Source organism: Musca domestica, unplaced genomic scaffold (genome assembly GCF_030504385.1).
Source record: "Musca domestica strain aabys unplaced genomic scaffold, Musca_domestica.polishedcontigs.V.1.1 57, whole genome shotgun sequence".
Taxonomy (NCBI): Eukaryota; Metazoa; Arthropoda; class Insecta; order Diptera; family Muscidae; genus Musca; species Musca domestica.
Genome location: NW_026712358.1, coordinates 5,302,020 through 5,374,108, shown reverse-complemented (window position 1 = coordinate 5,374,108; position 72,089 = coordinate 5,302,020). Strand labels below are relative to the sequence as shown.

The following is a 72,089-nucleotide window of genomic DNA, read 5'->3' as shown; positions in this document are numbered from 1 at the left end:
ATTCCTTCATAAAGATTAGTAGGGTTTGAAAGCAATTATTTGTGATTTATTTTCCTTATTATTATTATTTTTTATTTTTTGGGAAATCTTAAAATTCTCTTTAAAATGCCTCATAGTAAATTTTTCTAAGTGTTACCATTTCCGACAGGTTGCGATTTTAGTAGTCATTCATGATGTGAAACTTAGATTGAGTTTCAAAATGCATTATTTAAAATAATATTGATACCGACACACAAATTACTGTACACAAAAAAAAAATCAACAAGTAAAAAAATATTGAGTTCGGCCGGGTTGAATATTTAAAACCCTCCACAAAGACAAAAAAAAAAAAACATTTTTATATTATATAGTATCTGGATTCAAACGTGTTCCACCTTAAACTAAAAATACCAGTAAGACCGTTTGGATTATACTGTTGAACTTTTCAAAAAACCATAAAGTGGGTGAGGCCGTTGTATAGGGCAATACCAAAACGTGAAACTCTATAGACAATTTTATACTTCATTATCATCAAACAGATCTTCATCAACATCAATACCAAATTTGAAACAATTTCCTGGGTAAATATGACAAGGACTATGAAAATCGTATCGTTATATGTGCGCTATAAGAAAACATGGGTCTGCTGGATCTAGAACCCATTACGAACTACAAACACCAATTTTTGGACAAATCCATGGAAATATGTTCAAAAACTAATCAAAATACCGAATATCGGTAAGTACCGATACACTGTGTCTGCATGAAAACTGGACCTATCCATACTATGTTCCGCCACAGGAGCTACAACCCATTACGAGCTACAAATACAAATTTTTAAACAAATCCGGGGAAATATTTGAAAAAACTAATCAAAACACCGACTATCGTTAAATGGGGATTGTACAAAAACGTGCACCTATACATACAATGTTTCGCCACCGGAGCTAGAACCCATTATGACGATCAGAATACCATTTTTAAGACAAATCTGTGAAAAAGTGTGGCGAAAATCATCAAAAATATCGACTATCGGGAGGTACCATTATATGGCAGCTGTTCCAAAACGTGGACAGTTATACAGGGTGAGATGAAAAAACTGCAATCAACTTCAGACTTTTATCATTTCTAAGCCACTCGTCCGACAGCTGTTAAAATTATTCTAGTGACAGCTCATTATATTGTTTACAAGCGTACAAAAGCATTTTGGTGAAAATTTTCCAGAAAAAAAGTTATTCGTGATGGAATTCAAGCGTGTTAGTGCGATTTCTTTAAATTTGGCTGGAAAACCACAAGTGGCTATCGTTAGAACACTCCAGCATTTAAATGTGAATAGTATTTTGAATCTCGTATCAATGCTCGTTACCGTGATACTGGTAGCCTAGACGTCAAGGACTTGGACGGAAGAAAACAGCAACATCTGCAGAAATGGTTCGAAAAGTAAAGAAGCGACTTGATCGAAACCCGCGTCGTAGTGGCCGAAAAATTGTTCGTGAGCTGAACATATCGCAATATTCCATTCGGCAAATATTGAAAAATGAGCTCGGGTAAAGCCATTGAAATTTAAAAAAAGTGCAAGAACTTACACCGCAACAGAAATAAAATAGACTCAAAAGAGCTAAAGAGTTGCTTCGCTTGGCCAAAAGTGGCTAACTGCCAAATTTGGCTTTCTCCGATGAGAAATTGATCTACCGAATTTTAAGGCTCAACGCCAATTAATGTGGGCTGTATCGTGATTTCAACAGACAGACAGACAGGCATCATTAAATCGATTTAGAATTTTATCCTGATCATGAATATATATACTTTATGGGGTATACGACGAAAGGTAACCAAAATAAGGCGGTAACATTCCACCCACAATTGCTTTTTTGAAAATATTTTCGTGAAAATTTCTTACATAGCGTCTTCGACAATATTACCGACAAAAATTCAGGGAATATTTTTTCTCTAAGAAATTAACCATGTCTAGAGTCAATAAATGGGTATATTAAGTCATATTACTTTAAAACGTTCTAAACTCTCTTAAGATGTTAATATTTGTTAATATATTCTACAAAATTATTAGTCATAAATTTTACTATAGGTCTTCTAATACATCAAAACTCCATATCTTAACATAAAGCCAAAAATCGGTAAAAATAGAGACCTCGTTTTAGAATAATAGTCGTACCTCAACGAGTTTGTTCAAAATGTTTCGATGAAACATAATTTGAAGTCAAAGACAAAAATATTGAAGGTATAATTTCATTGCAAGACGCGAATGAAATAAAATCTATATTATTATTATATATCAAAAAATACATGTATCATTAAAAAAAAAAAACAAAAAACATCTCCTTTGTATTGGGGCTATTTTATGTTTGATTGGACCAAAAATTTTGCAACAAACTTGTTATTATAAAAGAAAGATTTTTTAAATAACAATTATTTTTTAACTACTACCATAAATTATTGTAATTTCCTAACCATATTACAGCAAACACAATTTCAATTTAATACGAAAAACTTAATTATTGTAAAAGGACAACAAATATTTAACATTTGCGAAATATTCAAATTTATGTTGGCCATTAAAACAATTAACCAAAGAAAGACGAACATGAAAACATCCTCAAAAATTCACCTCACTCTTAATGGAAACGAACTAATTAACACGAGAACGGAAATTAGCATCCTTTTTGGGCAAAATAACCTAAAGACTCTCCCCGTGTATCTCTATCTGCCTTCTTCATTGCCCACGATATAATAAGACAAATTACCATCGAAGTCATTACAAAAAAGATTTAATGGTGCGCGAATAGGCGGCAGGCATTCAGCATTCGGCGAACATGCCAACGACTTTCAAAAACATGCAAAACAAATAATTTTTACTTGGCCTTAAACGTAGAGTTGACACGGCCAGCTGAACAGGACGACTTCTAAGGACAATTTATTCGAAATGAAGCGCATTTTTTGGCAGCCGAAAAAAATAAAATGCCATCGAAAGAATGAAAAAAAATCGCTAGATGAATGAGCACATTTAAATACTCCTGACATGGACAATATTCTCTGCATCCTGTTTAAATGATACTTTTTTGGGGAAAAAAATCAAAGGAAAAAAATGGAATGCATTCTTTTTTTGTTACCGAATTTTTTGTCACCAAACGGAAATTGGCAAAAATCTTATTGTTCAAGTCAATGTTTTTCATGTAGTTTTGGCCTTTTTTTGATTTTTTTATCGTGCAATTATTTTCTCTTGACTGGTTTGCTGGTGTCCTTTGACGTGTTTTTCCTCTGCTTTGCAACAGGAAATGCTGGTCAGTTTCTTCCTTGCAAACGGCTTAAAATATTTGTTCTCACTTCGTTGTTTTTATCACTTCCAGCAGATTCCTCTATTTTTTTGTCTTTTTGGTGTTGATATCGTTTTCTGTTCAATTGTTATTTTTTCTGCTTTTGTTTGTAAGATTTATGGGTATCACTACTGTTTTTTCTATCCTATTCTGATGGCTAAGAATTTTATTGATTATAGAAGATTTTAAATAAATTTTCGAATGTAACATTTAAATAATTTATATGAAGGAGCAATTAAAATTGCACCATAAGGAAATGGTGTACGTAATCTTGAAGACATATATTGGAGGATTTAGACGTATAGTGCTACTAAAAGTAACAAAGTCTTGTCTTGGACTACTTAAACTCTTGGACTATACATTTTTTTATGGAAAAGCTAAAATCCTGGAATGTTTTTCACCCACTAAAGTGTAAACTACTTTTTATATAAATTTTTTAGATAGTCAAGACCAATCTGTCTTTACTCATAAGGCCTATATCTTAGGAACCAGTAGGATTTTTGCTATGCAATCTTAAGCAATATTTTAGCTCCCGGTTAATGGATCTTATGCGTCGAATCGGAAAAGCAGCATCTTGCTTATGAAATCCATAAAATATGACAAATTTTACATAATATCTGAAATTCCGGTAAATTGCTGCTAAACTATTGGGACTCGAAAAAGTTATATTTAAAATAGGTATTTTCAATAACTTGCTAAACAGTAGTACAGAACATTGCGAAGATGTAAAGTTTCTCAATTTTTGAAATGCGTATATCAACAACTGTTTACATGGACAATTTAGTCTTTTATTTGGGTTTTTACTACTTTTTTAATATTTTTATACCCTACATCACAAGGTGGTCAGGGTATTATGTCTTTGTGCAATTGTTTGTAACAGGCAAAGGGAAACGAGATATACCAATAGTTCCTTTTGATGATCTGCATAGAATCACATTCTGAGTCCATTTACATCAGTCCCTCTGTCCACGTAATTTTTAAACAAAGTACAGGACGCATTTATTGCCCGAACCAGATGTAATTTTACACAAATAATTAGTTTTACACAAGGACGAACACGATTACAATTGGATTTATTATTTTTGGAATATTTAGGGGAATATATAAAATACAACTCAGAAATAAATTTGCTAAATTTTATCGAGATCGGTTCCGTTTTGGATATAGCTCCCATATATATCTTTGTCCGATTTGTCTTTTATTGTGCAACAAACGTGTAATATTAGCCCCAATGGAATGGAATTTGGCACTTATGACCTAATTGAGTCAAGAAACAATTATATCAAATTTCCTGCATTAGGAAATACATTTGCCAATGTTATTGAGATCGGTTCAGATTGTTTTTATCCGATTTCAAGTTAATTGTGCATCAAATGGGAAATGCAAGCCCTATTTGAGAAGGCACAAATGCCTCGGCAAATTTAGTAGAGATTGATTCAGAGGAGGATTTTCCTCTCATATATAAGTTCCTTTGGACTTTAAGTTACACCTATAATCATAATTTGTAATATTGCGGATTGTTTCAAAAATTCAATAAGTGTACTTTCATAAAATGCTTAGTAGACGTTTTTATAATAGACCCTACAAAGTATATATATATATATATTCTGGACCAGCGTAAAATTTAAAGACGATCTAGGGAAGTCCGTCTATCTGTCTGTCTGTTGTAATCCTGCTATATTTCGAACGAATTGAAATCGAAAGCTAAAATTTTGCATACATGTATAGTTGACCAGTAGGCAGGTTAAGTTCGTAAATGGGCCATGTCGGTCCACGTTTCGTATAGTCCCCATATAACGGTACTTCCCGATATTCATTTTTATGATTTTAGCGTCATTATTTACCGGAATTATTTCAAATTTCGTATTTGAAGTTCGAAATGGGTACTACAGCCTGTTGCAACAAATTTCGTATGTAGGTTCACCTTTTCGAATATCATATAACGGGTTTCATTTAAGTGGTAGTTTTCGATTTTTTTTTTTTAATTTTTCAAGTTCCTTCATTGGTGAAGGGTACTAAAAGCTTTTTAATATTTTTTTGAAGGTTTTGTTTATGAGCATTCCTAGCTAAAGCATTTTTGAAAATGTTATACCAAATTTAATCATAATTACATACAGGATCGAAATTTTTTGAAAACTCGCGGATTTCGTACAATGAAAACGGGGTCTTTGATATGAACTAAATATTGCCATATTTTAACTTGTGAATTTTTCTAAGGTTTGTTTTTTTCATTTGAAAATAATACAAACCATACATGGTTTTACAATTATTCCTATATAAATTTATTCATAGTCACATACTGAGTGTAGATATCTATCGGTATAACGATAATAATCCTTAGCGCAATCTTAAAGTTTACAATTAAACTATTCAGGGACTTAAAATCTTCATTCAGATATATCACTTTAATTTGTTTTCTAATTTATCATTATCATTATTAAATGTAGACAAATTTTGGATCACTTTTTTGACTTCTTTTTATATTGACATAATTTCAGTTTTTACACATTGTACCAATTTTTTATACCCTACAACACTATATGTTGGGGGTATTATAAGTTTGATTGGGGTAAAAATTATGTAACACCTCTGTCTGTCTGTCCGTCTGTTTATGTTAATTTGTAATCACTCTACATATCGCAATTATGGTCCGATCTTCATGAAATTTAGAATGAAGGTGGGACTAGAACCAAAATAGAAGCCTATTGGAGATGATCGTATAATATTTAGGGGTTGAAATGGACCAAAAACTGACAAATTTTCTGATTTTGCAGTTGCTCTACAGGTCGTAATTATAGACCAATCGACACGGAAGTTAGCATGGAGTTAGAGCTTAGTGCTGGGTAGAAGTCTTCCAATTTTGATGGTCATTGGGTAATATTTAGTGGGTGAAATAGACCATAACATTTGTGTTCAATAAAAGTCACAGGTCAATTCTGACCGTTACGTAGATGCCGATAGTAAATATATCGGGTATATATTACGAAATATATACAACGTATATATACAAAGGGAGGGGATGTTAGCTAGAATGCTTATATCTCAAGAATGGCTGGACCGATTTTGACAAATTTTGTCAATTCAGAATGTCCTCTTGTTATAAGAGCACAAAATCTAAAAAATAACATGAAAAGATGTCAATAATGATGTTTACATAGATTTTGTAGTATTTTGTGCGGCCCGGCACGACTATAGCCTTTGCTTACTTTTTTAATGTTATTGGTAATAGAATGAAATTTTGCGTTTGAAATTTGCGTTTTTCTGTTTTTTTCCTATTTAGTTTCATTGATTTTAACCTTTTGCAGTTTACCAAATAAAATCATAGGTATTTAACTTTTCTTCTCAACGTAAAGATATTTTTATGGAACTCTTCTATTTAAACTTACCTTTCAAATATTTAAATTTAAAAATCTCGATCTCGTTTCTAAAAATCAGGGTCTTTGCAGCAATCTTTACATGAAGATATGGTGGTTTACTAAAGTTTGACTTTTAATGTAGATTTAATAGTTTTTACGGGATATGAGTTATATTTTCATTATTATTAAATTATATCTTTTTATTTTTAGATATTTAATATGCGTAATTATTATGGATATTTATATTTATTACTGGCGCAATTGTTACTGTTTTACTATTTTTTATTTTTTAATATGAAGCACTTGTTTACTATTTTCATTTGTTTTGTATATATTTTTGTTTATTGTATTGAACATTTATGTTTATTGGCAACTAGGGTATTTTATTATAAATTTTTATTTTTTCATTTTATTTTATTTTATTTTTTTTTTTTTTTTTTTTTTGTTTATCATAAGTAGAACTTCACATCACTACTACATTTTTTAGATATATTCCACAGTAATCCAATATTATTTGCGAACAAAAGTTACAGCTTTCATAAAACCTCAAAAGTGTAAACAGGTCCATTCATTTTGATGTTCGAAGGTGTTTTGTTGATTTTTTAAACGATTCACTGTTGGACAAATTTCTAGAGCTGTATGATCGAGACGGACGTTACACTGATGACTGGCTGGTTGTTTGGTTATTAGCAGAACTTCTATTCCAATACTGGTATTAGCTGGGAAAATTATTTTTTTTTGGGAAAAGTTGACCCCTTCGGTAATGCAGCAGCACTGGTTGTGGCTCGCTTTTCCGTCTTTCATTACAATTTCTTTTGTTTTTTTCGTTTCTTGGTTGTTTTAATATTTTGGCACTTCAAAATATTGGCTTCTATTTGATTTGGCTAATCTCATCGTACTTCATCGCTTTGTCTTTTTGCCGTTGTTGTTGTTTTGGACAATGACATTTGTTTTCCGGGGAAAAAACGTAAAGTCCACAAAAAATAATTCTGATGGCCAAAAACGAAAAAATTAAATATGAAACGAAGGATAGCTGATGAATCCAGGGCTGCGTTGTTTTTCATTGCGTTCTTCTTCGGCTGTTGCTGTTGAAACCGTTGCTACAGTTTTTGTTGTTGTTGCTGCTGCTTTAGCGTGGACCATCAGCATGATTTGATGACATGTTGAGCTGGCCAGAATAGGTTATCATTATTGCTGTTGTCGTTGTTGTTGGCTTCCTCTAAGGTTTTGTCTTAGCCAGGCTGCGTGTCCATGTGAGTATGATGTGTGTGTGTGTGCACAAATTTTTCTGGCTGGCGATTTTCTTGGATACGTCTCAATCACCGAAGCTGTTGGTTGGCGGTTGAGGAGGAGATGACGAAGTTTTGCCACGCTGCCGTAGGGCACACTATTTTCGTTGCCAGCCGCCAGTCAGTCAGCCAACAAATATTATGTTGCCCATCTTCGCCGTCATCATCGTCATCGTACACACCACACATGTTTATGTTTGGCTCGCGCTTAGCTGGCCTTTATTGTTAGCCAACTGACTGACGACTAACGTTGGCTATCAACTACAGAACGGTGTGCCAGCAATCGAAGAGCAGCCGTTAGTGAGTGTCGCTAATGTTTTCATTTCGAGCAGTCTTTGGTCGTAGCCGTTGTTGTCATTGTCGTCGTCGTCGTCGTTGTTTTCATCGTTGTTGTCGTCGTGCCCATCGTCATCATTATCATTGTTGTTGCGAACGGTTCTCAGCCACCATCCGGCAATAACATCATTATTATCATTTGAAATGGGAGGACAGTGATTTGGTGGGAAATTGTTTGAAGATCGGTTTTAACCGTTTTTGGGGAATATTTGGGTGATAACATTCGGTTAGTAGATCAAACTGACATATAGCCTTAACCGTACACAAAGGGCCTAAAATACTTTTTTCCCTATATTTTGCATATTTATTAGGAATGTGGACTTATGCGGTGCCATTATGAGGGGACTGTACCAAAATGTATACCTATATTGAAGTTTTTCTGCATGAGGCTTCTCCATCCCCAAAGTAGCCTAGATACCAATTTTAACCAAATCGATAGGAAAATGTGGTCAAGACTCTCGAAAAAGGAAAAATTAGGTGATACCTTTATATGGGCGGAACTTCTGTGAAGAGGTTTTCTACCCCCTGAGAAACTAAGGTTCTAAATAAGAACCAAATCAATTGAAAAATGTGGCCAAGACCTTAATATGAGGGTTATACCAAAACGTGGGCCCATATTGATAATTTTGCACGGATGGTTCCTTTTTACTAAGATCTCAAACTATCATCATTTTCTCAAATTAGAATGAAAAATATGGCAAAAATGTAAAAGGATATATCCTTATATGGAGGCCATACCAAAACGTTGACCGTCATGACCTATATTCTGTACAAATGATTCTACACCTAACCAATAGGCCTGTATCAAATCTCTTAATTTCTATCTTAAATGTCAAGATGTATAAAACAAAATATTTGAGGCACTTTGTGTAAGGTGGCCGATGAATCAAAACTCTTTTGGGATTTATATCTACTAACTGAATACTATCACCTTCACTTAGAATGTTTCACTTCCAAAATTGGCTTTTGCGCAGTGCAATCGGGGATTTTTGAGAAATATTTTTTCATGGACCATCAAACGAATACAGAATGATTTTTTGAAAGGTCGTCAAGGAGTTCTCTAAGAGACATTTCTCCAAATTAAAATCCCACCAAAGCACAGTGCACCCTTTGCCGTAGTAATTGTCAATGAGCAGAAAACAACAAAAATTCTCCTCATTGGGAGAAGAGTTGAGATGCGTTCAAGAGACACCATCCAAAAACACTGCCATGAATGCACAAGAAGACGCACACACACAAACCCAATTGTATCTGTGGCCAAAAGACAATTCTCCACCCGTTGCGCTTTGTGCCATTAAAACTGCAACAACGACGATAACAACAACAAACTTTGGCTAGGTTGCTGGCTGGCTGGCTGACTGGCTGGCACAAGCAAACAACTGGCTGCTCTCCAAACTCCAAGCAACAACAACACCACTCATTCGTTGTAAATGATGACGGTCGGGGAGAGTTCCCAATGCATTCGGCTTCGTTCGTATTGTTTTGATTGTTGTTCGGTTGCATTCGTCGGTCTTTGGCTTTGGTTGACTTTGGCACATTTGCATATGGGGTGTTGGGGAAATTTGGGTTGTGCTGCTCTCTTTCTCTCAACGGTATTGATGTTTCTCTTTCAGTTTATCTCACATACGCACCATGTGAACTTGGCTGGACTATCTCTGTTTACTGCTGCGGTCAGGATGCAGTGTTTTTTGTATTCGGGTGGGAGAAAGCATAAACATTGTGCGTGTGGGATATGTGGGATCGCTGTGGATTTGCTCTTTTTGTGCGGTGAGATTTAGTACACTGCAAAAAATATATTTTCGAATCTGAAGAAGGTGGGCTTATTTAAGAAATGTGGAAACCGGAAACACGCAATTTAGAGAAATGCTGTAGAAATTCGTTTCGTTTGCCTTAATTTTTATGGTATGGTCCAGTCGGATGATATGTGTTTTAAGGCTTTCCAACTTTTTTAGCGGAATTGTCAACAAAATTTGGTATCTAATATTTCAATGTGGACAGTTTGGACGAAATCGTTAACTCTGTTTACTTCATATGTAAATACTAATTTTCCAAAATTTCCAAAGATTATCGGGGAGGCACAAGAAGGAGGAAGGAGGGAACCAACTTCATTTTCGAACCTGCTTGATGTAAATATAAGGTTGTACACAGTTTGGATTACATATAAGCTATATGATCGTTTGAAAATTTAGAAGTGAATTTAAAAATTAACTAAGCTTTTTTTAATTTTGTCATTCTGTTCGTCTTGTGTTGCGACGAATGTTTTTTTTTTTTTTAATACTGCATACGAAAGGTAGTAACTAGTTTTAATGTTCCATGTGTTGCCATTGCGTGAACTTATATAGCTGGAATTCGGAAAGTTATAATCAGTCATTGCAGAAAATTTTCTCCAAATTTCCACATTTTGAACTAAGCATCATACTTCAATAAAGAGAATCGTTTTTTTCAAATTTTTGATTTGAGTACTTCAGGATGGTATTTAGAAACTTCAGAAACTTCAGAATACTAACTTTATCATGACACTCTATAAGGTACGCACATTCAAAAACATGCCCATACCAAAATGCACACCTCCACCTCTATGCCTATCAGACCTCCGAAAAAACCCCGCGATTCGGTTCCCCTCTAATTTTTTCAATAAGAGTGACTCGAAAGCGCTCGCACACTAAAGAGTCAAAAATGAAAGAGTGAATAGTAAACTCTCATTCTTCTAGAAATCCTGCTCGCAAGTGAATACAAACAAATCTGTGCTTGGATTCCTACAGTCTATACAGTCCTACGTACACGTTATAGATCGCATTTTATTTCTATTTCTATACTTCATACTAAATGTAAAACCATTGGTTCCAAATGTAATACCATACGATGGGTACACTTATGTACGCATTCCCAAAACAAACTCTTTATATTAGAAATACTTATCCGATAAAATTCAAGATTTGTTTATCTTTATTCGAATTTGGGACATCTGCAGGGTGAGATAAAAAACTTCAAGAAAGTCAAACGCCATTAGTTTTACACTTCTTTTAAATTCTATTGAATGAAAGGAAAAAATTACGGAATTAGCATCAAATTTTAGAATAAGTTCAGATTTGTTCGAATTGGTCACCTTTGGTACTAATTATGGCCTTCAAACGACAAAAGAAATCGTCACACGCTGCCGAACATTTCTCTGCGGTATTTTGGTCCATTCCCGGCGCAGCGCTTGCTTGAGGTGATCAATATTTTGGTAATTTTCAGTGCCAATCTTGCTTTCCAAAATACTCCAAACACAACAGCCCAACGGATTGGTATCCGGAGATTTTGGTGGCCGGAGATTTTGGTGGGTGGAAATGAAGTTAGGAACCTCATTTTATAACCATTTTTGGTTTTCGTGTGCTGAGTGCGATGGTGCTGAGTCCTGTTGAAATGACCAAGGTCTACGTGCCCAAGGTTTTAATACACTCTCCAGAATGTTTTTGCCATAATATTCGGCATTTGTTCTGATGCCACGGTCGATTAATACGAGCGTGGAGCAACCATTGGCTTTTATGGTGACCCACACCATCACCACGGCCGGAGCTTGAGTTCTGGTGGCCAACCGAAGGTGCACATTTCCACATTTCATTTTGTTTGTTTACAAACTGCTGGACAACGAATGTTTTCTCATCGGAGACGGAGAAAACCAAATACAGCAGTTCACCACTTTCGGCCAAGCACAGCTCATTTGAGTCTCTTTTCTTTCTGTTGCGGTGTAAGTTCTTGCATTTTTTGGAATTTCAGTGGTTTTACTAATTTTTTAATATTTGCCGAAAGGAATATTGCGATATGTTCGGCCACTACGACGCGGATTTCGATCAACTCACTTCTTTACAATTCGAACCATTTGTGCTAATGTTGCTGTTTTCTTCCGTCAACTTCCTTGACGTTGGGCTCCGTTACCAGTATCACGGTAATGAGCGATGGTATGAGACACAAAAGATTTATTCACATTTAAATTCTGGGGTGCTCTAACGATAGTCACTTGTGGATTCCCAGCCAAATATAAAGAAATCACACTATCGCGCTTGAATTCCGTCACTAATAACTTTTTTTCTGGAAAATTCTCATCAAAATGCTTTTGTACTCTTGTAGACAATACAATGAGCTGCAGGACGAGTGGCTTAGAAATGACAGCAGTCTGATCCGGTCGATCCGTTTGCCCAATACAAATCGCATTATATTGAGTACCTTTAAGTGAAACCTTTCCTAAACATTCTAGCATCTTCCAATCACTCAATCTCAACTGTACCATTATATTAGTACCTTCTTATACTTTAAGTGAAATAATAATTCGAATTTCCAAATATCAAGCCTTATCTCACCCTTAAGTATATCATAGGTAGTTGTGGTAGCTGTCAGCAAAGGGTGTTATTTGATTTCAGTTCATAAATTGCTCAAATCTACCTCAATTTCTCGACGTGTAATTCGCAAAATAAATTCGTTTGATTTCTTGCAAAAAAATATTTCTTGGCGGCAAGACCCACACACTTAAAAATAAAACGTGATTGGATTCCTTAAAGAAGTCTGGTCTTATCTAAACAATCTTGATATGAGGCTGTCCATTAGCTGGCAGTAAGTCTGAGAGGATTTTTTCAATTCATTTTTGTGCCGCTTTTAGAAAGTTTACAGTTGTTTTTCGGAAGGTCCAAGGAAAAAAACAAACAATGGCATTAATGTGTAATATTTTAAATATGGGTTGGGTTGGATGCGCAACGTTTATTTGTTGCCAATGAGGATTTCACAACATATTCGTTTAGAATTGAAGGAAAAGGTCCAATTCTTTACATATATCTGGTTATCAGAAGAAAGGTTTTACAAATTGAGTCAGTCCATTGTAAAGTGTTTAGCGAACAACTTCAACGCATTCACACACAGATGGTGAAGGTTATGTTTAAAATGGAAGAGAGAGAGAGGTTTTGTTTTGTTGCCATAAATTACAATTGAACATACCCGGGGAGAATTTACACAGAGTATCCTGCTAACAACATGAAATTCCGTTTAGAAATGAAATCATCAACCTCTTCTGTTAAAGCGTGCAATGAGTGGGAGGAAATTGCATGGGGCAACTCCAGGATTGTGTTATTTACAAGCGAACCACGTGTTATTTTCATACACGTTGTCCATTGTTGTCGTCGTTGTTTGTAATGTTTTGGTTTGATTTTGAAGTGTGGTGGTACTTTGTTGTAAAGGTCGGTCGAGCACGTGGTTTTGTTGCAAAACAAACAAGGGAAACAAAAATGAAGTGATGAGGAGTATGTGTTTGGAAAGTGGTAAAGAATAATTATAAAAATCGATTTTATTATTAAAATAGTTGGTTTTTGAAATTATTTTTAATCTGTGGTTTTGTGTTTGTAGAATAATAAAAAAGATGTTTTCAAGATATTTTATTTTTTGAAAAACTTTAAAAAATATCCATGTTTCAAAACTTTGGAATAATAATTCATGTCTATTATATATATCTTTAAACGATTATACATTCGAATTTCTTGAACAGATATAGAATACCGAATGTATTATTCTTTATCTACTACTCTCTTGCAATTTTCTCAACACATACAATCAGAACCATTGATAAACAAAGTCATAAAAATGCTACCCTGTGCCAGCCCTACTATTAACCACGTATTTCCAAAACGTCCTTATCTTAACCCTACATACTTAGAGTGATTCCAAGGCCAATATTAGCAGTTGTAGGACGTATACATATATCAAGTTAAGTCCTGAAACAAGTCAAACGCCATAATTTGTACATTTTTTTTTTAAATTTTATTGAATAAAAGCAACAAATGTCGGAAATAACATATAATTTTAGAAAAAGTTTAGATTTGTTCGAATTGGTCACCTTTGGCACGAATTATGGCCTTTAAACGGCCAACGAAACCGTCACACGCTGCATGAATGCTCTGCGGTATTTTGGCCCATCCCCGGTGAAGCGCTTGCTTGAGGTGATCGACACTTTGGTATTTTTTAGTGCCAACCTTGCTTTCCAAAATACTTTAGACACAATAGTCCAACGGATTGGTTTCCAGAGATTTTGGTGGCCATTTTGCGCTTTAAATTAAGCGAGGAACCTCATTTTATGACCATTCTAGGGGGGCGCGTGCAGAGTGCGATGGTGCTGAGTCCTGTTGGGATGTCCAAGATCTGTGGCTAAAATGTTTGCGTGCCCTCCAGAATATTTTCGCGATAATATTCGGCATTTATTCTGATGCCACGGTCGATTAATACGATTGGAGAGCGACCATCGGCTGTTATGGAGGTCTATACCATCATTATGGCCGGCGCTTGAGTTCTGGTGGCCAACCGAAGGTGCACATTTTCAGCTGACCTCTTTGGCAAGTAAACACGATCATTTTGTTTGTTTACAAATTGCTGGACAATGAATGTTTTCTCATCGGAGAAAACCAAATTGGAGAGTTCACCACTTTCGATCAAGCAAAGCAACTCTTTATCTCCTTTGAGTTTATTTTCTTTCTGTTGCGGTGTAAATTCTTGAACTTTTTGGAATTTCAATGGCTTTACCACGAGCTCATTTTTAAAATTTGCCGAATGGAATATTGCGATGTGTTCATCTAAGTAGCCATTTTTCGGCCACTGTGACGCGGGTTTCGATCAAGTCGCTTCTTTACTTTTCTAACCATTTCTGCTGATGTAGCTGTTTTCTTCCGTCCACTAGCCCGCTCTACGTCGGTCTACGCTACTAGTATCATGGTAACGAGCGATGGTACGAGACACAAAAGATTTATTCACATTTAAATGCTGGAGTGCTCTAACGATAGCCATTTGTGGTTTTCCAGCCAAGTATAAAGAAATCACATTATCACGCTTGAATTCTTTCACTGGAATAATTTTAACAGCTGTCGGACGAGTAGTTTAGAAATGACAGCAGTCTGAAGTTGGTTGCAGTTTTTTCATCTCACGCTGTACTGCTTTCGTAAACCATATATTACGCATATTCCAATCCTCCGCCTTATCTAAAAGCAACACAATGTAACATACGAATTAAAATTTAGTACCACTTCATAGTACCAGACAGCCTTCTCATCTTTTATTCCCATATACATTTGAAAATTCTCTATTCACGAAAAAATCAAAATGGTACCAAATAAGCACCTTTTTCCTACATTTAAACTTCAAATGTCCTTACACCCTTTAGTACGTCCCCAAGGATATATGGGTTTTAATTTTTTTTAATGTTCGTGACTTTTGTACTCTTCTAGTTCGAATTTCCATATCTAGCATTCCGCCCTAATAATTTCAAGATTCATTAATATAAATAATAAAACAAAAAAATGTCACTATTAGCCTTTAACTGTTGAGTTGACATTTGGGAAGATATTTTATGACGTTGTGGTAAATTTTACTCCTCTTAATTTAAAAAAGTTAATATACATTTTTTGATAGTTTTTTTGTTTTATAAGTATAATCTTGTATATTATAAATTACGATTAGTAAAAAACTGATTCGTTTATTTAAACAGAAAACTTACTTTCATTCATCGCAACCTAAGAGAGAATTTCAACAAAATGTTAAGAGAGAGAGAGAGTAAAATTGTACACCACCTCGTTAGTTATAGGTTAAAAATGGCCCAAAATATTAAAAAATTTCTAATTCGAGAAAAATTAAAATATATTTGGCATAAATGAGCGAAAAGCTGTCTGACTGCTTTGAAATATAATGCAATATCGAAAAAACCGACAACTTGGATTGTACGTGCAATATCGTGACAGTTATTTGTAAAAAGAATGGAAACCGATGAAGCTTTAAGCCCAATAAATTAGACTTCTATTATGCCTCCAAAACTATAAAAACTGCGAAGAAACCATAACATCAAATCAGTTTTTTCATGTCCCACTCAAAACTTTTCATAAAATGTTTCCAGGCATCCATACTATTTTAGCTACCATAGCTTTGTTGCACTCACATATATCAAAATTCAATAGCTTAATCCATTTAATAATAATTTCAACTTACGAAGCATTTATTTGAATTTATTTTTGTTATTCGTATTATACGTTAGCTATGCATTTTCATAACTCTCAATGAGAGCAGTAGTCTTCCTTGTAAATTCTAATCGGTCATAATTTTAAATTTCCCTTCTGTTAGTCTTTCTCAGCCCTGGTGCATTGGCGACAATGCATGCATGCAAGTGCATGCTAGTCACATGCCAGATTGCAGGCTGGCGCCTTTTCTAACATAAGTCGTACAATGTTGCTGTGTAGAATCTCAAGTTTTACCATGCACATTCATGAATGCATCCTTGTGGGTACTCCAGAAAATATTACCATAAAAATGTTTATGAATCTCAATGAAAAGAGTTTTCCACATAAGAAAATGTTGATATTTTATTTCTTGGATGGCCCTTTCAGCAAATTGACCATTTGCATTCATTAACGAGGGTTTCTTTAGGAAAAATAAAGTTTGGGGTTTTTGTGGATATTGTGAATTCCATTTCGTATTGATTCATATTGGATATGTTTTCAAAGATTCGATCTCTCAGAGAACAAGCAATGGTCGGTATGAAACAGGTATTCTTTGTTTTGTGTGTGCTTTTTGAATCTTTTTATTGTCCTTGCACGCTACAGAGGCAATGAACAAATGTCAGGGCCTGAGTGAACTTCTTCATCTATCTATATCAAGTTCGATCAAAATGAAACTGGACAAAAATGCATGAAATTGGACAAAATGCATGTAGGGTATGAAGTAATTAGATATGGGGGTATTTTTGGAAACACGTACTTTATAGTGTACTAAATGGCCGTACGGACCGTACTTCAAATACCCTCCACCATTTGGGAAAAAATTGGAAATTTTCAAAAAAATAAATAAATAAACCGCTAAGGAAAGTCCAAAAGTTGGGCGGGGACGACTTTGTGATACCCTACACCACTACCTACACGCTTATTTAGTAGAGCTCTCGTAACAAAATAATTAATTTCAATTAGATCATACCACTTATCAACATTTGGCTTTAAAGCAGTTATAATTTGGTTTCAGAGCGAACTAATATAGGGGGGCATATCCAATTCTTAATGGATATTCAATAAATTTGGCGGAGATATTTTTATCTTTTATACCAATTAAACCGAAATCGGTTGAAGTTATATATGTAAGCTATATCCAAATCTGAACGGATATTCATACAATTTGGCAGAGGCATTTCTGGGCTATATCTGACATCTGGTACCAAATAACGTTGTTATCGAATGCATATTACGAATGTGAGGGATTTAAACACCAAATCGGAAGAAACATATATATGGGACCTATAGATATATCTGAACGGATTTTCACCAAATTTATATTAGCCATTTTGTGCACAATTAACCCGAAATCGGTTGATATGGGAGTCAAATCCAAATCTGAACCTATCTTGATAAAATTTGACAGAGGTATTTCTGGGCTGTATCTGATATCAAATAACTTTGTTATCGAATGCATATTACAAATGTGAGGGACTTAAACACCAAATCGGATGAAACATAAATACGGTCGGATGTTACAAAATCCGGGTCATTTGGGCTGATATTATTGGAACCGATTCTCACCAATTTCAATAGGAGTCATCCTTGGGCCAGATCTTTTCGTGATGGAATTCAAGCGTGGTAGTGTGATTTCTTTATATTTGGCTGGAACACCACAAGTATCTATCGTTAGAGCACTCCAGCATTTAAATGTGAATACATCTTTTGTGTCTCGTACCATTGCTCGTTACAGTGATACTGGTACCGTAGCCCGACTGAACATATCGCAACATTTCAATCGGCAAATATTGAAAAATGAGCTCGGGGTAAAGCCATTGAAATTCCAAAAAGTACAAGAACTTTCACCGCAACAGAAAGAAATTAGACTCAAAAGAGCTAAAGAGTTGCTTCGCTTGGCCGAAAGTGGTGAACTGCCGAACTTGGTTTCCCTGACCAAAGAGGTCAGCTGAAAATGTACACCTTCGGCTGGCCACCAGAACTCAAGCGCCGGCGATGGTGATGGTGTGGGCACGCCATAACAGCCTATGGTAAATGCCGAATATTATCGCGAAAATATTCTCTACGGTGTATTATGCCTTGGGCACGCAAACAATTTGGCCGCAGATCCTGGACATTCCAACAGGACACAGCACCATCGCAGTCAGCACGCGCCGCCGAAGAATGGTTACTAAATGAGATTCCTCGCTTCATTTCCAGCACGCAATGGTCACCAAAATCTTGGGATACCAATTCGTTGGACTATAGTGTGTGGAGTATTTTGGAAAGCAAGGTAGGCACTATAAAATACCAAAGTGTCGATCACCTCAAGCAAGCAATTCGCCGAGGATGGGCCAAAATACCGCAGAGCAACATTCAGGAGCGTGTGACGGTTTCATTGGCCGTTTGAAGGCCATATCTCGTACCAAAGGTGATCAATTCGAAAATATCTAACTTTATTCTAAAATTTGATGCTATTTCCGACATTTTTTGCTTTCATTCAATAAAATTTGAAAAAATGTAAAAATTATGGCGTTTGACTTTGTTACAGATCTTTTATCTCACCCCGTACTTTGTTGGGTCTGAAATATATATTTCGAAGTGTTACAAACGGAATGGCAAACGTAACATACCCTCCATACTATAGTTGAGGGTGTAAAAAGAGTTAGACATTATAAGTCGGTTGGCCAAAGATAAGTAAAATGGTTAAAAACGTCTTTAAAAATGCATCGTAAAAAGTGTAAATAATACACAAAATACAACTTTATACTTAAAATGTAACGATTTCAAAAAATCATAGCCAAAAAAAATCAAAAAATCGAAAGAGGGAGGAACTTTTCCTCTTTGTTTAAGTCATTTTACCAAGTAAACTTTCTTAACACGTTTTTTCTCAATTTTACTGACCTATTGGATTTTCCCTGCAATTATCTGTTAAATCCAGAAGTATTGATCATATTAATATCCTGTCTATATATAATGTTTGTGAAATAAGCTGATATAAAAAAATTCCAAGCACAATTCCCTGCTACTATTTTATTTAAGAAAATTCCAAATGCCCTGCTCCATAACTGTAGCCAAAATCAGTATTTGATGTAGCTAATTCTGTGGCCAAGTATGCCAATATGACCTTTCAAATTTTCTTAAGTTTTATGGAAATTCATGCAAATAAAAATCAAATTCTTCCCAATAAAATATTCCTTACAAGAGCATCATCGCCGAACAACACCCCAATCCCCATACACACATTGAAAATCATTGCTAAATGTACTTCAAAGTTCAAGTATGGTATCATTTTGAACTCCTGAAGAAAAAAACTAAGCAAAATTGAACTTGTAGACAGACGCCAAAGGTCCTCGAGATGTCGTTGCAAAAAAACAAGGAAACGCCAACCAGCATCGCTGGCAGAACATTCAACTACAAGAAATGCCCACACGTCGTCAAAAACAAATGTAGCCAAAATAATGTGAACGTCATTTATGGTCTATAAGGATATGAATTTCCATTACTCTGTTCCTGCTGCAACCAAAAAAAAAAACACAGTAGGATATACTCATGCATATTCGTTGTAGTATCTACGTTCAAAATGGGAAGTGTATGAAGGTATCAATGCCGATGTTGGAATGTTTCACAGCCTGAGTTAAACGATGTTGCCGTTTTGTTTTTGCGTTGATTGCATTCAAGCATATGAAAAAATATTTAAACGGCGGAATGTTGAAACAAAAACTAACAAAGGATGTTCAGATTAAACAGATTTGAACTTACAAAAAGGACAGTGGGTCGACAATCTCTAAAATTTCACAAATTAAAGTTATTTGTGAACATAAAATTTGAAACCAGAAATCAAGGTCATACAAGGTGGCACAAAAGTAATCCTCCTATCAGAAGATACTATAAATTTTACGATTGGTCCCTACCTTCTTAATTACAGCCAAAAACATCGAAATGTCCGTCAAGAACATATGCATGTACAAGGTGGCGCAAAAGTAAACGTCAGATGTTTTTTGGCTGTAATTAAGACATCAGGGTCCAATCGTAAAATTTATAACATCTTCTGAAAGGAGGATTACTTTTGTTCCATCTTGAAGACGTGTACAGATGGTTCAACACAAACCATTTGCTCAAAATGCATTTCGATTTAAGGATGTCCGTCTGTCTGTTAAAATAATGATACTGCCCACATTATTTGACGTAGAGGTTGAAAATTTAGCAGAACAATTTGTATTGTGTCTATAATGGTTGGTATTGAAAATAAGATAAATCAGGCCACGTTTTGATGGTTTTCATTTTTTTTTTATATTTTTCCACGGATTAGTCTAAAAATTGGCATTTGTAGTTCATACTGGGTTCTAACTCCGGTGGCAGAACATTGATTATTTATGTTTACTTTTTCCTATAGCGCACATATAACGATGCTCACCGATATTCGGTATTTTGATAATCCTACACACAATTTAGTCACAAAACTGTTTCAAATTTTGTGGAGGACAATCCTTGAAGTATAAAATTGTTTATAGAGGTTCCCGTTTTGGTATGACGCCATATAACGGCCTCACCAACTTCAAGTTTTTTTTTAAAGTTTAACCGCATTATCCAAACGGTCTTACTGGTATTTGCAGTTTAAAATGGAACACGTTTGAATTCAGAAGATGGAGGGTATTCAAAGGCCCGGCCGAACTTAATATGTTTTAATTGTTTTCCTTTGCAGCGGTCTAAATACTTGTTATTATTATATAAAAAGTAAATAAAACGAAAACTAATTTTGACATTTCGTTTCTATTCTTCAGGCTTTTTATTTCAGTCCACTGTGAATGAACAAATACAAACATATTCTGTTGCAATCTATGAATATGAATTTACCATCTAAGTATTTTTTTTTTTTTTTTTTTGGTGTATTGAAATTTTACAAAAAAGATGCCAACGCAAAATGTCTACAAACATATTTTTATAACTTTCACAGCGAGTAGTCTAAACAAAGGAACAGCATTTTAAAAAACCCAAATACAATGACTTTTACTTAGGGCAGTAGTCGAAAAACCCGAGAATTAAAGAGATATTTTAAAACTATAAATTCATCATAAAGGGACCTGTTAGACGTTTTGCAGTTCTCACTCCTCAGCAATGTGGTAAATGCTTATCACAAAACCCACTCAATAGAGGCATAATTACAAACTTTTCGAACTGTGGAATATTATATTTTAAACAGAGCTATTACAATGTGCGACAAAATTTAATTTCAAAAATAATTTCAAGGAATATCCAGATAATTTCAAAAGCAGAATTAAAAATAGAAGACATGTGTATCGGCATTTTTTCCGATAAAAACACGAGGATTGATTGATCGAAAACTAAAACTTTAAACGTCAAATTGTTTTACAATACTATTTATAAAATTCTTATCTTAATCGCCAAAAATCGAAATCTTACGCCAGGAACGCATATATATTAAAAATACAACTTAGCTTTAAAACCGTACTCTATTTGGATATAAAGGGAAGATTAAAAAACTGCAACCGGCGACAGCTCATGATATTGTTTACAAGCGTAAGAAAGCATATTGCTGAGAATTTTTCAGAAAAAAAGTTATTCGTGATGGAATTCAATCGTGATAGTGTGATTTCTTTATATTAATCGACCGACATTAGAATAAATGCCCAATATTATCTCGAAAATATTCTGGATGGTGTATTAAAGCCTTGGCACGCAAAAATTTTGGCCGCAGAACTTGGACATTTCAGTAGGACTCAGCACCATCGCGCCACCCAAGAATGATTACAAAATTAGTTTCCACACTTCGTTTCCAGCGCACAATGAACACCAAAATCTCCGAATACCAATTCGTTGGACTATTGGGTCTGAGGTATTTTGGAAAGCAAAATAAAAAAATACTAAAGTGTCGGTCCACTCAAACAAGCTCTTCGCCGGGAATGGGTCAAAATACCGCAGAACAACATTCGGGCAGAGTGTGGCGGTTTCATTGGCCCTTTTGAAGGCATAATTCGTGCCAAAGGTGACCAATCCGAACAAATCTAAACTTATTCTAAAGTTTGATGCTAATTTCGGCATTTTTTACTTTCATTCAATAAAATTAAAAAAAAAAATTGAAAATTATGGCGTTTGACTTTGTTGCAGTTTTTTGTTTCGTATTGATCAGCATAAAGTTTTATGTCGATTTAGCGATGTCCGCCCGTCTGTGGAAATCACTCTAGCTTCCGAACGAGGTGTAGTAGGTAGATAAAATTTGACTAAAATTGATACTATATCTGCAGGCCTTTTGATATTGAAAATGGGCCATGTAGGCCCACGTTTGGTACAGCCCCCATGCAATAGTACCTACCAATTTTCTGTACTTTGGTGATTTAAGCGACATTATTCACCGATTTTTTTTCAAGTTTCGCATTTGAATTTTCCAGGTCCACGTCGTCGTACAGACCCTAATATAACTATATAACTGCTACTACTATATAACTGCTACATTCGGTTTTTTAAGATTTTAACAGAATTTTGTACGGATTTCATTTTTTTGATAATTGCCAAATTCGTTCCAAATGGTGGAGGACATTCAAAGTTCGTCCCGGCCGAACTTACAGCTTTTTTACTTGTTTATTGTAGACAGTTAGTGGTCTTGAAGGAACATTAGTAATTCATTCTAAAAGAATACGTAAAATCTTTAATTGTAGTAATTATGACAGAACGGGTAGGTATGTCTCTCTGAAATTAGTTTGAGTGTTACTACGATTGAGTTAAGGCTGGGAACTGCGTTAAGTCGTATTTATGGGTAAGGGCATGAAAGTACGATAAGATTCAACGACGCAGAACATAAGAAACTGTCAAAGAAAACTTAGTTGAGTCTCTTTTGTTTGTTTGTTGTTTGTTTTTTTTTTTTTTTTTTTTTGAAAATTCCGTAATTCTTCCATTTTTTCTTTACTTTTATAACTTAAAATTATATAATAACTTAAAGTAAACCTAAATTTATATGAAAAACTCATGGCGGCATATACGGGATTTATCTCCTCCTTCACTGGCATATAAAAATATGGTAACACACACACGCACACACATGATTCTGCTGTGTGTGACAAAACTTAATGACCTGTTAACTTTTCGATAATAGATGTGCAAATTCTAACACATTTTTGTCTATCCTTTGTTCCTTGGAAAATTGTGGCAGAACAACTAAGACCACCCACAAAATTATCTAAACGTTGAGGGACACTTGAACGAGGCATTAGAGGGCCATTCATTTTTGTTGAAAAAAATCAAGTTTTCTTTTTGCCAGATTCATGGCACACCCATTCAACGTTGCACAAATGGTTGGCTCATTACTTTCGAAAGGATTAGTTTGGCTTTAATTAGCTGTTCAAATTAAGCCATTCAATAGTTAAGTGTTTGCAAATGTCTGTTTGGATTTTTTCTTGCCTTGATACGGGTGAATGTAAATTTTCATGTCAGATAAAAAAGGAGGAGAAGATTCTACAGTAGTTACCCTCTCTATCTTTCTATTTTTTTATTATTCGTATCCTTTTCCCAAATTCTTCTTATGAATTCGTTCCGTCCAACCTTTCCTTGAATATGCAAATTCCAATTTTGTTTATTTGTCAATTCATTTGGGTAAAACTTTCAACAATCTTATCTTGACTAATATTTTGTCAAGTGGATTAGGTAGTTTTTGTTTACAAATTTACCGTAGCAAAAACAAAAAACAAAAAGGCAACAAACATATGTAAATTGTTTTGATACTAGTCAATAATTTGGCTTTTCCCCCATGCTACACCGAAACTCAAACAGATGCTCGGTTGGTTAGTTCTTTTGAAAAAAAATCGACAACAAAAACTCCACACAAAGTAGAACGTCTTTGCTTCTCGTAAACTGTCCGATAACATCATCAATGTCTGTGAGCAGGATCTACCAGACTTGACAATATATCAGCGTTGGCCACATTACTTGCAAGTTTTACCGTGTGGTCGGTCGGTCGGCTGGTTGGTTGTTTAGTCGCTCGGTTGTATGCAAAACATGTTCGCGATATTTACAAACTGTTAGTGCCTAGACTTGCCCACATTTGTAAACGTGGTCAAATGACAACAACTTTCACAATACTTGAAGTTTTCATAACCTGATTTAATTTTGCGACCATCCACCCGCACATACCAACCAAGAAATCAGAGTCAGCCTTCCATCCATCAGTCCATCCAAGCAACCGACCAACTTAAGAAGCAACCGACATATGTCTGTCTTTTTGTAGGTTTGTGCGTTTGTTGGATGATTTTCATACGACAAATGTCTTGCCGTTTTCCAGTTGATTTGTACATTCTTGTTTGTTTTGTTGTCGCTTGCGAAAATACGCAAAATACAATTTTCGCATAATAATTGTGGCAAATTGTACTAAATAACTATTACTTACCATTATTGTTGGATAGAATGCAAAAGGGGATAAGTCTGCGAAAGAGGACAATTAAAAGCCATAGGCCATATTAATGTAAACAAGTAAAAAAACATAAGTTCGGCCCGGCCGACTTGACCGAAACCCGCGTCTCAGTGGCCGAAAATTGGCTCGTGATCTGAACATATCGTGATATTCCATTCAGCAAACATTGAAGAATACCCGAGCATAGCCTTTAAAATTTCAAAAAGTGCAAGAACTTACACCGAAGCAGAAAATAGACTCAAAGAACAAAAGAGTTGTTTCGCTTGGCCGAACTGCTGAATTTGGTTTTCTCCGATGAGAAAGCATTCGTTGTCCAGCAGTTTGTAAACAAACAATGATTCGTTTTTACTTTCCAAAGAGGTTAGTTGAAAAATGAAACTTCCGTTGCCCACCAGAACTCAAGCGTCATAGTCGCTGCCATAACAGCCGATGGTCGCTCTCCGCTCGTATTATTCGACCGTGACATCAGAATAAATGCCGAATATTTTCTGGAGGGTGTATTAAAGCCTTGGACACGCAAACATTTTGGCCGCAGACCTTGGACATTCCAACAGCTCGCGCCACCTAAGAATGGTTACACCACACCACCACACCAAAATCTCCGCACAATGACCACCAAATCTCCGGATACCAATACTATTGTGTCTGGGGTATTTTCAAAAGCATGGTTGGCACTAAAAAATATCAAAATGTCGATCAACTCAAGCAAGCGCTTCGCCGAAAATGGACCAAAATACCGCAGAGCAACATTCGGGCAGCGTGTGACGGTTTCATTGGCTGTTTGAAGGCCATAATTCGTGCCAAATTGGAACATGTCTAAACTTATTCTAAAATTTGATGCTATTTCCAACATTTTTGGCTTTTATTCAACAAAATTTTAAAAAACAGTATGGCTTTTGACTTTGTTGCAGTTTCTTTATCTCACCCTGTATCATTTGATACGGGCAAAACATGCCTCATCGAAAAAATAGTTTAGATGCTAGGTCTCTGGTTCGAGATGTTCGAGATGTCCGTCCGCCTGTCTGGCTGGCTGGAGCGAATGGTGACTCTCGGAGGTAGTATCGGAATTCATCCAAACTTGTCGATCGAGTTCGTAGATGGACTATATTGATCTACATCTTCTATTATCTCTCAGAAAAAAGGTCAAAAATTTCAAAGGAAATAATCTACCTCAAGTCCTAATATTTTTATCAGTACAAGGTCATTTGCGATAATAGACAATATTGGAGCACTTTTTCCGGTATCTCTCACATAAAGGCTCAACATTTTGTATAACCAAAATGCTTATAAAATGCAAATAAAGCCTCGAAGCAATTGTGTTAAATTTGAGGAAATCTGTTCCGATATAGCAATAGCTCCCATACATATTCTTCATCCGATTTGTTATATTTCTCCTCCACAGCCCTAATATGCACTCTGCAACAACGATATTCAGATAAATATATCAAATAGAGTTCAGGAGTACCATTACCAAGTTTTATCGATATCGGTTCTGATTGGGATATAGCTCGGATATATATCTTTACTTGATTTAAAAAAAATATGGATTTTGGCACATTCAAAAAAAATTCAGCCAGGAAGAAAGGGTAGTAAATTTGGTGGAAATCGGTTAAGATTTTGTATTCCTTACGGCTTGCCCTAAAACCATAATACTCATTCCATAGTTGGTATAATTTAATTAGCATAAGTTCCCCATAACAAATGGGGAAAGTGGTGTAGGGTATCATAAAGTCGGCCTCGTTCGACAATTGGCCCTTCTTTACTAGTCTTATATAAATCAAGTCTAGTGAATGAATTCAATGAATTTTTAGAAAACTTCTTGCCTCTTATCCACAAATAATTTGTCCTCTACTTATCTCCATTACCATTCCACCTAACAATTATTTATTTACGAGTGCACAGATGTCTTCGAAGCATTAGCAAATATTTAACGCGCTACTTTACTATTTAGTTGAGCGAGTGCAATTTAAACATGACTTCAGACAATTCATTAACGGGCTTCTCTTCTGCTAATCTTACGGCTAATGACCAAACGGCTGTATTCAAGTCACTCTGTCAGTCAAACTGAGTGGTCGGCCTAGTCAGTGTGCATTTTTTGCCACACGGCTAAGCGTGATTTGTATGCGGGTCGCATTCAACGATTGCAGTAAAAGCGGCATTTTTATTGGTGGACAAATGCCCCTTCACTGCACCTCTGATCCAATAACTTTGCCATCAACGACAATTACCACTTTGGCCGAGATTTTGGTCGGTGTGGATGACAGGAGTTCATGGTTTTTGCTGTGGCAGGGCGTAGAACTATATTTAAACAAATTAATATGTATTTAATTTGGATTAGAACTGAAATACCAGTCAATTATTAGATTACTCTTTTTTGCTCGAATAAAGCTTCATAATTATTCCAGGTAAAACATTTAAATAACTTTTTATTGATTCCATAATAATTTAAAGATTACATTGACATTCCAATCGACTGGTTTTCGATACAATGGCATTTTGTCACCTGACTTCTATTTCTAGTCTAGTTCTAGTTCAACAACTTTTCTTTTTTTGTTTGTTGTCCCATAACTACCTCTGCAATGTTATTTAGATATTCCTGAGAGCATTGTTAGCTCAATAGTTACCGGTGTTATTGCCAAAATAAAATCATATTCACAACCAACAAAAAATCCCAAACGGAAGGCCTCAATTGACTCTGAATGTCGTAAGTTATTTCCTTCATATGCGACGGGAATTGAGTTATCCTATTGCTTTTTATTAGCTTTGAGATTCGCTTTGTTGTGGTTGGTTGGTTGTTGGTTGCTTCGAACTAAATGGCTTTTTATGATTTTTAAACATTGATACGTGACACTTTACGGGCAATAAGGCATGGAAGATAGAAAGACATGACAGACAGACCTACAGGCGGACAGACAATGTAACAGATGTATCAAAACAACCTGCCGACTAATAGACCGACAGACTGTTGAGCTAGGTGCAATACTTTAGACATTGCGCCTGGATTCTCATCGACAACGACTTTACTTTTCTCTGTCTCCTTTTTTGTGCCCTTTTTTTTCATAACTGCCAATATTGGCCACAATATCAGCCACTAAGTCATTTTTATAGCCATTGCCCTGAGCTAACGACTAACTAGTCGTTGGCTTTAACAGGTGGCCGTTAGAGCATTTGAACTTTAAATACTCAAACCCCATCATCCAAATATCGCTAACAAGGATTTGAGTAGAATAAAAAAAAACAAACAAACGATGGGACAAATTTAACAACATTTCATTGGGTTGGAGAGATAATTTATGCCTGATTACTATTTTATTACCAAAGTTTTATGAACTTTTATTTGAGTCCTTAATTTTTAGGTTCTCTATTTTTCATATTTTTTCGCTGATATAAAAATTAAAATCTGTTATAATTGTTTCAACAATTTGTTTTTATTATGAACGTTTAAAAAGTTTTAATTTTTTATTCTGCCAAATGAACGATGGCATGATGGGACACTGGGTTCAGAACTGTCGACTATTAGTTAAATTTTACAAGGACCTCCGGACTTAAATTCGTGATCGTTTTACCTTTGACTAACAATTGCTGGAAAATTTTTTCAAGGACCTCCTAAGCTAAAATTTTTAAACAATTTTTTCTAGAATGCTTAATTAAAATCGTGAATTCAAAACAAACTTCAAGGGCTCATGACCAAAAATCGTGATTTTTTTTAAATCATTTTCAAAAACCTATTTAACACGCAATATGATTTTTTAACGTTTTGAGCAAAGTTTGCGATTTTTTTGGATTTTTTCTACGATCCTTAATTAAATTATATAAACTAATTTATTAGAAATTTGTCCAGGGGTTTTCGAACTTCAAGGGCCTCCTGACCAAAAATTATGGCTGTTTATACAAATCATTTTCAAGAATCTCTTAATCAAAAATGCTATTTTTAAAGGAATATTCCTGAGAGACGCCTGAGCACAAATCTTAAATTTTTAGAGACAGTTTTCTAAGTATCTTTTGACTTTAAACGTGTATTGTTTTTAAAAAATTGCAAACACCTCCTGACTTCAAACCGTATTTTTTAAAAAATAATTTTGGAAAAAATATTCAATGATTTCCTTAAAAATTGTGGAATTTTTAAAAAACATTTTTAGAGGACCTTCTGACTAAGATTGGTTTTTAGTTTTATCTAATTCTTTGGTTCCTTTTCTATTGAGTTTGCAATCTAGTAATTTGGGTTTTACCCAAAAAAAAAAAAAAAATGTCATAGGCGTTACTTTTAAAATAACTCCGGGGGAGAATATCACAGACAAAAAACAAGGGAACTGATGAGGATTGGTGGCTCTTTCCGAAGCCTCACCATTTTGCAACAATTTGTGGACTTTTTAGGAATCACCGTCAGGGGCTTATATCCTAAATTTAAAATAAAACCCTGATTGAAAATCCTTGATTTAAAAAAGTTTTCCAAGGACTTCCGGATCAAGAAATTTTTAAGAATAACTTTTTAATGGCCTTCTGACCAAAAATCGTAGATTTTTAAAAATAATTTTCAACAAACTCATGATCAAAAATCATGAATTGAAAAAAGCCTTTGGTAATAAACGTAATTTAAAATCGTCAATTTTTCAAAAACATCCTGTTTCGTGGGTTGTTTAGGGTTTTTCGAGGACATCTTGGCAAAGAAGAAATTTTCAAAGTCCTTGTAAATTAAAAAATTATGACCCTCTTCACCCCAAAATGCATGGATATTTTAGGAATTAGTTTTAAAAAAAATGTGAAACTCGAGTTAGACCCAACAATGTAAATATACAGGGTGAGATCAAATAACTGCAACCAACTTCAGACTGCTGTAATTTCTAAGCCACTTGTCCGACAGCTGTTAAAATTATTCCAGTGACAGCTCATTATATTGTTTACAAGCCTACAAAAGCATTTTGGTGAGAATTTTGCAGAAAAAAGTTATTCGTGATGGAATTCAAGCGTGATAGTGTGATTTATTTTTATTTGGCTGGAAAACCACAAGTGGCTATCGGTAGAGCACTCCAGCATTTAAATGTGAATAAATCTTTTGTGTCTCGTACCATCGCTCGTTACCGTGATACTGGTAGCGTAGCCCGACGTGAAGGAAGTAGACGGAAGAAAACAGCAACATCAGCAGAAATGGTTCGAAGAGAAAAAATGAAGCGACTTGATCGGCTCGTGAGCTGAATATATCGCAATATTCCATTCGGCAAATATTGAAAAATGAGCCCGGGGTAAAGCCATTAAAATTCCAAAAAATACAAGAACTTACACCGCAACAGAAAGAAAATGGACTCAAAAGAGCTAAAGAGTTGCTTCGCTTGACCGAAAGTGCTGAACTGCCGAATTCGTTTTTCTCCGATGAGAAAACATTCGTCAAACAAAATGATCGTATTTACTTGCTAAAGCGGTCAGCTGAAAATGTGCACATTCGTTTGGCCACCAGAACGTATATATTCTGGAGGGTCTATTAAAGCCCTGGGCACGCAAACATTTTGGCCGCAGACCTTGAACATTCCAACAGGACTCAGCACCATCGGACTCAGCACCATCGCACTCAGCATGCGCCACCCAAGAATGGTTACAAAATGAGATTCCTCGCTTCATTTCCAGTGTACAATGGACACAAAAATCTCTTCGTTGGACTATTGTGTCTGGAGTATTTTGGAAAGCAAGGTTGGCACTAAAAATATCAAAGTGTCGATCACCTCAAGCAAGCGCTTCACCGGGAATGGGCCAAAATACCGCAGGGCAACATTGGGGCAGCGTGTGACGGTCCCATTGGCCGTTTGAAGGCCACAATTCGTGCCGAAGGTGATTAATTGGAACAAATCTAAACTTATTCTAAAATTTAATGCTATTTCCGACATTTTTGCTTTTATTGAATAAAATTTAAAAAAAAGGTTCTAAAAGATAAAAAATATTGTACCATTGGCCTTAAACCATCGTTAGGAGCATTGCCCTTACCGCTTATATGCAAGCTTATCTATGATAATCTTGTTGAATGAACTTAGGGAGAAAGGGTACGAATAGTACCAGAAGGTACAATATAATATACTTAGGTATTCGAAGGACAAATGAACATAAAGGGGCCTACAAGGACCTTTATAGTGCTCTTCTTAGACAGAAAGATTTTTTATATGTTTTGCAAGTCATAAATAAAACCGTTGTACACGTTTTACAGTTTTATTTTTACATACTTCCTTATCCTATCTCCATAACTACTGTTCAATTGTCCTTAAAGGAAACTCCATCAAATGGGCAAAAAACAATCCGCATTATCCTCTTTTTATTGTTCGAGACCGCCTTAATGCGGTAAATAGGCTATTTTGACAAACTGTTTTACAACTTGTGATGCCTTGCAGATTTTTTTCTCCCAACATTGGCTTTAGCCAACAACAATAACAACAAAAGCAAAAACCGCCAACATGTACGTACTTGAAAATTGTTTCACTTAAATCCCCTCCAAAAAAAACTTATTTTGCTATCTTCCATGGATTCTGGCGAAAAGTGAACAAAACCACGAAATACAAACACACAATTTGTATTCACAGCAATGTGTCATGCTCGGCATTTAACAGCGACAAATTTTCTGTTGGAGCCGGAAAGCGAGCATTAAAAGTCAGGACATAGGCAACCATCCACATTGCTCGAATGCTCATCCTTAGAAAAAATTAGTCGTGTGAGACTGAAGAGGCTATGGTTTAAATACGGCTTTTGAATTTATGATCGTTTTATTAATCATAAGGGTCGAAAAATAAGTAATTAGGAATAAAGAATAAAAGGACTCAAAAAAGTATTGGGAACATCTTATTAATTTTTAATTCGAAATATGTTTATGTGTCTCTATATGTATATGTATAAAACATTTGATCTGTTCCAGAACCTGCAAGAATCTCCCAATTTTATTTTATTTATTTATTTTTTTATGTACATTCTTGCAATTTTGGAACAGAATTTTTAATTTAATCTCATTGCTCTAAAAATGTATCTATTTAACAATCCCCACTCTGCTACGCGGTAACACTATTATGTGCGCCTAAGAGTATGCTTTAGAAAAACAATTAAAATGGGATTAACAAAAGTTACCACATAAATATGACTAAAACTATATGTCTGAATGTGTGCCCCGCATTAACACAGCTATAAATTAAACAACTACTTCAAAATGCATCTAATTAATTTTTCCTCTAAGCTCAGCCACAAATTTCCCCCAGTCCAACAACAATTCGACTCTATTGCTTTACCACAAAATATAAATTTTCCATGCACTTCACAGCGTGAATATGCCAACAAATGGTATAAGGGGCGTAGTAATGTCGCCGTTTTCATTTTGGATTGGAAATCTTTTGTGTTGGAAAATATTTAAAAGGAAGAATTTTTGTGAACATTTCTGAGGTAGGCACTAGTGGGTAGTTATTTTTATATCCTGTAATAGCGTAAAATTCTAAGTCGATTTAGCGATGGCCGTTTTTTTCTTGTTATCTTTCGAACGAATTGAGATAGAAGTCTAAAATTTTGCGCACATTGGTATTTTACCAGCAGGCAGGTTAAGTTCGTAAATGGACCAAGTGGGTCCACGTTTTCGTATAGGACCAATATAACAGTAGCTCCCAATATTCGATGTTGTAATGACCTTTCGGAATTTTTTCAAATGTCGTATAATGGGTGCTACAACCTATGAAAAAAGAGGTATATGCAGGCTCACGTCTTCGTATAGCCCCCATATAACGGTACCTCCCAATTTTTGGAATTTTGATGATTTTAAGGGACGTCATGTAGAAGTTCGTAATCGGTACTACAGCTTATGACAAAAAAAAAAAAAAAACTTATGGAGACCCACGTCTTCTAATAAGACCCATATATCGATTTTTATTTAAGCGGTATTTTTCGACTGATTTTTTGAATGTTCAAAGAAAATCCCAAATTTATATTCCCAATATTTAAGATTGGACCCCCATTGAATATTTCTCCGTTGTTTTTTGAATAGAAGTTTTTAGCACCAACGAAATGGAATTTGAAAATAGCCGAATATTGTATTCCTTCCCAATATGAAATCATGGCATACAACCAAATCGACTATCCCCAAAATCTATTTCTTTGGATTAGTGGGTTATACCTACATTGAAAATTTTTTAGGGGAAGTTATTCTATCGAAAAACAACAAAATCGTGCACCTATAAAAATTATTTTTAGCTAGATTTCTTTGGAAATTCGGACATAAAACCATGACATTCGGAAAATCCGAAGATACCGAAGACCCATCTAAAAGTTGGCGAACTTAACTTTTCACTGAGAATCTGAAATGTCAAACCAGTAAGGAAAGGTCAAAAATCGGGCGAGACCGACAGTATGATACCCCATATATTTAGAAGAGCTCTCGTAACAAAAAAAGTTTATACCGGGTGAGATACTGTTTATAAAGGGTGAGATAAATAAACTGCAAAAAAACTCAAACGCCATCATTTTTTTTAATTTTTTTAAATTTTATTGAATGAAAGCAAACAATGTCAGAAATAGAATCAAATTTTAGAATAAGTTGAGGTTTGTTTGAATTGGTCACTTTTGGCACGATATATGGCCTTCAAACGGCCAATGGAATCGTCACACGCTGCCCGAATGTTCCTCTGCGGTATTTTTGCTAATTCCCGGCAAAGCGCTTGCTTGAGGTGATCGAAACTTTGGTATTTTTTAGTGGCAACCTTGCTTTCCAAAATAATCCAGACACAATAGTCTAACGGATTGGTATCCCAAGATTTTTGGTGGTCATTATTCGCTGGAAATGAAACGAAGAACCTCATTTTGTAGCCATTCTTGGGTGGTGCGTGCTGAGCGCGATGGTGCTGCGTGCCCAAGGCTTTAATACACCCTCCATAATATTTACGGAGAGCGACCATCGGCTGTTATGGCGGCCCACATCATCACCATGGCTGGCGTTTGAGTTCTGGTGGCAAAGTGAATGTGCACATTTTCAGCTGAGTAAATACGATAATTTTGTTTTTTTTTTAAACTGCTGGACAACGAATGCTTTCTCATCAGAGAAAACCAAATTCGGCAGTTCGCACTTTCGGCCAAGTGAAGCAACTCTTTAGCTCTTTTGAGTCTATTTTCTTTCCATTGCGGTGTAAGTTCTTGCACTTTTCGGAATTTCAATGGCCTTACCCCGAGCTCATTTTTCAATATTTGCCGAATGGAATATTGCGATATGTTCAGCTCACGAGCCATTTTTCAGCCACTGCGACGCGGGTTTCGATCAAGTCGCTTCTTTACTTTTCGAACCATTTCTGCTGATGTTGCTGTTTTCTTTCGTAAACTTCCTTGACGTCGGGCTACGCTACCAGTATCACAGTAACGAGCGATGATACGAGACGGAAAAGATTTATTCACATTTAAATGCTGGAGTGCTCTTACGATAGCCACTTGAGGCTTTCCAGCCAAGTATAAGATATCACACTATTACTCTTGAATTCTATCACGAATAACTTTTTTTCTGGAAAATTCTCAGCAAAATATTTTTGTTCGCTTGTAAACAATATGCTAAGCTGTGACTGGAATAATTTTAATAGCTGTCGAATGAGTGGCTTAGAATTGCCAGCAGTCTGAAGTTGGTTACAGTTTTTTCATCTCACCCTGTATGTAATATAATGGATTAAAAAACTTTGTAAGTAGAATGTCATAAACTGACAAAGTTTGGGTAAGATAGAGAAACGTCTCAGCCATACGGTTACAGATGGTATATATTATTTGATACGACCCTAATCCCAACCCAAATCCGTTCGAGGACATTTGGATCCGATCTAGGGTTGACCGTCCGTCTATCTTGTTGGTGCGCACAATAACTCTCGAAAAGAGTATTCGAATTACCCAAACTTGGTGCATGTCCAACTTAGATCAAGATCGGAGATGGACAATATCGATCCAATCCTTCTGGAAAATTCAGAAAAAAATTTACCCTATAGAACGAAAAAGCATCATTTGATTTGATATCGGCCCACTCCATCAAGTACCTCCCCCACAAAGGATCAAAATTTGGAATTATTATAACCCTTATAAAATGTCAAATAAACATCACAATATTCATATTTACACAAGTTCTGTTGTGAAGGTGGAATATATCCCTATACTAATTCTGGTGCCTCCCCCACAACGGGTCAAAATTCTGAATAGCCATGAAGCTCTTAAAACGAGAAATTAGTACCTGATTCCCATCAAGCTCGGAACATTCTAATATTTGTATCAAATCAAAATCCGGTACCCCACAAAGGGTCAGTATTTTTATACCCTCCACCTTGGAAAGGAGGGTATATTAACTTTGTCATTCCGTTTGTAACATCCTTAAATATTCGTCGTAGACCCCATAAAGTATATATATTCATAATCAGCATAAAATTCTAAGTCGGATTAACGATGTCCGTCTGTCTGTCTGTTGAAATCACGATACAGCCCACATTATTTGACGTAGAGCGCCAAAATTTAGCAGAACAAATTGTATTGTGTCTAGGATTGTTGGTATTGAAAATGAGATACATCGGTCCACGTTCTGGTATACTCCCCATATAACGGTACCTCCCGATATTCGGTATTTTGATGATTTATGCCACATTTTTTCACTGATTTGTTTGAAAATTGGCATTTGTAGGTCATAACGGGTCCCTGTGTGTGTGGCAAAACATGGCATGTATAGGTCCACGTTTTGGTATAGCCCCCATATAAAGGTACCTCCCTATATTGGGTATTTTGATTATTTTTGCCACATTTTTTCACGAATTTGTCTAAAAATTGGTATTTGTTGGTCATAATGGGTTCCAGCTCCGGTGGCGAAACATTGCATGTATGGGTCCACGATTTGGTATAGCCCCCATTTTTGCCACATTTTTCACTGATTTGTCTAAAAATTGATATTTGTGGGTCATAATGGATCCTACTTCGTGTGGCGAAACATTGAAATTATAGGTCCACGTTTTGGCATAGCCCCCATATAATGGTACCTCCCGATATTCGGTAATTTGATGATTTTTGCCACATTTTTTTACAGATTTGTCTGAAAATTTGTATTTCTAGGTCATAATGGATTCTAGCTCCTTTGGCGAAACATTGCATGTGTAGGTCCACGATTTGGTATAGCCCCCATATAACGGCACCTCCCGATATTCGGCATTTTAATAGTTTGTGCCACATTTCTTCTAATGTTTCCTTTACCTTAAGGTGAAAATTCCACATGTCCAATATCTTGTGTGAAAATAGTATAAATGAGACCACTCCTTCAGGTATAAAGATGAAACCTTCTGGTACCCCTCCCACAAAGTGTAGCAATTTTCAATGCCTTTATTTCCCCTAACATGCGAAACGATGCTTCTCAAATATATTCTCAAACAGAGATCTTATATGAATATGAAATTTATAGGCCTCTCCTTCCGGCTAACTAAAATTCGGATGAATCCGGCAATTTTCTTCAAACTTCTAATAAAATAGTCATAGTAACATACCCAACAAATTTCTAACTTGACGTCATCATGTAAAGGAGTGATTGTGATGAAAGTAAAATTATTATTAATTAAACTGTCAATACACATTTATAAAAAAACTTACGGTTTTGTTGACGTCGTTAATTAAAAAATTTGTTAATAAGTACAATTTAACTCCCACTGATAATAATTGCTTTCATGTCCACATTTCTAGATGTATTCTCTAAATTCCTAAAAATAATGATGTTGTCTCATGAATAAATAAAATTAATTAGATTCTGTAGAAAGTCAACATATTTTCGAAAATTTCCTCTCAGCTACCCCAAATTTGACCAGGGACTAATAATCTGTATTTTGGATTTTTGTTTTTAATTTTCTTCACCCACTGTGCGAAGCAACTGTAAGTCCTTTCTTTCCCGCAATGTTTTATTGTGGGAGTATGTGGAGATGTCACATAAAGTTCAATTCACAGAAACAGTATGTATTATTTAATCATTTTCTACCCCCGTCTAAGCATAACTTTAATTAATGGCAATAATTTTAGAATTTACTTGCCACTGGAAATTTTAAGTACCAACTAATTTATGAATGTCTTTTAAAGCGATAAAAATTGTGGGTTTTATGTCAAAGATTTTGCAGAATATCATTTCGAAGAAAACTTTCCATACAAAATGCCATACATTTTTACAAAACAAAGTAAAGATTGTCTCTTCAAAAAAATAAAAATTACCAGCCACCAACACATATGCTGGGCCATTAATTGTCTAAGTGATGTCATATAAAACCATTCGCCGCACATTTATATTCCACCCTGCGATTCAATTGACAAATAAAATGTTTATTATTTTGCCACTGAATTGTTCGATTTTAACAATTAATTCGGTTAGAATAAAATTAGCTGTCAGTAATATTTTCACGTTGGCCGAAGGTAGATCTTGCCTCCCAAAAAATCTAAGTAAATAAATAAACAAAAGCCCGACAATGTCTTGTTGTTTAGAATTTCTCACAACTCTGGGGGCAATTGTTTTGCTTTATTTCCTCTATGAATGTTTAAAATCACCGGTTAAGCTGCTTTACTATCAATGGCTTGAAAGGGAAAAGAAATTACCACCTCTGACAGATAAATATGGCAAATGGGCTGGTAAGTATTCGAATACGCGAAAAAGTTGTATTACTAGGTAGTACAACAGAGAAAAAAATAATGAAAGGACTCTTTATACGGAGCAGGAATGAGAAATAAGTCAAAATGTATTTGCCATATCTTTCAAAAATTAGGAGATTTTTGGAATCCGGTTCTACACACGAATAATCTCATGAAATAAATATGAAGAAACTGTCATAAAAATATGCGTTTTAGGCGACACCTCGCCTCCTTCTTTGAAACCCCTATCACGTTTTGTCAGTATCATCATATTAACATGACATTACTCGTGTTTGGATCGGGTGTATTTTATTTTTGTATTACTGTTTTTTTTTTTTTTTCAATTTTAATTTTAGCCATAACAGGTTCTACAGATGGCATTGGCAAGGCATACAGCCGAGAATTGGCACGCAAAGGATTTAACATTGTTCTAATTGCAAGAAATGAAGAAAAGCTGAAACAAACGGCCAAAGAAATTGGTAAGAAAAGGATGGTAATAATATTTTACCTGTTCTTGAATGTATTTATATTTTTTTGAAATTCACTTAATTCAGCTTTGAAGATTAAGTAATCCTTGAGTTTTTTTAATAGAACAAGATTTTGGAGTAGAAGTTTCCACTATCAAGGCTGATTTTTCTCATGGAGCAGTAATATATGATAAACTATTTCAGGACCTGGAAAAGAGGCCAATACGACTATTTGGTAAGTTTAATTGTTATTGGTATTGGTATCATTTGTATCAGGGTTGGGCATATTGCACTAAATTTTTAGTGCACTAAAAATTAAATAATTAGTGGTAGTGCAAGTTTTAATTCCACTACCACTAAAGGGTTAGTGGTAGTGAAAAATAAATTGCACTACCACTAACCCTTTAGTGATATTAAAAAAAAAAAAATTGCACTATCACTAAATTTTAGTGGTAGTGCAATTTATTTTTCACTACCACTAACCCTTTAGTGGTAGTGGAATTAAAAATTGCACTACCACTAAATGAACAGTGATAGTGAAATTATTAGTGCACTAAAAATACAGTGCATTATGCCCATCTCTGATTTGTATGGCTTTAGTACAGAAAAGTATAAACACGTACAAATAAGATAAACAATTTTTATGTCCCATGTCTGTACCTTTGTATCCTAATATAATCATTTTTATCTGTAAAAAGATTGATAATGGTCTCAAAATACCGAAAAATCTCACTTTACCGGTATTTGAAGCCTCTATAAAAATTGGGACCCCGTATTTACCATTGGGTTAAATTTTAGAAATACCCCAGATAGGGTGGTATCCTTGACCATTCGGGAAAAAAATGAGAAAGGCAGAGAAATAAATCAATTTTTGTTTTTTTAATCAATTTATTATTTTGTCAGTGTTCACTGATATTATTAGAGTTAAAGTTTGGTTCTCCATTTCCGCCCCTTTGCTGCTCACACACTAAACTATGAAATTACTCGAAAATTGTCAAAATAGCTTAGGATTTCGTGTGTTTCACGTTCGCATCTCTTCAAAATCTCCCCAAACGGGTATTAAATTTAATGGCATATAATGAACAAGTAAAAAAGCTGTAAGTTCGGCCGGGCCTAACTTTTAATACCCTCCACCATTCCGTACAAATTGAGCAATTTCCAAAAAAAAAAAAAAAAAAAAAAACGTAAAATTAAATCCCTTAAAAATTCTGTTAAAATGTTAAAAATACCGACCTACATGGCCCATTTTCTGTTTTATGCTGCAGTATCTATTACGAACTTCAAATACCATTCCATTAATTAATGTCGCTAAAATCATCAAAATACCGAATATCGGGAGGTACCGTTATATGGGGGCTATATAATAACTTGAATAAAAAATACATGTCTGCAAAAAATTTCTATCTCAATTTGTTCGAAAGATAGCGTGATTACAACAGACAGACGGACATGGCTAAATCGCCTTGGAATTTTACGCTGATCAAGAATATATATACTTTGTTGGGTCTGACATGAGTATTTCAAGGAGTTACAAACGGAATGACAAAATTAATATACCCTCCATTGTATGGAGGGTATAAAAATATCATATAAATATCAAAAGCGTTCCTTATAGTTTTGATCGTATGTCTTTTATAGGGAGTCTGCGTATGTAAAGTACATCTATCGAGCTGGTGCCAACGGTACTTTTCGATGGAAGTATCCAAGTTTAATTCTATTCTAATTATCGAATTCGGAGATGGAGTGATCGGTACACTTTGTAAATAGTCATATATCTGCTATAAGCCTATTCGATACAGGCTAAAACTTGAACTTTGTGCGAAAATATACAATTCTGGAACCTTTCTCCGATAGCTTTCCCTAAAAGAATACCGTTTTAATGATCGTAACAGAGTCGTTCAATAAGCAGAAGGGTGAGATGTAAAAACTGCAACCAGGTTCAGACTGCTGTCATTTTTAAGCCACTCGTCCGACAGCTGTTACAATTAATCCAGTGACAGCTCATTATATTGTTATAAGTGCACAAAAACATTTTGGTGATAATTTTCCAGAAAAAAAGTTATTCGTGATGGAATTCAAGCGTGATAGTGTGATTTCTTTATATTTGGCTGGAAACCCACAAGTGGCTATCGTTAGAGGACTCCTGCATTTAAATGTGAATAAATATTTTGTGTCTCGTACCATCCGTAGCCCGACGTCAAGGAAATAGACGGAATAAAACAGCAACATCAACAGAAATGGTTCGAAAAGTAAAGAAGCGACTTGATCGAAACCCGTGTCGGAGTGGTCGAAAATGGCTCGTGAGCTGAACATATCGCAATATTCCATTCGGCAAATATTGAAAAATTAGCTCGCCATTGAAATTCCAAATAAATGCAAGAACTTACACCGCAACAGAAAGAAAATAGACTCAAAAGAGCTAAAGTGTTGCTTCGCTTGGCCGAAAGTGGTGAACTGCCGTTTGGGTTTCTCCGTCTCCGATGAGAAAACATTCTTTGTCCAACGGTTTGTAAGCAAACAAAATGATCGTGTTCACTTGCCAAAGAGGTCAGCTGAAAATGTGAACCTTCGGTTGGCCACTAGAATAAATGCCGAAAATTATCGCGAAAATATTCTGGAGGGTGTATTAAAGCCTTTGGCATGTAAAAATTTTGGCCTCACACCTTGGACATTCCAACAGGACTCAGCACAATCGCACTCAGCACGCTCCACCCAAGAATGTTTACAAAATGAGGTTCCGCGCTTGATTTCCTGCGCACAATTTCCACCAAAATCTCCGGATACCAATCTGTTGGACTGTTGTGTCTGGAGTATTTTGGAAAGCAAGGTTGGCACTAAAAGGTACCAACGTGTCGATCACCACAAGTAAGCGCTTAGCTGGGAATGGGCCAAAATACCGCAGAGCAACATTCGGGTAGCGTGTGATTGTTTCATTGGTCCTTTGAAGGCCATAATTCGTGCCAAAGGTAACCAATTCAAACGAATCTAAACTTATTCCAAAATTTGATGCCATTTCCGACATTTTTTGCTTTCATTTAATAAATTAAAAAATGTAAAAATTATGGCGTTTGCCTTTGTTGCAGTTTTTTATCTCACCCTGTACAACATAGGAGAAAATCTTATTCGTTTTTGAAAATTTTACTTTGCGAATAGTCGACTAATATCTCTGAATCGGGGAAAGATAATAACACAAATTTTTGCATTGTGGAAATCTTATAATTTCGACTATATTCGGGTCAAGGGTTGAAAGGAAGAGTCCGCATTAGTTAACTGTGACACTTCATAATATTGCTATAAAAATTAGATTGAGTTCGAAGATCTGTTTATGAGGTAGTGGGCTGATTCTGCCCAATCTAATCTCTCATAAACGGATAAATCAAGGACAAGAATAGAAATTATCGGCTGTCTCTTTCTGGTACTCTAGAAAATCATATATTTTTTTGCTCTTTACTTTGTACCACAAATTGTAATCGAAAAGTGGTATCCAGACTTGACACATATTAATAAAATGAATCGAACTTAGGTTTGATACAAAAATTAACAATTTCAAAGCATTAGTTTTTGTGCTCCTCCAAAGGTCCTCCTCCTCCTAAAGGTCAAGATTATTTGAGCTGAGGGTAAATATTTTTGGTCACGCGTTATTTTGATTTTTGTAAAATCCTCCAATTCATTCAATCTTCCTTCCCTTTTCCCTTTCAGTTAACAACGTCGGAATTGGTCACAATCCACCCGGCATAATTCCCATCTACGATGCCCAGCATCTTTGGGATATGATCCATGTGAATATTGCTGCTGTCACTCAGCTATCTCGACACTTTGTCAACTTATGGCTACGGCAAGGGGTGACAGGATGCCTTGTGAATGTATCATCAATACTGGAAATGCAACCCTGTCCTTATGGTTCAGTTTATGGTGCTACAAAAGCCTACATTGCAAGTTTTACAAAGGCCCTCCAACTCGAAGTTGAATCGTTTGGCATCACCGTCCAGTTGTTATCGCCGGCTGGTGTTAGGACCAAAATCAATAAATATTCTTCGTGGCTATTGAAGGGGAATTTAATAGTTCCCTCGCCCGAAGATTATGCCAAATGGGCTGTTAATACGCTTGGTAAGACCAGGTCCAGTACTGGTTACTTTTGGCATGGCATACAGGTGAGTGGAGAAGTATTTGGTTAAAGACTCCATTATTGATTTATAATTTCTCTTTCAGACAACTGTTTTGAAATTGATCCCTACCCGATGGAGAAGCGAATTAATAATAAAGTTGGCCAAAATAACTGTTGATGACACAACAAATATCAATGAGGATGATATAAGAAGAAAATATGGATTATCACAGAAACTGTGATTGTTTTCATCTCAAGTAAGATCATTGGTTGTAGCTTCTTATCGGTTCATGGTGGGTAAACCTTAATACGGACATAGTAATGGTTATATATGTATAAATAAGTTTTAACGATAATATTTAAGTAGAACCAATAAAACTTGTATTGTTTTGAAATAATAACTCTTGTTGATTCCCATTGGAAAATGACGATTAAATTCTAAACCAAGAGGAAGGAACGTTCTCATGTAAATTAGGGTATAAAAAGTAAAAGCACTATTAAAATATGGCGATACAAGATACAATATCTGCTCCGTGTTACTGTTATTACAATAATGCATTAGTTTTTAATTGCCAGAATTTTTAATGACAAAAGTAATATGGAAAACATTGTATTTAATTTATTTGCTTTTGAAATGTCTTGCTTCTATTATGAATATTTTTGATCGATGTCGTAAATTCAATAAATTCTACAGTTTTATACCATCCACCATACATAGTCTGGAGGGTATATTAAGTTCGTTGTTCCGTTTGTAACTCATCGAAATAATAATTGGAGACCTAGCAAATTATATATATCCTTGTCTTTCAAGAAGTTAAAAGAGTCAAAACCAATTAAGATAGGAAGCTAAAATTTTGCATAGATCAGTCTTTTCAGTCCACAATATTATATAGCTCCATATAACGGTGCCTCCCGATATTCGGTATTTTTATGATTGTATCCAATTTTTTTAATGGAATTGTCTGAAAATCCACACAAGGAGTTCCTTCTGAGTACTTTACACCCTGGAAGAGTATTGTCTGTCCACGTACGTACTGTATTGTCCACGATATCGTATATCCGCATATAAGTGTACCTCCCTATATTCGGTATTTTGATGATTGTAGCCAAAATTTTCAATGGAATTGTCTGCCAATCCACAAGAAGTTCCTTCTGAATTCTTCACCCCTAGAAGAGTATTGCTTATAAAGGTCTCCATATATTCGGTATTTTGATGATTTTAGCTACATTTTTTAATCGAATTGTATGAAAATAATTGTCTATATAGATTCACAATATCATATAAGCCTACAACGGTACACCCTGATATGATATGTGTTTTGATGGTATATTTGATACATATATTTCATATTTGAAGTTACAAATGGATACTACAGTCAATGACAGAAAATTGTCTATGCAGGTCCATATCTTCGTATAGCCCCCACATATCGGTACCTCCCCATATTACGTATTTTGATGATCTTAGGAACATTATTCGCCGGAATTTTTTTCAAATTTTGTATTTGAAGTCCCTAATGGGCACTAGAGTCTATGACAAAAAATTGTCAATGCAGGTCCAGGTCTTCGTATAGGCCCCATGTATGTAACGATTTTAGCTAAATTATTCACTGGATGTTTTTTTTTTTTTCAAGTTTCGTATTTGAATATTGTAATGGCGTATGACAAAAGTTGCCTATGCAGGTCCACGTCTTCGTGTAGACCCCAATATAATATTTTTAAGATTTTAACAGGATTTTGAACAAATTTTATTTATTTTTCGGAATTTCCAAATTAATTCCAAATAGAGGAGGGTACTTAAAATTCGACCCGTCCGAACATACTGCTTTTTTAATTGTTTTTTTTTTCTTACATTGTAAAAAGGGTTTTCATTTTATTCTTGAAATCTACACCTACCAATAGCAACGTATTTTTGATAACTACAAATCTGCATCACTGTTTATCGTGGACACAAACCCATGTCAACTTTTTGGAGGAACTTTCCTCTCAACATACACAAGCAAAATAACAAACTTATCGATAACAAGAATCATCGTCCAGCCATCCCTTACAAAAATATAAGCTATAATTTTTTTCAAATATGAAATGAATACATCGGTGACCGACAATATATATCAAGTTGCCAAACACCTTCAAATGACAAAAACATAATAGAGATGTAGATTTTCTACAAGAATGATAAATATCACGCTAATGCACAAAAATAATGAGGCAAGCAAGTACGAATTGATGAATTTAAATACGATAATACTTTCTTCCAAATCCCTAAAGTTTGGAATCAAGTCAGAAGTATTAAGAATATCAAAAAACTTTGGGAGACACTCTGGTACCATTTACAAACGAAAAGTACACAATTTCAGAAAATTAATGTGAGCACCCCTATGAGAATAAAATATGGCAAAACTGGTTTATATCGAAACATGTATTAATATTGGAATCTAGCCAAATATATGGCATATTGAGTTCGAGGAATAAACATATCGGTCGACTCCTTCGCAATATTTGTCTCATAATTAGGTAAGCAAAAATGTTTGAAATTTGAAAGAAGTTGGATGCTTATTTCTATTTTTATGAGAGTTTTGTTTTTCAAAATCATAAACCCCATATGGGCGAGGTACCAGAAGCAATGGTCCGGTCTCTACCATCTATATAACAAATCTTTCGTTGATAGAAATATTGAGATGTACCAAGTCTGAATAGAATCGCGTTTTATTAGCTTCAATTTTTGGCCCTTTGTCGGGGAGGTACCACAAGGAGTGGTCCGAAATATTCCATCTTTACACTAGACCTTGAGTTAATATAAATATTGTAATGTGTGTTATTTGAAGACAATCAGATCTTACATCACATTTTATAAGAGTTATAATTATTCAAAATTTTGACCCTTCACCCGACCTGGCATTGATGCAAATATTAGGATGTGCAAAATTTTGCCTTCGTGGGAGAGGTACTTGATGGAGTATACAGATATAGTAAATAATATTAGTATATGCAAAATTTGGCCTTCGTTGTGGAGGTTCTCAATGGAGTGGAACCGATACTGTCTATTTTCACACCCGACCTAGCATTGATGCAAATATTAGGATTTGTAAAATTTTGCCAATCGTGGGGGAGTTACTTGATGGAGTGGACCAATATTGTCTATTTTCACACCCGACCTAACATTATATTAATATTAGGATTTGCAAAGTTGAAGCAAATCGGATTACCCTTTCTCTTTCTGTGCAGTATAATATTTTTGGAAATTACAACCAGAAGTAGTGGACCGATCCATTTTCAAACTCGATCTAAGTTTGAAAATAATATAACGATGTACCAAGTTTAGATCTAACCAGATACTCCATTCGAGAGTTATCGTGCGCACCAGTCAGCAGACGGACAGAAGTACGGGCGGACATCGCCAGATCTACTCCAAATGTTCTGAAACGGATTTGGTCCAAAGAGATCTAGTGTCTAAACCCATTATTTCGATGAGGCACGTTTTGGATGTATCAAATAATATAGACCCTCTGTAGCCATATGGCTGAGGGAATAATTGTGTGTTAGGTAACATAGGTTGAGGTAGAATCGAATGATACCTCTAACTTGTTTTAATTTTCAAACAACCAAACGGTCTCCTTTGAAAATATTTAAAATTTACAGGTTTATTCGATATCACTTGCTTGAATTTGTGTAAACATCCACCTCAAATCACAAAGACGTAAATGATCAAAACGGCTAGGATTTTTATGCCGAAGGGTCCTGACTTTCAGTGAAACTAAGTTATAAAATAACAAGGAAGCAAAGACAGGACCATATAAAATCGATTGTTACAAAATGTTTTATTTCAATATCACGATTTAAATCCTAACATTTTCAAAGTGTAAATTTTTAAAAAAAATTCAAATTACATTAATTTTGATTGGGATGAACTTCTTACAGAGAAAACTACACCCTTATTGAGTTTTTTTAGGGAGTAAATCGAAAATTTTCTAAAATCAGCACCTATATTGATTATTTTTAGGAGGTGTTAAACTACCCACTGACAATCCGAAAGGTTACATTCCGTTGTATTTTGTGATTTAAACTGATGAAAAGACGGAAGACATTTTACGCTGATCATAAATATATATACTTTATTGTGTATCCAACGAATATTTTCGGAATAAATTGTATACCCTTCATTTTATTGTGAGGAATTTAATTAAATTTTATTATATTTAAATTTAAATTAGTATATAATTTTAATTCGTGTAATCGCTTACATATTCAACTCTGGGTGACAGGGAACAAACCAGTTTCAAACAAACTGTAAATAATTCTTATAGCCTTGATGAAGAAAGAAAAGGAGGAGGAGGACAACAAACCGAAAATGATATAAATAAAAGTTAAAACCGTTACATTTTATAAATAAGTTTCTTTATCTCGACAAAGCTAAGCTTCTTTTCATCGGACGTACATGTTCGTATCATACACATTTTAAAACCGAAAAAAGGTTAAAGACACAACATAAGCTTGACATTGTAGTTGGTTGCTTTGTTTGGCCGTCTGATAACATCAACCATGCCTGCATGGCTTAAGTCTTCATTGTCAAACCTGGCTTGATTCAAACCCATTACCGCAACAGCATTTGCAGCAAGCGAACCTAGTTGGATCGGCGTGCGATCGAAAGTGATGAAGCATGGAAACCAAATAAACAATTCGAATTGAAATTCAGTGCGAAATTCAAGAGGCTCGTGAACGGTTGATACAAGAGACAAGTGTTGGAATTGTGTGTGTTCAAATGTGTAAATTGAATTGAAAATAAACAAAAAATTGCATTCTTGTATCAAAAAAAAAAAAAAAAAAACCAATGTAAATTTTTGGAAAGAGTTGTTGTTGTTTGTTGGAATTTGATCAAACTAAAAAAATACTACCGATCATTGTGATTGTACAAAAAATTGAAAAAAACATAATCATCAATTGATAAGAAACGGCGTTAATCGAGTGACCGACCTCTGTGTTTTTATTTTTGTAATTTTCGCTATCAGTTGCATGAAGATAACCCACAGCAGAGTGTTTTTGTTGCTATAAAACTAAACAAAATTGTGCTCCCCTTAACGCTAAAAAATACATTTCAAATCAACACCCCGTAGTTTGCAATGTTATTCGTGTTCGACATGTTGCCTTTGCTTTCCGGTTTCATTTATTTTGTCGGAATATGGGCTCTGGCCGTATTTATTTACGATAATTTTATATCTGTGATTTCCATTATCAAATCTTTGCTCCAGCCATACTTCCAACCTCAGCTACCAACAACATTGGTCGACAAATACGGAAAATGGGCAGGTGAGAAAGTAACAAAATTAATTCGATTGATTAAAAACTAGAAAAAGAAATTCATGAATAATTCATAGACAATTAAACTGAAATTTGATTTAAACACTTTCCGAAAACGCGTGTGTGTGAGTGTGTGAAGAAATCTCATTAGAATGAAAATTAAAGCAATCGAAACAATGTCTAAAATGTCAAAGATTTCCAAGACTTGTAAAATTTTAAATAAATAAATCATCAGGGTCAATGGCACCATATCATTTTTTGTTAAGTTACAATTAAAAAAAAAAAAATAAAATAATTTGTGAAGTGCAAAAAAAATAATAAAAAAAAATTAAATTAACTCAATAAAATAATTGTTTGATATAAGAATCGGAAATGCTGTGGTGCAAAACAAAATTTAAAATCATGAAGTCGGCAGATAGCATTACACGAGGAATTGGATTTTTTTCAAGAAGAATAAAATTTTTATATTTTCCGCATTTTTAAATGTTAAATCAAATCTAGTTTATTTAAATTGGGGGAAAAATTTTGGCCAGAGTTTAAAATTGAATATAATTTGATTTGCTCTTTAAAGCTTTTCATGTAGTTAATGTTGACCTTTGATCAATGTGGTCTTCTTTCGGCTCTTAAAAAAAGTTTTTTTTTTTTTTTTTTTTGAATTAAACTCCTTATGATAAAAGGTAGTCGAAATATAGAAAATCGGACATCCAATTGTAATGTTTCAGTAAAATGAAATGGATTTATGAGAAATGCAATGTAAAAGAAATAAAAAAGCTGTAAGCTCGGCCGTGTCGAACTCTCTCCACCATATGGAATAAATTTGGAAACTTAAAAAAAGAAATAAATAAATAAATTCCTTTAAAAATTCTGTTAAAATCTTAAAAATACCGAATGTAGCCGTTATATTCAGGTCTATACGAAGACGTGGTCCTACGTAGGCAATTTTTGTCATAAGCCATTACAATATTCAAATACAAAACTTGAAAAAAAAATCCGGTAAATAATGTAGCTTAGTCGTCAAAATACCGAATATAGGGAGGCACTGGTGTATGGGGCCCATACGAAGACCTGGACCTCCATAGAAAATTTTCTAGCATAGAATGTAGTTCCAATTACGAACTCTAAATACGAAATTTGAAACAACTCCGATGAATAATGTCTTTAAAATAATCAAAATACGAATATTGCGACGTACCGTTATATGGGGGATATACGATATCGTGGACCCATATAGACAAATCTCTTCCAAGGGCTTAAATTCTTAGAAAGAACTTCTAGTATGGATTTTTGGACAGTTCCATCGAAAAGCGTAGCTTAATCATAAAAATACCGAATATAGTTAGGTACCGAATATGGGGAGTATACGATATCGTGGACCTATATAGAAAATATTCTTCCATTGGGTAAATGACTCAGATGGAATTCCTTTTGTGGATTTTCAGACAATTTTACTGAAAAATTTGCCTAAAATTATCAAAATACCGCATATCGGGTGGTACCGTTTTATGGGGGCTATACGATATCGTGAATCGACATAGTCCATTTTCGAACTTGAGCTGCCTGCAGACAAAAGACTGATCTGTTCAAAATTTTAGCTTCCTATCTTTATTCGGTTTTACTCTATGCGATATCGTATAGCCTCCATATAACGATACCCCCTCCTCCCACATTTTCGATATTATGATGATCTTAGCCACATTTTTTAATGGAATTTTTTGAAATACTACATTTCCTTCTTCTTTCTTCTGTTATCAAAGTATTATAATGTACCAAGTTTTAACTACATTGAGTACTTCGTTACTCATGTCATATCATTTATGATTATACCCTACACCACAAGGTGGTCGTGGTATTATGTCTTTGTGCATTTGTTTGCAACAGGCAAAAGGAAACGAGATAGACCCATAGTTCCTTTTGATGATCTGTATAGAATCACATTCTGAAATCATTTGCACAAATCATTTGTTTGGCCCAAGGACGAACCCTATTGAAATTGGAGATAATCAGTCAAAATTTAGATATAGCTCCCATATATATCTTCGTCCGATTTGCCTTTTATTGTGCATCAAACGTGTAATATCAACTCGAATAGTATGGAATTTTGCACATACAACCAAATTAGGCCTGAAAATAACTATGGCAAATTTGATCGAAATCGGTTCAGAAATAGCTATAGCTCCCATATATACTGTTCTTCCGATTTGTTATATTTGTTACCCACAGCCGTAATATGCACTCCGTAACAAAGATATTCAGGGAAATATATCAAATACAGCTCAGAAATATCTTTGCAAAATTTTATCGAGATCGGTTCCGATTTGGATATAGCTGCCATATATATTTTTTATCCAATTTCAAATTAATTGTGAACCAAATGGGCAATACAAGTCCGAATTTAAAAGATACAAATGGTTCGGCATATTTAGTGCTTTGAACTTTAAATTATAATTATAATCAAAGCGTGTGTGATTGAATTCTCCCATTAAAAAAAATTTAATTGTTATGCGGAGCTCTACTAAATTAGTAAAGTGGTGTAGGGTATCATAAAGTCGACCCCGCCCGACTTTAAGACTTTCTTTACTGGTTATTTTATGTTTTTATGTTGATGGTACCAGAATGAGAGGCCATATATATTACATTATACCAAAACATTAGGATTCTCGGGGTTTGATAAACGTCTTTGTGGAGGAGATACAAGAATTATTGAGCTCATATTCTTCATACTCGCACTTGAGTAAGTCTCATCTAAATATTACGAGGTGCTAAGTCGGGCCAACATCAGGAACTCACATGCCTCAATATGTGATTTGATTTTTGTCCAAAATATTGGACCGATATTGTTCTTCCCTTAATTGTTGAAAATATTACGATGTATCAAGTATGGATGAAATCGGACAATCCTTTCTGCAGATATCGTGCGCACAGATATACGGATAATGAGATTGATATAGCTTGATCGGATCCTTTATGTCCTAACACGTGTTTGGTCCAAAGAGTTCTTGACCGTTAGTTAGAAAAGAAATTTATTGGCCTATCAAATGATCAATTCCCTCTGCGGGTCTTCTCTTTATATATGAAAGACTTTAATCACAACTGCCCTAATGACAACAGATATTACCTCTAACAATCAAAACAATCGATTGATTGTCTATAAGACGATTAACACTTAGTGACTTTCCAAAAATAGTCTTACAGACTATTGCAAAATTAAATTTTACATCAACGTGTAATTGCCAATATTGCGAAAACATTACCAATGACAACAATGCAATTTTTATGTCCAGTCATGTGCGTATTCACTCATCTATTCATTCAATCAATAAAGTTTGTTCGACGTCGTTACCCTCCTGCTCTTATGCAACTTATTGCTATTTTGAATGCATATTTCAGGTTTCATTCATTTTTCATTTGTTTACTTATGATTTGTCCAAACAGTGCACAGTTGCTGAAACTTGTTTATTTTCATTTAGCCAAAATTAAATTGTGCTGTTATAAATTGGCCCACTGACACTTTTTTTCGGAATCAAGTATTATATTTACTCAGAACCCATTGAGAATTCATGTTGCCAGTTTGCATTATTTTAATGCTAAAATTTCGATGAAATTTTTTAAAAAACAAAGTTTGGAAGCTTGAAATTTTGAAAAATTTGGAACCTGTATTTTGAGCTTAAAAGGGGTACATTTTAAAACAATAGTACTAAATACGGTAAAAAATACTTATGATTCCAAAATTTTGCAAACGTTTTACAACAAGGTTTACATATATATATATATATATATATATATTATACGATATAACGTATATTTTTTTTTATTAATTTTGGTTTTCTTTTGTTGATAAAAAATCAAAATATTTTTTAAATTGTATCCAAGAAAAGTGAAAAATATAAATTTGTTTTCTTTAAATATCTTACCATTTTTTGTCAACATTCTGGCAATGCGTGTTTTTGTGATAATAATGCAAATGTTACGCAAAAAAATATAAAATTATCATAGAATATAAAAAAGAAGACATTGATAAATATGCGAATTCAAACTATTTGGAAAAATAAAAACCAGTATGGTATTTTAACAGAAATAGTACTTAATTAACAAGAAACAGGAATACAATTAAGAAATGTTGCCATAGAAACCATATATTTAAAGAGAAAAGTACAGGAGACTGACATTCCAGAATACCAAATGAGAATTTTTTATTTTAAATTTATTGATCAAGTTTTTTATGAAAGAAACGCAAAACAAATTTCGCACTCTTATTATTATGCCAAAACTTGGTTATATGTCGGCAATTGATTGAGGAGGCTGTTGTTTCAATGAGAAAGGCAAATGCTAATTGGTAATATATTATGCGTAACCTAGCGAAATAATTTAAATGGGACTGAAAATGATGCGATGTTCTATAAGTATTTGGCGGATCTTGTTTATATGGAAAGTGGATGTTATTTTGCCTAGCGCACAGATTTAAGACACATGTGTAATTTACTTGTTATATATAAATATAAGTTGCATTGTGTTAGTCATTTATGTTCTAAGGAATGCGGTAGCCGATTTTGTTTCTGTAAAATTCATATGAAAAGTGACTTTAATACGCAGGTTTATTTGTATATGTGTATATTTGTATGTGTATTGATTCATGAGTTACAGCCATTTTAGTGAATTCATTTCGAAATGTGTATTTTGAAATTATTTCATTAATTTAATGCCCAGACAAACGACCGAAGCTAGAAACTTAAAATTTTACATGTGGGTCAATATTGGTGTGTAGGGATGAGATAAAGCTCGGTTCTTGAAAAATAATACATGGAATATTTGAAATGTTGATATTTGGGTCACTGCTGGTGGGTAGGGTTAACATGAGTAGGTGCTTTTGATAATACGTACTATAAATACGTAAGGTACTAAATTAAGTAGTGGGTGAATAGATTGTGCTTGATTTCTGAAATTTGGCCTTGAGATTTGAAGGTGGTTTTGGAAAATCGTTCCTAAAAATGTATGAAAAGTGCTAAATGGTACGAAATTTGATATTTGGCATAGATTTGGTCAACTTTACAGTTTTTTCATTCAATTTAAGTTGTTTATAAAAACAAGTAAAATAGTATCAGTCGGTTTTGCCTGCAGATTTATGTCCTCAGCCTGAGTTATGACCCTTTATTAGGGATGCTCTGTAGCAGTCGGCCAATATTGACCAGATCAGGTACCAGAAGAGGTTCGCATATATATCATCTTTACAACAGATCCTGAATTAGCAAAAATATTTGGATGTGTGAAATTTGAAGAAAGTTTTGTTTTTCAAAATCTTGGGGGAGGTACCAGAAGAAATGGTCTACCTGGAACGATATGAACCATCTTCACACCAGACCTTGGGTTAATAAAAATATTGTGATGTGTGAAATTTGAAGAGAGCGGGATGCTTATTTCAGATTTTATGCTCGTTTTGGTTATTCAAATCCTTGACCCTTTATGGGGGAGGTATCTGAAACAATGGTCCGGTCTCTACCATCTTTATTAATGATCTTGTGTTGATAAAAATATTAAGATGTGTCATGTCTGAAGGTAATCGGATATTAATTTCGTGTTTTATTAGCTTCATGTATGTTCAAAATTTTGACCCTTTGTGGGGGAGGTACCGGAAGGAGTGGACCGATATATTCCACCTTTATACCAGATATTGGGTTAATAAAAATATTGTGATGTGTGTTATTTGAAGACAATCGGACACTTACATCACATTTTATAAGAGTTATAATTATTCAAAATTTTTGCCCTTTGTGGGGGAGGTATTTGATGGAGTGGACCGATATTGTCCATTTTCGCACCTAACCTACAACTTATGCAAATATTGGGATTCGCAAAGTCGGAGCAAAATCGGATAATCCTTTCGCTTTCTGTGCAGAAAATTATTTTCTTTGAAAATGTTGTTTTATGGAGGAGTACCGGAAGAAATGGACCGATATTGCCCATCCCCGAACTCGATCTAAGTTTGACAATAATATTATGATGTACCAAGTTTGGACCAAATCGGATACTGCCTTCGAGAGTTATAGTGCGCACCAGCCAGACAGACGGACGGACGTACTATATATCGACTCCAAATGCCCTGAAACAGATTTGATCCAAAGAGACCTAGGGTCTAAAACAGTTATTTCAACTAGGCACGTTTTGACAGTATCAAATGATATATACCCTCTGTAGCCATATGGCAGAGGGCATATTTCGGATACTTCCGAATTTTTATTAACTAAATCAAATTTATAATCCGATGAACTTAACTAAATAAATATTGGCACATGTGCTGGTGTTGACCCCAGAAGCCAGTTTTAAAAATTGGTTAAAATCGTTAAAGCTTTAGCTCCCATTATATGTTTTATCCAGTTCGAAAAATCCCCTCCATAAGAATGATATTCGATACATCAAAAAGATCATATAAATAATTTTTTTTTAAATCGAAAGCGGCTCAAATTAAGTATATCATGGAATTTATCTCTTCATTGAGCATGGCATATATCCTGCTGAACAACCCCAATTATTTTCGTCCTTTTAGAAAAATAGACATAATACTGAAATCCCTTACTGAACTAGTATTCACCCAGTAACATAGCCTCAATAGTCACTCCCTCCACTACAGCTGGTACTTCAGCGTTAAATTTATTAATTTAAACACAAATGGATGAACAACTAACCGGCTTTTTATGCTTCGATTAGGTTGCTGATGCGGTTACAGCTTTTAGTTCAGACGGCAAATAAAATCGCATGAATCGTGCGTTTAATTGTTGTTGCCGCTTTTGTTTTCATTTCATTCATCCCAAATAGTAGAAGTAGTAGTATTTTGTCTGTTTTCTCTTTATGTTCCTCTGTTTTTATTAATATTTAGTTATTTTTTGTGTAATTTACCATGGCACGCTAGATGACAGCTTAGCTTTTTTTTTTGAGTTTTTGTCGTAATGAAGTCTGAAACGGCCTTGCATTGTTTACACTCTGTGCTATGATATTAACTTCGTGAACCAGCAGTTGCCCTCGTATTCTCCACTGTATCCACTTGAATAAAGTGCGTGAAATTGTTTGGGATTTAAAGAGTTTTAAGGTTTTTTATTGTTTTCATTTCACGCAATTTCTGGTGGGGGAATAGAAAAACCTGAACAAAGTCAAGTTCAAGTCTATGGCAATTAATTTGGAAACACAGAATTTTATATAAAAACCAATGAAATATATAAACGGAATATAATTTATGCATAGCTATCTATTTCAAGTTTTGTGAAAGATTTAATATTCGATTTCAGTGTCAAACTTTTTTCAATAGATTATTGTTAGATAAAGAAAAAACTCATGCCAAAGAAAATATATCAACTAGATTGTAATAAAATTGAAATGAAAATTCAAACGTGTTGCAAGTACAATGGTGTAGAATTTGTCATGTTTTAGAAATTACGTTTTAACTCCTTAATATTTACAAAGGTTTAATAGTTGTAGTTAAAATTGGATTTTTCATGATGATTCTTAGCCGGTCACTTACTATATTCACAAAAAAAAAGATGAAGCTAATTCAATTAATTTGTCACAACCAACGCCCACGATACATTTGTATCGTGTTTCGTATAAACAATAATTAATTACTTAAAATGATACATACACATATATAGTAAAATAGGAAATCTCCAAATTATTCAACTAGTTAAGCAGACAATACAACATTTTTTGCAAATATTGAATGAGATGCATGACACAAGTTCACTGAACTACAATGTGAAGTTTTACAAATTAGAATTTGCAAAAATAAATTTGAATAAATTATGAAAGATATAAACAGCACAAACTTATACTGACCTCTGATATGAATGTTGGATGAGACGACTTTCAAAGGCAGTATGCTATATAAAAACATAACAAGTTAAAAAGCAGTAAGTTCGGCCGGGCCGAACTTTGAATACCCTCCACCATTTGGAATTTTTTCAAAAAAAAAAAAAAAAAAAAAAAAAAAATAGCCCTTATATTGGGATCTATTTTTTTTTTCAAAAAAATAAAAATAGTCGTTATGTTGGGGTCTATACGACGTGGACCTACATAGGCATTGTTTGTTATAAGCTAACCTTATTATAAACGGGTATAATGTAGCATCTTCAAAATGCCACATATAGGAAGGTACCGTTATATCGGAGCTATACGAAGACCTGGATCTGCATAGACAATTTTATGTCACAGGCTGTAGCATTCATTACGAACTTCAAATACGACATCTCAAACAATTTAGGTGAGTATTGTACCCAAAATCGCCAAAATAGCGAATATAAGGAGGTACAGATAAATGGGGCCTATACGAAAACCCGGACCTGCATAGACAATTTTCTGTCACAGACTGTAGTTCCCGTTACGAAATCTAAATACGTAATTTGAAATAATTCCGGTGAATAATTACGCTAAAATCATCAAAATACCGAATAATGGGAGCTACCGTTACATGGGGGCTATACGAAGACGTGGACCTGCATAGATAATTTTCTGTCTTAGGCTGTAGTACTCATTTCGAACTTCAAATGCCAAATTTGAAACAATTCCACTGAATAATGACGCTAAAATCATCAAAATACCGAATATTGAGAGGTGCCGTTGTAGGGGGGCTATACGAAGAAGTGGACCTGCACAGACAATTTTCTGTCATAGGCTGTAGTATTCATTACGAACTACAAATCCCATATTTGAAACAATTCCGGTGAAAAATTTGCTAAAATCATCAAAATACCGGATATCGGGAGGTACCGTTATATGGGGGCTATACCAAAACGTGGACCTACATGGCCCATTTTCAATACCAAAAGTCCTACAGACATACATCTGAGCAAAACTTTATTAATCTACTTCATTTCGTTCGGAAGCTAGAGTGATTTTCACAGACGGACGGACATCGCTAAATCGACATAGAATTTTATGCTCATCAAGAATATTATAGTTTGTGGGGTCTAAAATGTGTATTCGAGGTGTTAAAAACGGAATGACAAACAAATAAAAATTTCAAAAGCAGTAAACTATATAATATACATAACCAGTTAAGAAAGTCTAAAAGTCGGGCGGGCCGACTTTATGATACCCTACACCCCTTTGCAAATTTAGTAGAGCTTCACAAAAAAAAATAAAATTTAATTTAGTCCGAAGGAACTAATGTATAAGAAGAATATACTCCTCTGAATCGATTTCTATTACATTTAAATTTGAGCCTTTTCAACTCCGGCTTATATGTTAATATATTTTGTGCACAATTAACTTGAAATCGGATAAAGATATATGGGATCTATATACAAATCTGAGCCGTATTTAATATATTTCCCCGAATATCGTTTTTACGGAGTGTATATTACGGCTGTGGAGAATATATACATGGGAGCTATAGCTATATCAGAACCGATTTCGATCAAATTTGGCACACTTATATTCAGACCTAATTTGGTCGTATGTGCAAAATTCCACATTCGGTTATTACATGTTTGGTGCACAATAAAAGGCAAATCGGACAAAAATATATATGGGAGCTATATCTAAATTTTGACCAATTATCTCCAATTGCAATAGGATTCGTCCTTGGCTCAATCGAATTACTTGTGCAAAATTTCATCTGGATCGGGCAATAAATGAGACCTGTACTTTGTTTACAAAAATACATGGACAGATGGATGGACATGCATAAATCGACTCAGAATGCAATTCTATGCAGATCATCAAAATTAACTATGGGTCTATCTCGATTCCTTTATTTTCAGACTTTTCAGATTTTTTTTTGCAAATTTGATCAACTTGCAAATGTATCGGCTATTTTTCAATAAAAGGAAACTCTTTCTGCCAATAACATCCAACATATAATAGTGTCCTCTGATTTAAAACATTTCGCCTCTGCAGATATTTTTTCTGTATTGGTCTACTATTTGACATGGGAAATACAGCAGTATCTTTTTTATTCTATATTTCAAAGGCTTCAGGCTCGAATTTTAAAATTGGCTGTTAATTGTCAATATGGTAACATATTGAATAAAAACTAGAGAACGAAAAATTTTCCGAATTGATTCACACATTGAAAAACCAAAATATAACGCCCATAAGTGGCGCTCCCCACCCCAAGTGGTGTTCGTATTCATAGATACATATTTTCGTATAGCCTCATATAACGGTACCTCCCTATATCCGATATTTTAAAGATTTCAGCGATTTCTACCTCCTGTAGAAGGCCATTGTATACATTGTTTTCATATAGCAACCATATAACTTTACATCCCGCTACTCAGTATTCTGATGATTCTAGCTTTACTTTTTTACTTTTTTTCTGCATTGACCTGGAGCTGCAAGGCTACCTTTCCGAGCAATGGCAGACATAATCTTTCAATATCATCTATAAATTAAACAGTTTATAAATAATTTTGAAACACTATTTGTTTACAATTTACAAACAAACACACATTTTGTTTATTTATTGCATCAAATATGCATGTAAAAATAAACAATTTTATTACATTCCATGTGCAACTTCTTGACATTTAGCAGAATTTTCCAATAAAATTGTAAGAGTTAATGTGTGGATGTATGTGACCGTCCTCTATAGTATATATTGGTCATTGACAAAAATCTGCAAAAATGCATGTTTACAATGATAGTAGAAACATTGGAATAGAAAATAGCTTGTACTGGACTAAAATCATTTAAAAGTGGTCGTAGTTAAGTAAAATATTCCAAAAAAAGTATTTGTCATAAAATTCTGCTGTATGTCCCAGAATACATCTAAAGTCTATATCTTACCTGAACGTATTCGAACACAAGTGAAAATTATGTTATTATATTATGAAAAGCAGTTAAGTTCGGCCAAAGATTGAATATTCTCCACAATTTTGAGGGAAATTTTAAAAATTCCAAATATCAGACGTCACAGACGATGACATTGCCTATTTGAGATAATTCTGTGGAAAAATTTAGCTATTTTCATCAAAATATGGAATATACTATATACAAGGGGTTATGAATGAATGGGGGTTGTCCCCATTACTAGCTCCAAATACAAAATTTGTTACAATTCCTGTAAACAATGCGACACAAATCATGAAAATATCATATATCGGAAGTACAGTTAAATGGGTAGTAGATGTAGTCTCGGACAGTTCTTTTTACAGATGTTTCCTACATATAGGGACTAAAACGGTAAAACATCACAATTTCATGCATAAGAATAGGGCTAACTCGGTATAAAATCGAATGCTGATCAAGAATATATATCCTTTGTAGGGTCTAAAATGCTTATTTCAAGGAGTTACAGTTAATGATAAACCGCTTCAAAGTCGATTTAGCAGATATTCCCAATATAAAAGAATATTTTTGTGGATAGCTCTTCTTAATATGTACCTTTACTTATTGGGTTCTCTTCAAATTTTCCATATGTAATGTGAAGAGATTATTTGTCACGTCTTTTTTTACCAGTAGCCATATGGCTGCTGAGCATATATATCATGTGATGCTCCAGAAACGTGCCTCAATGAAATAACAGTTTAAGACCCTAGGTCTCTTTGGGACAAATCCGTTTCAGAACATTTGGATTCGATCTAGGGGTGTCCATCCGTCCGTCGTCTGGATGGATGACTGGCTGGTGCGCACGATATTTCTCAAAGGGACTATCCTATTTGATCCAAACTTGGTACGTCGTAATGTTATTGGCAAACTTATATTGAGTTCAGAGATGGGCAATATTGGTCCACTCCTTCTGGTACCTCCCCCGCAAATGGACAAAATTGTCAAAGAATATATTTTACCATATAGAAGACGAAATAATCATCAAATTTTGTGCAATCTATGCAATTCCCAATATCTGCATAAGTACTATGACAGGTGTGAAAATGGGTAACATCGGTTCCATCCATCATGTACCTCCCACAAAAGCGCTCAACATTTATAATAATTATAACTCTTACGAAAAGAGAAACAAGCATCTGATCCTCTTCAAATTTCACACATCAACCAACAAAAAATCTGGAGTGTAGATGGGATATATTGGCTCAATCCTTCTGGTACCTCCCCTACAGAAACGTCAAAAATTTCGAATAACAAAACGTTCATAAAATGCAAAATGAGCACCCGATTATTTTGGCACATCCCAATATTTCTATCAACAAAGGAACAAGTGTGAAAATTAAATATGTCGGTTCACTCCTTCTGGTACCTCCACTACAACGGGTCAACATTTTGAATAATTATATCTCATACATCTCATATAATTTGAAACAAGCATCAGATTCTCTTCAAATTGCACATATGTCCATATTTCTATTAAACCCAATATCAGTAATGAAGATGGAATATATCGATTCACTCCTTCTAGTACCTCATCTCAATATTTCTCTTAATACAGGATATGGTCTGAAGATGATAGATATCGGTCTACCTCTTCTGGTACCACCCCTATAAGGGTTCATAATTTTTAATATTTATTTCTCTGATAACTGGAGAAACAAGTTAGCGATTCTATTCCAACTTGGTATAGAACAGTGTTGGCATGTTGGTTCAGGATACCATAGTATTTTGTTGTTGCAAAATGGTCAGGCTTAATCCCAATATTGTTGTTTTTATAAAAACAACGTTTGTTTGTAAGTGGAGAACGATGGTAATGTTTACCAGGGGGTAAGGCAGGGAATACTTAGGGTCGGAAAGAGACACCAATCCTCATCAGTTCCCTTGTTTTTTGTCTGGGACATTCTCCCCAGAAGTTGTTTTAAAAATAACTTTTATGACAAAAAACTTTTTTTACCCAAGTGACGAGATCGTAAACTCAATAGAAGAGGAACCAAAGAATTACAAATAACTAAAATTCTTTTGAAAAATCTTCTAAATCGTTCATATAAACATTTTTATCCTTCTCCTTACATCTAAATATTTTTCTCAACCCGAGATCTGATGTGCATATGGAATTTTTCTGTCCACTACTTCCGGTATCTTCCCCACAAAAAACTAACATTTTTATTTAAAATTATTTGAAATAAATGTTCGACTTCTTTAAATTTTATATTACGTATAAAGTGAAGAGAGCAGTCGATATAATCCAAATCCGACACGTTTATATACGACTTATATCAGATTCGAAATGGACAATATTGGGCAACTCCTTCGGAAACTCCCCCATAAGGGCTCAATATTTTGAATAATCATATCGGAAGTCAAAATATATTTAAATAAACGGACAATAAGTGATTGATACTACTGAACTTGTTATTTTGATATTTTTGTTCCATAAGACTAAATTGAAACCTCTTCCCTGAAAACATATTAACTGTTAAGTCCGCTATAGTTAATTTTTCTTATTTAATGCATTTACCAGAGTTTTTATTGTTATATTCTTTAAACCAAAAAAAAAAAAAAAACACAAATTTCGTCACATATCTTTGTTAATATTAGGCATTTACTTTTACTAATTAACATTTAAGTGTTAATTACTTCATTTTCATTTCGCTTTCGGTTTTCTTCGGTGGTCGTTATGCTGTTTAGCCACATAACGGTTATTGCCAGCTTCTACACTTTATGTTTGAATACAAAAAAATCTCAAGCTTATTTGTTTGTTGTTTTTTTTTTTTTTTTTTGCAGTTATTACGGGAGCCACCGACGGCATTGGCAAGGAATACGCTAAAGAGTTGGCCAAACAAGGCCTAAATGTGGTGCTCATTTCACGTACCAAAGCCAAGTTAGTGGAAGTTTGTAATCAAATTGGTAAGTTTTTTTTTTTTGGTGAGGAGATATGTGAAAGCAGACAGACGGACGGACTACTTATCTGATGCATATAATCAAATTTTGGCGGATTTTAACGGTTGACTGAAGAAGCTTTTGTAATGTTTGGTTTTTATGTTATTTTTTTCATTGGCTTACAGAATCTGAATACAAAGTTAAAACGAAATGGATTGCCGCCGACTTTTCCAAGGGCAAAGAGGTTTATGGCCACATTGAAAATGAATTGGCGGGCATACCAGTGGGTATTTTAGGTAAGAGCAAAGAATATATATCCCATATCCTCTCTTAAAATTAAATGTCTGCTCTCCTTTCCAGTCAATAATGTTGGTAAAATGTACGATTTTCCCGATGCCTTGGAAAATGTCCCGGAAGATGTGTTATGGGATATTATCAATATCAACATTGGTTCGGTTACCATGATGACCCACATGATCATACCCAATATGAAGAAACAAGGTAAAGGTATTATTGTAAATATCTCCTCGGGCAGTGAATTGCAACCTTTACCCTACATGGCTGTATATGGCGCAACAAAACGTTTTGTTCGAACCTTTAGCTTGGCCATTGAACAGGAATTGGCCGAACATAATATCGAAGTGCAATGTGTCACCCCCTTGTTTGTGGTGACGAAAATGAATCAATACTCGGAGACGGTAATGCAGGGCAGTTTAATGGTGCCCAGTGCGGCGGCATATGCAAGATCTACAGTTTTTACATTGGGTAAAAGTAAGGAGACAACGGGTTATTGGTCACATGGTTTGCAGGTAAAAAAAATTAAAAATGTTAAAAAAACGTTAGAAAATTAAGGACGCCATTTTTTCAAAAGGATCTTACGTAATTAATTTTACAACTTTTTTTTAATTTCTTATTTTAGTATTTCATTATGAAATTATCTCCCGAACGTGTGAGGACGCGCATTGGCGGCCAAATGTGCAAAAAGCTGCGCCAGGAATATTTGGATACACAACTCAAAGAGAAGGCCATGTAATTTGAAAAGACTTCAAGTACCTTAGCTATGTATAAGTATTTTCTGTTAAATTAATATTATAAAATTTTAATGTATATACATAATGTTTGTAAGAAATAAAGAGAGAAATAAACAATGCTACTCAATTTCAAGGTCATTGTTCGAAAGGGAGAAATTTAAAATAAGAAAATATCTAATCCTTTTCTCCTTTTGTCCTTTTGTCATTTCCTTTCGTAAAATATTTTGAAGAGACCTTCTAATGATGGAAAAAATATTCCCCATTCACTATATATGGAATAACTTTTATAGGTAATAAAATCTCTACTATGAACCTTTATAAATATATAATATTTCTTAATCTTCTATGAACCTCCCAGAAGTCTAGTACAGACAGATTATTTGGAGAGAAAATGGTTTAGCGATCTAGACAACGCACGGTCGACGAAGGGGATTTTTTTGTAACTTACATGGTTATGCTATTTCGTTCGTGTAAAACGAAAGCATAACAAGTGGAGAAAGATGAAAATGATGAATGTTGTAAGATTTAGTTTAGTTTAGTTTAGTTTATTTCATACAAGTAATGCAAGAAGCTGTATTTAGCCGAAAATATACATTACAAATACATACAATATAGCAGCATACAAAAATTCATTTCAATTTTGTGATATAAAATTACTGTATCAAAAAGTGTGAATATCTAAACATATATCAGTAAAACAATTGGTTCCCCAAAAATAAATAATATAATTTAATTTAATTCAATAATGATCATTATTTTTAAAGAACTGCTACATAAGAAGAGGTTACAGTCTAGTTCAAGTTGCAGTGAATGATATGTATTTATTTTTAAATACACTGGATGGATAGACAAAAGTACGAAGCTGGACAGGAAGTACATTCCATGTCCGAGCAACCCTAACAATAAATGATCGTTCAAACACTAAGGAGGAAAAGCGTGGAATAACAATCTGTGTATGACGGGTTGAGTGAGAAAAAACAAAAGTGGTACGCAATACTACAGGAGAGTTAGACTGAATAATTTTATAGAATATCATTAATAAACGTTGCTTAACATATGTATTGAAAGTCGAACCTAAAAATAGTATTGAATAATTTGAGACGTGATCATAACGTTTTAGCCGATAAACGAAACGTAATACCATATTATAGAGTTTCTCAATCTTTTTAATGTTCTCTTGGCAAGTTCCAGAAACAACCTCAATGCAATAACTAATTCTGGACATAAGTAAAGCATAACCTAACTGCTTTCGAACAAATTGAGGCAAATACATATTATTACAATACAATTGACGTAATGTAGACATAACAACTGCAAACAGAGACTGAATATGGCTATCAAAATTTAGTTTATTATCAAGAATACAACCCAAACATGTCATCTCATCAACACATACTATGCTAGAACCATTCATATTAATTTGAAGCCTAGGACTTAATATACATCTCGTTGATTTAAAAAACATATATTTAGATTTTTCCACATTAACAGAGAAGTTGTTAACTATAAGCCAATGATTAATTGACTCTAAAGTGGAGTTAATATCTACTTCCAAATTAGAAATCAAACTATTCTTAAAAAACAAATGCATGTCGTCAGCATAAATGAACGGTGCACAAGGGTGACTACTGATCTCGTCTGCGATATCATTTATATACAATATAAAAAGAAGTGGCCCCAAAACAGATCCCTGTGGGACACCACTATTAATAACTAGTTCCCTAGATGATGTTCCATTAAGGCACACAAACTGTGATCGGTCATGCAGATACGAATATATTAATTTACAAGCAGTGCTACTAAACTGAAAGTTATTCTTCAACTTTTGTATCAGCAATACATTATCGACCCTGTCAAAAGCTTTCGATAAATCAAGAGCTACAAGTACACCAAAACTGCCTGAATCAATAGCCTCCCTTATCGTATCCGTGAGGTGAAGCAAGTGAGTGACAGTGCCATAACCACGCCTGAAACCGAACTGAAAATCGCTCAGTAACTTTTTATCTTCAATGTAATCCAAAATTTGAAACTTCATAAGATGCTCTAATACTTTAGAAATTGCAGGGAGAATACTTATAGGACGTAAACTTTCCATACTATTACATCCTTTGTTCTTGGGAATAGGGACCACACGTGCACTTTTCCAACAAGAAGGAAATTTAGACGTCATTAAAATAGTATTAAAAAATCGCACAAAATAGGCAGATAAATATGGATAGACAAGCTTTAGAAACTTTACAGGTATGCCATCTGATCCAACAGCTTCGGACTTAATAGCACCTAAGGCACGAATAACGTCACTATCAAACACACAGTTAAATGAAAAAGAATGGTCTTGGCCAAGATACCCAGTGAGATCCACGGGTCTCGGTCCCAAGGAGGAGGGAGGCTGGACAAAAAATTCGTTGAGAAGATTAACATCAAACGTATTCTCAATAGAATCTGAATCCTCGCCCAAACAACCGCCAGCACGTATCTTTTTCCACATTTCAGCGCAATTCAGACCTGCAAACGAATTTAAATAGAATTTTCTCCTCTCTTTCCTCAAAACGGATTTGGCTTTGTTTCTGTATACACAAAATATTTTCCAATTTTCCGACAAAGGTTGCCTGAGATACTCATGATATGCCATATCACGTAATGATCGAGATAACATAACTTCTCTAGAATTTAACCAGCCATCTAAACAGCTACTAATACGCCTGCGAACAATTGGGACAAATGAAAATAAGCCACTGAGAACATCATTTAAAGCAAGTATTTGCAAATCTACATCCGAAGTCGCAAAAGCCTCTTCAAGATTAAAACTAGTTAGATACTGAAAAATTCCATTCCAATCGATGTTTCTGAAATCACGATATTCATAATATAATTCTTGTGGTATTATAAAAAAGTCAATTGAGGCAAAAATTAGAGAGTGGTGTGAAATTGATGGACATTGGACTTGGGACGAATATCTTAGTGATGAGTATCGACTCACAAGCATATAGTCGATTAAGGAAGACGATGAATGAGAAACATCAAAATGCGTGGGAAGGGAATTATGTACTATCGAAAGACCCAACCTCATCACTGAATCTCTCATTTTCGCGGACTTAGAAATGTCAAATAAATTGTTATTGAAATCGCCAACCACAATAACATTAGCGTATCTTGCAAATAAATCACAATGAGACTCCTCAAACACATGGACATCACCATGGGGCAAATAAACCACACCAAAAAGAGTCTTTTTTACGCCACTTCCTAATTCAATAAATAACGATTCACAAACACCGTAGTTAGGCGATCGGTATACAACCTTGAATTTAATATTTTTAGAAATAAATAATCCCACGCCACCTCCTCTAGCAATTGGACGATCATTCCGTACTAGAGTATATCCAGCTATTGAGACTGTTTTGGATGAAACATAACCCTTCAACCAAGATTCTGAAACACCAAATAAGTCGAGGCCACTATTGCAGATGAGACTGCTCAAATCATTTATCTTTAAATTATTATTAGATGGACGAATACTCTGACAATTTATGTGACCAAACGATAGTTTATTTTTGAACGGATAAAGTTGATTCCTAAAATAGGATGCAGAGTCAACTATTGGTCCAAGGTTAATGTTCATAACAAAAATGAATTTAATTGGGGAACCAAAATTAAAAAAAAAAAAAAATATATATATATATATACAATTTCTAAATTAGAAAGAAAGAAAGCAAAAAAAAAAAATTTAAAATAATTTCACATAATTTCTCAGAAAAAATCAATTAGTTAAACATGGGAAATTAATAATTGTTGCTATTAATGTTCATATGTGCAGCAGTCACCGGATTTCCACCAACAACGTCATTATTGCTTGAAGAATTTTGACCTTCACCATTGAAAACGTCACTCACTTCATTAAGCTCTCTTAGAATCTGCTCACATTCGTTTAAGTAGATTGACTTGGATCCACCTTTAATAAAGGTAACCCTGGCATAGGGTCGGTCTCCATTAATTATCTTATACGAGGACACTACATTGTTGTCTATAAGTTTTCGGCAAGCATCAACCAATGCGACAGCATTAGGGGTAAAGTGATCGAAGAGGTGAATACGAGACTGAATGTTACCACCAATTACATCCCTAAGTTGAATAGGGTATCGATGGTGATAGTTGGCCATTATCATATCTCTAGCCAATACTGAATTAAGTTTAACCAGCACCGACTTTCCGCCTTCAAAGTAACAACAATGTTGAATATCACCCATGCCTAGATTTACATTACATAAATCGAAAATCGCCAAGACAGCTTGAGTTATGTCGGCTAAGCCCTTAGGAAGTCCTTTCACCACAATGTTTGCACGATTAAGGCGTCTTTGCAAAACTGCGTTTTCTTTCTCCATTTGTTCTACCTTACTTTTGAGGGCTTCGATTGTCATTCTGCATTGATTAATATCTTCTGTCAGCATTGTAAATATAGCAGTATTTGCAGCAATTTTCTCATTGCAGACTGATACGCTTTCCGTTACATTGCGGAGCCCCGCCATAAATTCGTTCCGAAATGATGCAAATAAACTATCAGCCATTTTCTGGAAGTCATCTGCATATCTTTTCATTTGCTCGTCAATACTTTCCTTCATTGTTTTGGCCATATCATCAAATAAATTTTGCATTCGTTCATTATTACGATCAGCCCATATCTGCATCACATTGTTTCCTAAGTCAGACGTTGTGATATCTGATGCAAATTCACTCTGATGTGTTGACGTGCTGGTATCAGCATCAGGAGTAATATTAGCACAGGACGCTCTAGGTTTAGTACAAGTTCTGCAGGTGTACTTAAGAGTTTTATTGTTTTTAATTTGGGAAACACTGTAGCCAATGCACTTTGGATGGAAGTAATTCACACAATCAGAACAACCAATGCTATAAACGCCTCTGCCAATGGTTAATTTACAAACTGGACAAATGCAGGCTTTGACACTGCTTCTTGTGATTTTAGTATCATGTGTTCTTTTTTGCACAGGTACCGTTGCCATAATTAAATGTAATAAACACTGTTTATATTTTGATGCTCGTTCTATGGCGTGTGTGTATGTTTGCGTACAAATGTTTTTAAGAACACGTGAAGGAATATAACAATCCAAATTGGAAATATAATTATCAAAATCGACACAACCGATATATGTACAAGTTTGGATTAAAATGTTGAGCAAACTCAATACAAAATTTTTTGTAATTACTACGATTTTCCCTTGTTTAAATTGATTTTACCGAGCGCGAAATGAATAGTTATCTTGCCATTGCAGCGTTACCAGATTATTTAGAAGATTTTCCAAAAGAATTTTAGTTTTATTTAATTTAAGCCTGACCATTTTGCAACAACAAAAGATCTTCGATTAATGTAAGTTATGTCAGGGATTTCTGTAGCGGGATTATGAAACTCATTTTTTTAATTACCAAAAAAATTGGTTATTTTAAGAAACAAAATTTTAATAGAAACAAGTAAAATAGACATACGTATACTTCAGCCCTGAGTTATGATTATTCAAACTGTTGACCCTTTATGGAGGAGGTTCCGAAGCACCTAAGACTGATATAAATATTGCAACGTGTCAGATTTGGACTATATCGACTATTTCCTATACTTTATATGAGAAATGTGCAGGTTTTTGGAAAATGTTGAAATACAGTCTGAGATAAAAAAAAAAAACTGCAACAAAATCAAAGGCCATGATTTTTATATTTTTTTAATTTTATTGAATGAAAGCAAAACATTTCGAAAATAGCATCAACATTTAGAATAAGTTTAGATTTGTTCGAATTGGTCACCTTTGTAACGAATTATGGCCTTCAAACTGCCAATGAAACCGTCACACGCTGCCCGAATGTTGCTAAGTGGTATTTTGGTCCATTCCCGGCGAAGCGCTTGCTTTACGTGATCGACACTTTGGTATTTTTTAGAGCCAAACTTACTTTCCAAAATACTCCAGACACAATAGTCCAATAGATTGGTATCCGGAGATTTTGGTGGCCATTGTGCGCTGGAAATGAAGCCAGGAACCTTATTTTGTTACCATTCTTGGGTGGCGATGGTGGAATGTCCAAGGTCTGCGGCCAAAATTTTAGCGTGCCCAAGGCTTTAATACAACCTCCAGAAAATTTTTATGATAATATTCGGCATTTATTCTGATGACACAGTCGATTAAAACGACTCCCATAGGCTGTTATGGCGGCCCACACCATCACCATGGCCGGTGCTTGAGTTCTGGTGGCCAACCGAAGGTGCACATTTTCAGCTGACCTCTTTGGCAAGTAAACACGATCATTTTGTTTGTTTACAAACTGCTGGACAACGAATGTTTTCTCATGGGAGACGGAGAAAACCAAGCGAAACAACTCTTTAGCTCTTTTGAGTCTATTTTCTTTCTGTGCGGTGTATGTTCTTGCATTTTTTGGAACTTCAATGGCTTTACCCCGAGCTCATTTTTTAATATTTGCCGAATGGAATATTGCGATATGTTCAGCTCAAGATTCACTTTTTCGGCCACTGCGAGGCGGGTTTCGACCAAGACGCTCTTTACTTTTTGAACCATTTCTGCTGATGTTGCTGTTTTCTTCCGTCCACTTCCTTGACGTCGGTCTACGCTACCAGTATCAGTATCACGGTAACGAGCGATGATACGAGACACAAAAGATTTATTCACATTGAAATGCTCTAACGATAGTCACTTGTCGTTTTTCAGCCAAATATGAAGAAATCACACTATTACGCTTTAATTCCATCACGAATAATTTTTTTTCTGTAAAATTCTCTACAAAATGCTTTTGTAAGCTTGTAAACAATATAATGAGCTGTCACTGGAATAATTTAAACAGCTGTCGGACTTGTGGCTTAGAAATGACAGCAGTCTGAAGTTGGTTGCAGTTTTTGTCATCTCACGCTGTATTTATAACAGATCTTGTGTTGATGTTAGTATTGAGAAGTACCAAGTCTGAATGGAATCGGGTGTAAATTTCGCGTTTTATGACCTTCATGGATATTTAAAATTTTTAACCCTTGGTGGAAGAGGTACCAGAAGGTACCATCTTCACAGCATATCTTGTGTTAGTAGAACTAATATTATGTTTGAAATATAAAGAGAATCGCATTCTTATTTCGGATTTTATAATCGAATTGGTTAATCAAAACTTTGACCGTTTGTGGGGAAGGTACCAGAAGGAATGGTCCGATCTCTAGAAATATTGAGATGTACCAAGTCTGAATGTAAATGTACCAAGTTAATTTCGTCTTTTATGAGCTTCACGAATATTCAAAGTATTATTATTTGTGGGTGAGGTACCTGAAGGAGTGGACCGATATATTCCATCTTCACACCAGACCTTGGGGCTAATAAAAATATTATGATGTGTGTAATTTGTAGATAATCGAACTCTTACATCACATTTTATAGGAGTTTTAATTATTCAAAAGTTTGACCCTTTTGTGGAGAGGTATTTGATGGAGTGGACCGACATTGTTTATTTACGCACCTGACCTAGCATTGATGCAAATATAAGGATTTGCAAAATTGGAACAAAAACGTATTATCCATTCTCTTTCTTTGCAGTAAACTGTTTTATTTCAAAATGTCGATCTTTTATGGGGGAGGTACCAGAAGGAGAGGACCGGTTTTGCCCATCTCCAAACTCGGTCTATGTTTAAAATATTATTAGGATGTAACAAGTTTGTACCAAGTCGGATACTCCCTTCGAGAGTTATCGTGCGCCCCAGCCATACAGACAGACGGACGTCCCAAGATCGACTCCAAATGTCCGGAAACGGAGTATGTCCAAAAAGACCTAGGGTCTAAAACCATTATTTCGATGAGGCTCATTTTGCCGTATCAAAGATATGTATAAAAATGTTGTCCAAAGAGACCAAAGAGACGGTTTGGAGTTAGGATTCATATCTTATGTATTGGAACATTATGCATCTAAGAAAAATTTTCTGCGCTTCCGTCAAACATAGATCTGAAACCCATTATAATGAGGCAAGCATATACCACTGAAATATTTAAACCTTATTATGATTCCGAAACCCGTGCCCAAAGATATTGAAACTCCTTCAGCATGCGAATTACGGATATTATGAAATATTTCAGAACACATTTTCAAATAATTTTGATAACAACTCATTATTTATTTTTCTACAGTACTGAAATCCACTGACATAGCCAAAAAATGCAAGACCAGCTTCATCATTGCATTTTTATCACCTGAAACAGACAACAACAAAAGCCTCAACCTGACTGTTGCATAATTTTCTGTTAAACTTTCGATTTCGTATGTAACCAGTTTTTATGTAAAAAAAATCAAAAATATCTGTAAGAAAAAATCAACAATGGCAATAAAGTCGTTGACCGTTAAACTTCCATGTGGTGGTCCGCCGGTCGGTTTGTCGATGCAACGACTTCAAGCCGGAGGAAGCAATTGGCATCGATTGACGCTTGATTGCATTCACATCTAGCATGCAGCTGTGATTGTTGTCTCGGCAATGATGTATGTGGTTGGAGCATATACGCCGTGTGTTCGTTCATACCTGCCTGCCAAACATAATGATTGTGTAATTACATTTTAAGACACATTATATGCTTACATTGCTGAGTGAACTCAACCATTAAAAACTTTTGGCCAACAGAACTTAGCATCGAACATTATTCGGTGGTTCTGTACTTAGTGTTTAATGCCCTTGAATGTTGTTGTTGTGTGATTTGGAACTCCGAATCTTTGCTGTGTTCAAAAAATTTTCCACCAAGAAAAAAAAAACAAGTAATATTATTTTTTTTTTGGTAAAAACAACATAACCTTACAAGAAACATGTTTTTGTTACCATTGAAGTAGTCGCGTATGAGGTTTAAGCCGGTATTGCGATTTGTACATGAACAGACATACACATGGAGTAATGTTTTTTTTTTTTTTTTTTTTTTTTTGGTATCTGTATCTTTTGAGTCTTTTTTTTTGGTAAAAAGTTTCACTTAAGCCCTCCATTGTAAACGTTAACCGAATAGTGTTAAATGAGGTTATTTCGTTGTGGTAGCTAGCTATTGACACAATTAATGTTTTTTTCTCCTTCCATTGCTACGGTTGTTGAACGTCATCATAAATCAAAGGTTATTTAATAAAACGACCTTGGGCAGCAGATACTTGTTGTAATTGCGGTAATAAATAAAATTCATTTTTTTTTTTCAGAAATGTTTATGAGCGGAACATATGGTATATGTGTTTCGAAAATAATTAAAAAGGAAGTGATATCTGAAGTTATTGAAAAGAGATTTTAGTTTAATTTCAGCAAAGGAAAATATTGTCCAATATCGACATTTTTGGGAGGAGGTGTAGTATGTATTCGAATATATGACTTAGAACCCTGAAGTGGAAGGTACCATTATATAGCCAGTAATTCATAAAAGAGGACAGTTTTCGATACCTGGCATTCCTTAATGTATATTTATAATAATTATTACATTATATCACATTAGCAAGTGCCCGCTGCTTCTTCAGCGAAAAGTCCACCTTAAAATTTTAGATTCCTTCCAATATTTAGTTTTAGGCCTTTTTAGTACTCAAAATTCACAATATGTTCAGTTTGGCAACAGTTTTCATTCTTCGTACTAAATTTTTAGACTTTCAAGGTTTTGTATTGATTATTCGAGTGCTTCCTTTTTCGGACACAATAATAGGCAAATGTCTACTTTTTATACGAAAAAGTCTCCAAAATCTTTCTTGAAGTTTACCGAGGAGGATGTTAGTAAAACCATTTCACAGTGCTCCATTTTTTTCGTCCAAAACTATTTAATTGTCTCCATATGTAAACTCTAAAAATCAACAGTGACCTAAATGTCAGATTTCGGAATGTAAGCTCTTTAATTTCCCCCATTACCAAATTTGTTACCATTTAGGCAATAATAATAATACGCATATCCAGAAGCAGTTATTCAGGAGTTCAGTTCTATCCTTTCGTCCAATATGAAATTTAGTACTTTTCGTACAAATACAGAACGCATTTCCAAACCACCACCAAATCCCGAAAACAGGTACATCAGTAATTTAAATATTAAATTTCAATATTTTATCCTATCCCTTCATCCAATGCCAAATTTAGTACTATTTAGAACTTGCGTACAATTATAGTACACATTTCCTTTTTCAAAAACGCCTTCATTCATCAATTTCAGA

The 72,089-nt window shown here is 34.7% G+C and overlaps 2 protein-coding genes across 2 annotated transcripts; both read left to right on the top strand.

The window, feature by feature from the left end:
* Window positions 1–37,043: 37,043 nt before the first annotated feature.
* LOC101893115 (inactive hydroxysteroid dehydrogenase-like protein 1) lies at window positions 37,044–42,262 on the top strand. The gene is made up of 5 exons (XM_059128700.1): window positions 37,044–37,305; window positions 37,662–37,784; window positions 37,897–38,007; window positions 41,472–41,923; window positions 41,982–42,262. The coding sequence occupies exons 1-5, from the start codon at window positions 37,146–37,148 to the stop codon at window positions 42,117–42,119; spliced, it is 984 nt and encodes a 327-aa protein (XP_058984683.1). The 5' UTR covers window positions 37,044–37,145; the 3' UTR covers window positions 42,120–42,262.
* Window positions 42,263–46,567: 4,305 nt separating this feature from the next.
* Window positions 46,568–61,997, top strand: LOC101892011 (hydroxysteroid dehydrogenase-like protein 1). The gene is made up of 5 exons (XM_005189364.4): window positions 46,568–47,184; window positions 60,769–60,891; window positions 61,050–61,160; window positions 61,225–61,673; window positions 61,784–61,997. Exons 1-5 carry the CDS (start codon window positions 46,998–47,000, stop codon window positions 61,895–61,897), a joined length of 984 nt encoding a protein of 327 aa, XP_005189421.2. The 5' UTR covers window positions 46,568–46,997; the 3' UTR covers window positions 61,898–61,997.
* Window positions 61,998–72,089: the final 10,092 nt, after the last annotated feature.

Coding starts and splice junctions, on each gene's coding strand:
- LOC101893115 (XM_059128700.1), top strand. CDS start 37,146: ATGTCTTGTTGTTTAGAATTTCTCACAACTCTGGGGGCAATTGTTTTG. Junction 37,785..37,896: donor ACAAACGGCCAAAGAAATTG/GTAAGAAAAGGA, acceptor TTTTTTTAATAG/AACAAGATTTTGGAGTAGAA. Junction 38,008..41,471: donor GAGGCCAATACGACTATTTG/GTAAGTTTAATT, acceptor TTTCCCTTTCAG/TTAACAACGTCGGAATTGGT.
- LOC101892011 (XM_005189364.4), top strand. CDS start 46,998: ATGTTATTCGTGTTCGACATGTTGCCTTTGCTTTCCGGTTTCATTTAT. Junction 47,185..60,768: donor CAAATACGGAAAATGGGCAG/GTGAGAAAGTAA, acceptor TTTTTTTTGCAG/TTATTACGGGAGCCACCGAC. Junction 60,892..61,049: donor GGAAGTTTGTAATCAAATTG/GTAAGTTTTTTT, acceptor ATTGGCTTACAG/AATCTGAATACAAAGTTAAA.